The sequence below is a fragment of the Cynocephalus volans genome, chromosome 6 (genome assembly GCF_027409185.1).
Source record: "Cynocephalus volans isolate mCynVol1 chromosome 6, mCynVol1.pri, whole genome shotgun sequence".
NCBI lineage: Eukaryota > Metazoa > Chordata > Mammalia > Dermoptera > Cynocephalidae > Cynocephalus > Cynocephalus volans.
Genome location: NC_084465.1, coordinates 45,703,160 through 45,775,248, shown reverse-complemented (window position 1 = coordinate 45,775,248; position 72,089 = coordinate 45,703,160). Strand labels below are relative to the sequence as shown.

Here is a 72,089-nt window from a genome sequence, read left to right as displayed (position 1 = left end):
TTACCAAAATAAATCCCCCCCAAACTCCTTATATAGAAGCAATTGATAAGTTAGAAACAAAGCTTAGTATTTGTCAATTAAAGCTGCTGTTGTTGTACTTCCTCTTAGTATCGACTAGGTATTTGAGCTGTACTATGCATGAAATGTCTGGTTTTTCTTTTTTTTTTTTTTGAAAAAAGATCAAAGTGACTATAAAAATTATCCAAAATGATTTTTTTTCTTTTTTTGTGAACGGTAAGGAGATCGTAACCCTTGGCTTGGTGTTGCCCGCACCGCGCTCAGCCAGTGAGCGCACCGGCCATCCCTATACAGGATCTGAACCCGCAGCCTCCCAGTGCCACTGCGCTCCCAAGTGAGCCACAGGGTCGGCCCCACTTTTTAACAATTGACAAAACTGAAGTCAATTTAGTGGGGGAAATAACTTGTTCTCAGCCATACAACAGCAGACTTAAGACTAGATGTGAAATCCCCGGGCTCCAGCTAAAGTTTTTCTCTACCATTCATCAGCTCTTGGGAGTACACTGTCATTTCTAAAACCATTTAAATCAGATGGAATTGGCTTCTTCCCCTCTACATTAGTAGGCCTAAATAAATGAATTACTTGCAAACAGCTAAAAGTCTGGAGAATATTTTTCTAATCTCCTTCGAAAAGAGTTTTTCTAGAATGTAGTTTCCAACCTCTATCTAAAAAGAATAAAGAAAAAGAGTAAGAATGCAGGAGATAGAATGTTAATGTTGTCAACCATGAATTGGAAGCTGGGGGTGGTGGGGGATAAAAGAATGAAAGAAAAACTGTTGTATCCCATTTCCTTGAACATTCATGGAAATTTCAATAAAATAATAAAAAGATTGTTAATCTGCATAAAGAAAAAGAGTAAGAATGCAGAAGATAGTATATTAATGTTGTCAACCATGATTTGGAAGCTGGCGGGGGTGGGGGATAAAAGAAAGAAAGAAAAACTGTTGTATCCCATTTCCTTGAACATTCATGGAAATTTCAATAAAATAATAAAAAGATTGTTAATCTGCATAAAGAAAAGGTGTAAGAATGCAGAAGATAGAATATTAATGTTGTCAACCATGATTTAGAAGCTGGGGGGGAGTGGGGGATAAAAGAAAGAAAGTAAAACTGTTGTATCCCATTTCCTTGAACATTCATGGAAATTTCAATAAAATAATAAAAAGATTGTTAAAAAAAAAATAAAAAAATAAATAAATAAATAAATAAATCCCAGTTGTCAGATAGTAGATAACTCCTCAGTACAGTAGTTCAGAGAACTAGGAAATAAATCCTTAATCTGAAAATGAATTCCAATATTACAATTATGATTAGTTATAAAGTACCTTTATTTATCATGCTTCCAACAAGTTTCAAGAAGATCAGAAATAAGGACAATCCCCCATTGCCCCTTCTTTCTTTATTTACTTCTGTAAATATAAACTCAAAATATTTAGTGACAGTGATAAGTTGAGATAAAATTAGCTTGGAAGGTATAAGAAATAAAATTCTTAATATTTTGGATTATAAATTGACAAATTATTTAGAAATATGCAAAAATAGAGATTAAAGAATAGTAGATTCACCTGATTTAATTAGCCATCTGGAAGGGAAACTATCCTTAGTTATTGTTTAAAGCTTCAGGCTTAGTGTTGCTCTTAAGAAGAGAATAAATGCCCCGAGTAAAGGCTAGGTCCCATTCATCCAATGATAAGGAAATGACAAACAAACACAACTTGGAATTATAGTCTATTTTATAATAACATTTAGCATCCCAAGAAAAATTTTCCAAAACAATTTTCTCTTACTTTTGTCTGCCTGCTTGTTTAGGATGCTGTCAGGCTGCTATAACAAAATACCACAAACTTATAAATAGCTTATAAATAGGTTAGCTTGTAAATAGCAGGGATTTACTTTTCATTGTTCTGGAGGTTGGCAAGTCTGAGATCAAGACAGTGGCACAATTGGTGTTTGATGACAGCCCACTTTCTGACTCATAGATGGTGCTTTCTTAGTATGTCCTCACTTGGTGGAAGGGGCAAAAAGCTGCCTTGGGCCTCTTTCATAATGGCACTAATCCCATTTGTGAGTGCTCTACCCTCACAATCTAATCACCTTTCAAAGGGCCTACCTCTAAATATCATCATCTTGGGGGTTAGGATTTCAACATACAAATTTTTGGGGGACACAAATATTCAGATCATAACAGAGGCTAATTCTGATTATGAATACTGAATAGGGTTGGGGTTGCTATGTTACTTGATTATTAAACTTAACTGAACATTAACAATTTCATAACCTTAAGCTGTCAATCACAAGGTGGGATAATGAAAAATAATGGATTAAACAACATAAACTAATAGTTAAAATGGGACCCTGCACACCTAAATTTTACTGTTAGACTACAACTAATTGGATCACTTTGAAAAAGTCTTTCAATCTTTATGGTCTCAATTGTCTTCTCAAATAAAACAATAAAGTTGCTCTCAATGATTTCTATGATTTGGGTGACATATATCAGCCAAAGTAGAACTTTTTTGAGAGCAAAAGGGGACAGTATTAATAATTAAAGCTAAAACACAGTCATAAACCAGAATTGCCTCAGGAAAACTAGGATGCATGATCATTCTGATTAAAATGGACAGAAACCTTTTATCAGTCTCATATCCTAGGAACCTCCCACTTCCTCCTCATAACAGTGATAAGACTGAGCAGGCTTTCTGTAAAATGTTCTAGCCAAAAGTGGGTGCTCAAATGGTAAACAATTGAAGGAAGCTGGAACTATCATACTTCTTCACCCAGAAATTTAGAATTAGAACTTAAACATTATAATTTCAGCCTTCTGGTTACCTTAAGGGATAAGATTTAACACTGTAAGTATTCGAAAATTTTAAAAAGTCTTTGTGCTGTGTGAGAATAGAATGAAAACTCTACTTAGTAAAGTGGCCATCATCAAATAAGCACTCAGTAAAACTCTTCTAAATGATTCGTCTCACTTAAATACGCCACACACAGAAAGAGAAATGCTGCATAACCTCACTAATAACCGGGTTCTAAGAAAGAAAGAAAAAAAGAAAGAATGAAAGAAGGAATGAAGAAAGGAAGAAAAGAAGGAAGGAAGGAAAGAAAGAAAGTAAGAAACCACAATATGTTGAACTTTCAAAAGGAGAGAACAAACCTGAGGATTTTAGAGATGGGGGGAGGGAGGGAGAGAGTTTGGGGACTGATTGGCTGGATAAGGGGAATAATGGATGATTACAATTTGTAATAATGAATATGCTAATAAAAAATCTTCTTTCTTAGCTGATAATTAAATAATATTTTATAGGTCTCAAACACTATTTTCACTCTTTGATCATTATAGCTAATCCAGAATGGATAACCTATATCCAATAAGAATTCAAGTCACCAATATTATTAACATATCTGTTAAAGCAAAGCAAAACAAGTGCTAGTGAGCTTCTTAGTGATAGGACAGAGAGAAATAAAAGGATTAGAAGTTTTGTTTCAATGACTTGTGGATTTTGAGCATTAAATATTCTGTGTGTGAGAGAAGGTATGAGAGAGGCATTTCATGAATCAGAAAACAATTCTGCAAGGAGGATTTATTCAACAATGTTGGGATAGCATCATAGAATTGAAAGAAAGGCACTCAGTCTTGGAAAGAAAAAGAGACAGTGATAGCTTGGGGATCTGAACAAAGAAGTTTATGGATCTTCTCTCAAGTGTGCTGCCATTACTATGCCCCAGTTCCTGTGGCTCATTCTTCAAGTTTTAACTCTCTGAAATAAACAGAATCGACCTAACTTTAATCAGATGCTTCCATTACTAGACCAATCAGCTATAGTGGGGAGAGAAGAATTGTGTAGCATAGATATGACCATTGAAGGATTTGTTGTGAGCCAGGTGGCCATCTAAATACAGTGCTGCATCTTAATTTTTTTAAAAAAATATTAAAATGGGCAGAGGGGAGGAAGTGCACATCTTAAAGACAAGTATCTTAGTTTGAGTTTCCCATGGCCCAGAACCCAAAGAAAGTATCTAAGTACAAGAAGTTAATTTGGAAGATAATCCCTGAAAATGCCAGTAGAGAAGTGAAGAGATGCAATGGTAAAAGAATGGAGACTAGTAAAGAGGATTTTATCAAGCAAGTTACTACTGTGAACAAACAGAACTTAATATCACTGAAAGGCTCTCAGAAATGATGTAGAACAAACCCCAACTCATGTGAGTTATCAGTTGAGCTGTGTCTGGGGAGCTTTCGTTTTCTTGGACTTCTGTCCTGACTGTACAAAGATAGAGTAGGTATCAGCAGTCAGTGAAAACTGTTTGGGCAGTTGGAAGTAGTTCTGAAGACAGGGAAATGGTGAATGGTTGAGAGAGGGAAGATTGGTGCAACAGAAGTAGCACGTGCCGTGTCAAGAGTATGGAATAATTCATATATATTATTTCCTAGTACACTACTTTAATATAGTTATAGGGTTTGTAATCCCAACAGGAATGGATAATTAATGTCATTAGACAAACTCTTTCAAACGTTAAATTTTTTAAAAGCAAAATTTACATATATTTTCAACTGTTGAGTAATGAGCTAATTAATGGTTTTGACATTTTGATAAATGAGATCTCCTTTGAGGCCTTTAAAAATGATCTTGTGACAAAATATATAAATGTGAGAAAATCTTGAAAGGTGGATTTCATTTTTCAAGACATGGTTTCCAGTAAACAAATTATGTTCTATCTTAAGAAGGCTATTTCAAAGTTGGGGTTTTATTTATGCTCTATCTATCTATCTATCTATCTATCTATCTATCTATCTATCTATCTATCTATTTATCTATCTATCTAAAATTTTGTCTTATGTTTCAGGAGTGCTTTCTTTTTGCTTGTTATTGAGATATAATTTCCAAAATACCATGAGCGGATTAACACATGGGACCCTTTGGAACTCTTCCCAACATTACTGATTCTACACTCACTGCTGGACACCCAGTACCAAGAGTGGCAGAGATGATGGATTCCTGTAGGGTGATGTTGCTGACTGCATGATTTACTTCATCTGAGGAGCAAAGAAGAGGTCAGGACCAAGGCATACAGATGCAGAAAATATTATCCTTTGCTTTATTTAGGGGTTATATTGCATAAAAATAGATTCAAGGATACAAAGAAAATACTTGGAAGCTAAGCATACCAAAGAAACAGCTGCTGGTCAATGAGCTTGTGGTCACTCTGGACTCTACAAAGGAGAGAAAATTCATGAAGTGAAAATTGAGTAAAGATAATATTTTGTTAAAACATTTATCAAGTTAGGAGAGTATAAATCTGTGCCCAGGCCACCACATAGATCATTTTCCTTTGAAGAGCTTACAATATATTATTAAAAATCTCTCATTTGTTTGTATGAGAACAGTAAAAACAATTAAAGAAAAAATTTTTTAAATTAACCATTGCTACTCAAGAAAATCCCATACTAATTTTGCAAGTCAGTTATTCAAATTGGGGAAATGAACCATCTCACTAAATGAAAAGGCAATTATTTTAAAAACATATAGTTTTTCCTAATTCTGACAAGAAAAGAATTATGAGAAAGAAAAGTACCAATGTTAAAATAACCAAAATACTGTGGTATTGGCACATAATGGCATAACCAGGCAAACAGGGAGAAATATTTAATATTTGTGTGTGTATGTGTGTTTGCATTAGATAAATGGAAAGAGTTGGAAATCTTAGATCATAGGGTACATGCTTTGGGACAGTTGGATACTAAGAAAAAATAAAGTTAGGTTCTTACCTCACATATTTCTATCAAAAAAGAATACGTGGTTTAATGAGCAAGGCATGAAAAACAAAGCTATGAAAACCTTACAAGAAGATATCTGAGTAAATTTATTTTACATCAAATAAAATGTAATTGTGGAAAAAAATAGAAATATGTGCATATGTTACTCAAAATCAACAAAGTTAAAGGCATGGAACAAACTGGGAAATGTTTTCAGCTTATATGATGGACAAAAGAAATATTGTATTTAAAAATCATGTATGGATAAGCATAAATTGTTCACTTCAGTGAACAATAAAAATTAAATACAAATAAAATATAAATTGTGGACACTAAAATTAAAATAGAAATGCCCAATGCAATTATAAAAACAATGTTTATTTTTTCTTATAAATAGACAAACACACCTGTTTTCACTATTAGCAAATGTTAGAAAATAGCTCAAATATAGAATAGACTTATAAATAAGTCAGTACATTCTTTCTAGATTTAATTTTCAAATTTCATTCATCTGTTTGTTCTCTAGTACCTATAATAACTATTGTATTAATTTTTCTGCCAGTTTTTCTATGTTTGATTTTCACAAAGATATGTTAGAAAGTAAGCATTCTAATATGCATGGGAGGTAAATGCTAGTTCTCATGCAATATAGAATTCATCTTGTAAAGGTCTGCATCCGTGCATGTTTTCTAAAATTGCTTCTGCAATAAGCAGATAGTAAGGTCTCTTTATTTTAGGAGATAAGTTGGATTGTGGAGGCTCTGAAAACCAGAAAAGGGGAACTGTTTATCAATTTATTATCAGGCTGTCTGTTTATCATCAGACTCCATGGAAAAAAACTTGTCATATAATGAAAGCAATGTGCAAGAAAAAAAGTGTATTTGGGCAGTGATTTGGGTATGATTCGGCATGGAGAGAACCAGAAATAGGAAGGTCACCTAGCGGAATGGCTTAGAGTCAGGGACGTGAGAATTGATGGCAGTAATTGTCAGAGAGGGAGGGAAAGGTGTTTAAAAAGAAAATATCTATATAAACTACTTGAAGATGTAGAATTTACGAGGGAAATCAATTAGTAATAAAGTGATTATAATTTTTAAGTCTATATTTAGAATATGTCAGTAAATTGATGACAATAATGAGGACAGGCATTTGTCTGGAATGAACATGTTCCTCCCCAAATAGCTCCAAAAGTACAGGGTGAAAGTACAGCAAAGCTTTGGATGAACCAAACAGACCAGAGACAGCCATTTTTTTTTCTTTTTATGTACTGAATCTCCTGAGAACATAGGCCTAAAATCATAAAAATAGGATAGCTTCTCCATTCCTCCATGTATAAAAATGCTGATATTCATGTTTCCTTAATATAATTTGTAATATATTTGTAATATAGCCTGACCTAGAGCTGAAAATGCCAAAAGTAGAGAAAATTAACTTAAGGAATACTTTTTGGAGGTTTTATTTTTTTATTAAATGTGCAAGGTGTAATGTGTAATTTTTAAAAGCAATCCAGTTTTTAAGGCATTAGGGATCCAACTCTGCTTAAGTATATATATGTATTGTGAAATTATGGCTATAAGGCAAAATAAGACTGAATGTAAATCAAATTTTTCATGTTTTTAAAAATCATAGATAATAATAGCAGTGATAGCTTATTATTGATAATAATGGTGACATTGAAAAATGCATTGTAACATTAATTGTGCAGTCATCAACTTTCTCTGTATACTCTTTTAAAACGTGTTTTAATTAAGAAGTGCCAAAGCTTGAAATTATTGCTCAATATTCCAGAGCATCTATATGTTTTACGTAGGACTCTAATTTTAGTCACATGAGAGGCAGACAGGGATTATTAACAATCAAAGAAGGATAGAAACAAAGGAGAGAAAGAAGCGGCACAGAATAAGAGAAGAAACAGAAGGCACCCAAAATGAGAACAATCTGTGGCAAGTATACACATGTTCCTCTGAAAAATCTAATGGGTACTGAAATAAATATGAAATAATGTAAAGTATTTATTGGTATATTTAATCTTGAAAAATTAAAGGTTTTATTCATGTCATAGGTGGAACAATTGGTATAGAAATCAAGTTATTGGAAAATCAACTTATAGTTTGCTTTAAATTAAAGATTAGTTTCCAAAAGAGAAAGATTTTGTCACACGCTAACCTTGTGACTCACTCATGTGCATACTGCTCTTACACTTTTTTTCTTTATATTAAAGTAGGTGACAGTTTTTTAGCTGGCTTATCCCACTTTCTTTGAAGGCAGCAAGTAGGGGGCTGACAGAGGAGTGGTGGTGTGTGTCTGAGATGCATGTTCTGCCTTGGGGAGTCAAACTTGAAAAGTAAACTCATCTGGAGTGGTTGTTTCTAAGGAGCTATCAATGCATGTGAAGTGTTTTTTGCTTCGTTTTGCTTTGGATACTTTTCTATGTATTCAGGCCAATCCTATTTCTACTCTTCTCCATGTGTTCAGAGCCATGGTTATTATTGTTGGAAATGGTCATTGGCCCTGGAAATAAATGTCCTTTTGTCAATGCCAGTTAGGTGTCAGCCTTTCCTTTATCTACTAGACCTTTGGGTAGGCCCTATTGGTTGTCAAGTGATCCCTGGATGTGAGCACAATCCTTGGCTGGAGTGTTTATTTTAAAATCACCCCCAGTCAAAAAAACAAACAAACAAAAAACAACAAAAAAGAGGCTGGCTAGTTAGCTCAGTTGGTTAGAGCGTAGCCTTATAATATAACCCCAAGGTAATGGGTTTAGATTCCCACACTGGCCAGCTGCAAACAAACAAACAAACAAACAAACAAACAAACAAATAAAATCACCCCCAGTGTGCGAGAGAGGGGAAAGAGAGAGAAGTTGGAAGCATGGAATTCAGCAAGTGAAGGGAGCAAAATTTGTGTACACTTGTACAACATCTGATAAATTAAAATGTTAATAGGAGAAAGAAATTGCTTGTCAGATGCCTTTGTACTTCATCAAATTTGTTACGTCTGATTTTCTTACTCTCTCTGTTTTCATTGTTGACTGCAGATCTGTCATTCCCATGTGCCTGTGACTTGACCATTAGCATCCCAAGCACATGTTTAAGAAGTCAACAGATAATATTTTCCACTCTTAATGTATTTTAATGTCATTTATTGAGTAGTATTTATATATAGACTTAAGTACAAATTATTTCAATATGCATAAAGTCATAGAAAGTAATTTACAGAATTTCTGGTTTATTGCCACATTGTCTAGATGAGAATATAGGTCTATAGCAGTTGTTTTCAGCATTAAGTGAGCAGCTTTCAATGAAAAGGCTAGGCTCACTACACATCAGACATCATGCCATCTTTAGGGTTAAACTTCCTTTGGTGGTTATTTAAATCCATTTCTATTCGTGGATATTAGTTTCAGTGCATTGAGATTTTTGCTTGTTTTTACTTCTTTTCTTTTCACTTTTCCCTTTATTTTGTTAGAAAGGAGAGTTATACATCATGGAAAGTTTGGAATGAAGGCTGGATCTGATCACTTGAGATAGCAGAAAGTCTTTGAGGATAAGGAAAAAAAAAAAAAGAAGAAAATAAATAAGACTGAAGAAGAACTTTGCCTAAACTGGGCTCTGACCCTGTGGGATAAAGACAAATATGTGGCATAATTATGAATTGTTGGAGTTAGGATGTCTGAAATTATTTCTGTGATGGCAAAGCTCTATCAACTTTGACTCATACTCTCTTATTCCCAGTTTGGTATAGTGTCTACATTCGGTTAGTGTCCCTTTCCCCTTCATGGCTCCTCTCCTCACCTCCATCATCACTCAACTCCTCCACCATTTCTCTTTCTGTCTTCCTTTCACACACTCACAGACACATACACACACAGAGGAAAAGATGAGGGGAAGGAGAAATGAGGAGAGAAAAGTAGAGTAAATAGAAATATTTAAAAATATATGTTACTTCGTAGTGAAGCTCGGAGTAAGGCAAGTATTTACATATTTAAATTATCTTACACTTTGTATATTTAATTTCCACCACCTTTTCCTTTTCTCTCATGGATATTTGTTTTTTCTTGCAAACATCTTCCTGATGCTTCCTATGGAGTATATACATAAAACCATAATAGACATGATCTTTCTTTCTTTTAATTCTTTCATTTTTTTCTTTCTTTTTTCTTTTCTTTCTTTCTTCCCTCTTTTTATTTACATAACATTCAGTAGTCAAAACAATATTCTTATCTAGATAGCTTGACAGTAGGCATATTTTTACCTGGGCAAAGAGTCCTCATTTGGTTGTCATCTAAATCACTTTACTTTAGGGATTGTCCTTTGACTCATGTAAAATATTTTCCAATGATCATATTTCTTCTAGTTTGGGGTGTGTATAGGGGCATATAGCACAGGCCATTCAAGAACTTGGGACTGTAGTTAGCAGAATCAGCCAGGATGCTGATGGATAAGATTGACTCGAAAAAGGAGTGAGCAAACTGGTCTACACTTACCTCTAGTACTGGATCAGAGATGTGATTTTTTCTTTGTTTGAAATCACATTCTGAATAATAGCTAATGGCTCATGAGTGTTTAATATGTTTGAAGTTAGTACAGTCTTTCAAGTTTCTAGTGAATATGGGAAAGTTATTGCTGTTTTTACCTAAGAATGTTTTTGCCCTTTGAGAAGGAACTTCATAGTTATAAGTTATAACTACTTCAGAGCCATAAATTGAAGAATTTTATAGATTACAAATTTGCTAATGACCTTTTTATCCTTATAAAATGTATGAGTTGTTAATATTCTAATGAAAAAAATTGCTGAGGAGACAAATTCATAATTATAAATGACTTAAGTTAATAAACATGTTGATTCAAGTAATTATTTACTTAAAGCTTAAATTTGCTGGAAAGCTGCTTGAATTTTTTTTATTAAGAGCACATAATAAAGTAATTGTGGTACTTTTAATTAAAATCTCAGAGAGGTGATGGTATACTATATGATTTTTCTTTCTTCCAGGCTTTGAAAAATATTGGCTTACTTAATAACCTCATTCAAGATGTCAGAAGACCAAACTTTTAGAAATATGAGATATTTATCAGTCAGTTCTGGAGTTGGGGACATTGAGTCATGCTTTCAAGGTGCTGGAGCAATTTGAGTGAGGAGAATTAAGAGATATGTTTCCAATATCAAATAATTTCTGGAGTATCCAGTTCCCAAAGCATAAGGTTTACCCTTTGATTGAGAATCCTCTGGTGAGAAACAGGATAGTTAGTTAGGGACTTGGCAGTCTGTCTACAGTTACTGCTTTGCTCAGCTTTCCTTGTTTCCTGTGTTCTCCTCTCCTGTGTTCTCCAGGGAGCTGAATCACTGCACTAGATGCTTCTCTCTCACTTTCCTGGAACTGTTTCTTAGGTACCTCATAAAAGCTGCATGGAAAGTTTTTATACTGTAGAAAACTGAAAGGAACTTATAATTCTTAAATATAGCTCTTAATAGTTGATGAATTAATGGTATATCCATGTGATAATATAATTCATAAATTAAATATAATGTTACAGTTTAAAATTTGTCAACAGGAAAAGAGAATTATGTAGAACTGCCAATTGGAAAACATTTTTGTAAAAATTACATATCTATCCATCATCTGTCTTTCCACTTAATATCTCTCAGTCTCTAATAATGAAAACTAATATCGTAGTGGGTAGAAAAGTTATTTTATTTATTTTTCTTCTTTATTTCTTTGCTTCTTCCTTCCTTCTTTCTCCCTCTCTTCTTCCTTCTTTATTTCTCCTTCCTTCTTTCCTTCCTTCCTCTCTGTTTTTCCTTTTTTGATGACCTATATTCTATGTTTTCTTCAATGAATTGATGTTCCATGTATAGTGAAATAGTATAACGTACACATCTTTGATAAAAACTATTTTAAACTTGTTCATAGGGCAAAATCAATAAAATCTGGGTTAGGGCCAGGCTGCTCTTACATAGTCATTTAATTGTAGTTAGTCTTATTGGCCTTTACATTTCTTCATTTGTAATAGGTGTGGTGCTTCCTAGATTAATCAGTATTAACAGCTGTGTGACAGGCTATTTACTTGCCTGACACTTTTACTAATTCTTAGGCCTGATAATAGCTTTTATCCCTTATGACACAGAACAATTTTTAAATGATTGACACTAAATATTATTATATTGTTAGTGGACTCAGAATTAATTTTAATCAAACGTTGAAGCAGGGGCATTAATTATGAATCAAGAGCATTGCCTAAGTATTGAACCATATTTTTTGTAATACAACAAACTAGCAATTTAAATTTTATTGTATAATCATTATTGTATTCTGTTGCGCACACAGCAAGAGATAAGTATATTGCATTTCAGAAAGCAGTTCATAGGATTGTTAAGTATAAATGTTTAGGGACATCAAATAAATCCAAATATATTACTAATAGAAAGTTATAGAACTTTTCTAATCCTACCATTCCTGTCCTTCTCCTCCTTCTCTATTGTGTTATAATTATCATCAGAACAGAGTCCGTCTATATTTAAGAAATATATTTCTATAGTTTCAAATTTATTCTCACTTTTGACAAGTATTAAAACTTATGCACATATTTCTTACACTTGTGTTATCTAGAAACATTTTTCTTAAAAATTAATTTTAAATAGTGTGATAATTCTTTATTTTATTTTCTTTAAATTTATGAAAAGTATGTGTGATTTACTTTTATTATTTTATACAGAATTCAGAGTTTTCTGTCTTCTATATAAAATAATACAGAATTAATGCAATTAGTAAGAAACACTAGAATAATACAATCTCATCTTGCATAACTAATGATAGGTAATACCATTTGTTAAAATAGTTACTATATGAAAGCCTAGTCTCTTAGAATCCTAAAAATACTTAAAATAAATAACAGTCTTATCTATTCTTAATTTAGTATGTGATTTTTATCAAAAGCTTTTCATTTGTTATATTTAGCTTATAGCACCCTAAGATAAATTTAAACAGATTTTTAGTATTTAAAAGGACATTCAAATGTCAAATATCTATTTTATTGTATTTAAAAATAATTTCTATGTGGAAATCAAAGAAGTAATGAAATTCAGTGTTAAAGTATCAATATTTAATATTAATCTTTAGTTCTTTAATCAAGCAACAGGAACAGTATAGGCAGCATATAAAATATTTCAAATTTAGGAAAAGCAAATTTGTTTAAACAAAATTTTCAAAACTATTTCTTTTGAATAATCACATTTTAATCAAAAACATCTCAACCAAACTCAATGTCCTTACAAGTGCATACAAAAAATGGATTTTTACGTGTAATATTTTCCCCTAAAATGAACTTAAAATTAGCTTAAAATAAGTCTGTTTTTTGCAGATATGTTTCTTTTGTACTGTAACTTTGGGTTATTTTTATGTTATCTCAGTTTAACTAGATTCGATTAAACATTTGCATTATTTGGTTTGAATTCTGTTCTGTGCAAAGAAGACTTATAGGATGTTATAACAATGCCAATAAATTAGACAAAAAGAATTAAAATCTAAGTTGAAGTTAAGGTGTACCAAGAGCCTAACATTTCAAAGTTAAGGTATTTTAGACCTTTAATTCAGTGTGATTAGCCACCCTATTCAAAATGGCAATACAACAGGAGGTGGCTCATGCCTGCTGTTTGGACACTGAAAAACTCTTTCTTTCTTCTTCTTTGCTTTTTTTAAAAAAAAATTATTATTTATTTTGAGACTCAAAATATGTCACCAGTTGGTGATAGTTCCTTTTTTTTCTAGATGAGAAATTTTATTGAACTTGACAATTAAATATTTTAGATACTTTTACTAAGTTCACTTACATGGCATAAAAAAGAGTAAGGAATAAATAAAACAAAAAGACAGAATCAAGCTTTGCCTGAATTACAACCATATATAAAGTGCACAAAAATGAAAATATCTAAAATGCAAAGTGAATAACTCAATGCTATCAATTTCCCAACTTGCTTCCACAGAACTTTGAATAACTTTCAATGCAATTGTACTTGTATGTATTATCTTCTCTCCCTTGTTTTACAGATGAATTGCATCATGTTATTTCCTTGTGATCCTCTTGTGCCTAGCACACTTGCATAACATGGGGAATTAAATAAATAACATATTCAGTAAAGACCTTTTTTAAAAAAAATTCTGAGTGAAGTACTGTCTGAATTTTAACAGAATGTATTGGTTGCTGGTAATGAGAGAAATAAAGAGAACACAGAAGGCAAGGGCAAGGGAATAAGAAATGTAGAAAAAAAAATAGAAACAAGAAGAGTTGAAATTAACATAGATTTCTTGTACCCACAGAGAATATGTGCAGACTTTTCTTTCTCTTTTCCCCATCAATTTTAAGGTTGCTTCAGGCAAATAATAAGAGCCTTGTTCATAAAACTCTAGAAATCATACCAAATTTATTTTTATTATTTTGTATTTCATGACTTGCTGAGTTTTACATAGCAATTATTGATAAATTTTGGGCTTTTTCTAATAAATGTTGGACAATCATGGGTTAGTGTCTGTGTATATTTTCTATACACTGAAAAAATACTAAATGTTATCATGTAATATTCTTAAGCCCTGCCCTGAGAGCAATCTACAACTCCTGAATGACGGGCATCTTTTCATCTCTAAGGACGTTTTAGCTTTAAAATTCCATTCCACAAGGCTATGTTAACACTGACATGCCTTTTAGGAAATAACTTTTCCTCTTTTGAGGATAGGTGTTAAATATTTCACCTATGACTGGCTAATTTACCACTTCACTGATCTTATTAGCTGATTAAATTACATTTCTTAAGTATGTCCTTCATATACTGGTAATCATTAGAAATGATTTTTAAAAGGTGTACATAAACCTAAGATTTACCGAAAAATAAATACACAGAGATATAGATATAATTTTTCAAACTGGAGCCTTTAAATTAATTGAGGCAAACATCAATATTTTTAAAATAATTGAATTGTACTTATCCACTCATAGACATTAACATAAGTTAGCTAAATGGAAACTCTAGGGCATAGATACAATTAAGGAACACTTAATGAGAGAACAAACTTTGTCAAGAAATTACCTAATCTGAAAGGCTTCTTTAGATTTAAAAAATAAAAGAGTGAGTGAATGATTTGGGAGAACACCAAAAGAAAGAGAGGGCAGGGAAGAGGAGAGCACTAAATTTTTCTAGGTAAGAAAATATAAGAAACTTAGGGAGTAGGACATATAAAAAAACATGTAAGAGAGGAAAATAGAGAAAGGAGTTGAGCAAACAAGAGCAACTGTTCCCTCAGTCTCTTAGAGGGAACAAATAAAATACTGCAGGCAGGTTATTTAACCTCTCTGAATCTCACTTTACTCTTCTAAAAATGAAGTTTACAATAGCCAAGACAGGGAACCAACCTAAATGCCCATTGGTGGATGATTGGATAAGGAAACTGTGGTACAATATACACAATGGAATACTACTCTGCCTTAAAAAAGAATGGAATTCTCTCATTTGTAACAACATAGATGAACCTGGAGAAGCTTATGTTGAATGAAATAAGCAAAAACAGAGGGATAAATACCGCATGTATTCACTCATATGTGGGAACTAAGAGAGAAAGAAGGAAAGAAAGAAAGACCACAATGGTGTGTTGGAATTGCAGAGGGAGAGAACATGCCTTGGGCTACAAAGTGGAATGGGGGATATAGGGGGAGGGGAGGGAGGATGGGGATAATTGGGTGGGGGACACGGGGTACAAATGCAATTTGTGGTAATGGGCGTGCTGCCAGTATGAATCTGGCCTTCATATCTAGGGCACGAGAGGTGACAATCAGCTTTGTATCTCATGAATATTCATAGCCAATAAAAAAATGATTAAAGAAAAATCCACCCAAGTCCAAAAATGATCTACATTATAATATGAAATTAAAATTTAAGGCAAGTTTTTGAGGTCAGAAAAATTTTTTAAAAAATAAATTAAATAAATAAAAAATAAAAATGAAGTTGATAATATCTAATTTCCAAGAAATGTTTTGAATATTAAAAGAGATGTTCATAAAGCATCTAGACCAGTATTTGACACACGATAACTGCTTACTGTGTTTTAGCTCCCTAAAGTGCATATTAATAATAATGAAGCAAGCCTTGTGTTTACAACATTGGTAATCAAAACAATAATAATAATAACAAAATAATTTCCTCTCATTTTCAACTATATTTCATAAAAACATAGAATCTTAATAGTTTTCTATTTCAGCAGATATCAAACTCAGTAAAAGTCCAAATTTCTATTACATTATTAAGAATTAAAAATCTCCAGGTGAAGACATTTTAAAACTGGAGCTGTCTGCACAGGAATTTTGCACATTCAGTAGTTTTTCAGGCCATGCTGCCAACCCTCTACATTGTCCTGAATACTTAAAACAAATCTGACATATTCAGTTTTGGGTTAGTGTTATCTTGAAGGTGGAAAGAATTCAACATAAAGTGATGTGATGGAAAAATGGGACAGTAGGGTTGAAATTGCAAGAAGATTTAACAGCAGTCTTCTTACATGTGGAAGTAACAGAAGTTAAAATTAAAAGAATAAATTAGAAAAGTTAGGGCTTGGAATTCTATCTAAGGGAATTAGAAATAGAATTAGAGAAATATTTGTTTCTCCTGGAATATACTAATGAATGAGTTAAAAAAAAAAAAAAAAAACTAAGTCAGCCAAAAATTCCTCAGAGCGAGAATGAGAATAAAAATGAAAGGCAAATATCCCACTCTAAGAATGAGATAACTCTGTCTCTCAGCCAGTGACCATCTGCAGAGACTGTGTAAAAAAAGAGCCCTGAGCTGCAATCTGGTTAGTAGCAAAGAGATTTAAATAAGAACAAGAGTCCATAACATTATACCCAAAATGTCTGGGATCTAATTAAAAATAGTTATATTAAGAATTAGAAAAATTTTAACTCAAATGAGAGAGATGCTTAACAGAGGCCAACACAAAATTGACACATATATTAAAATAACTTGACAAAGATTTTAAAGTAAATATCAAAAAGTTTCTTTAATAAGTAATTAAATACACTCTTGAAAAAATTAAAAAGACAGCGGGTCTCAGCAAAGAAACAGAACATATAGAGAAGAACTAAATGGAAAATTTAAAACTCAATAATACAATAATCAAAATGAAAATTCACAGGAAGGGCTTAATAGCAGAATGGGGATGAGATGAGAAAAATTCACTGAAGCTGAAGATCAAGAGAAATATCTAGCCTGAACAGCAAAGAGCAAAAATAAACAGTCTCAAGAACCTGTAGGGCAATAACAAAAGATCTAATTTTCATCTACTGGACTACTAGAAGGAAAGGAGAAAAAAGTGTGGATCAGAAAAAAATAATAATAAAAAAGAAAAGACATAATGGCTGAAAATGGTTCAAGTATAGTAGTAGCACTCAAACCTACAGATTTAAGGAGAAAACGTGAGCAGGATATACCTAAAGAAATACAAACCCTGATACACATAGTTAAACTTCTCAAAAATAAGAAGAAAGAAATAATTTTGAAAGCAATCACAGAAAAATAAAACATTTCCTGTGAAGAAACACGGCCTAATTGACAGCAGTTTTCTCTCCAGAAACCATGGAAGCCAAGTGAAAGCAGAAAAAAATTTTCAATTACTGAAAGAAATTGTTACCCCATTTTTTTTAGCAAGTGAAAATAACAATTAAATAATGGAATTACAATGAAATAATGAAAGATATAAGTAAATATAATAAATATTCTTCTACTCTGTTTTAAAAACTATTATTATTTGCTTGAAAAAATTATTCTATTATCTGACATAGTTATCAATGCATGTAAATACGATATTTAAGTCACCTAATTATAAAATGGAGAGGGTAAAATAACGTAAATAGTGGTAAGTTTCCTACATTTCACTTGAACTGGTAAAGTATAAATATTAGTTATCAGTGTTAAATTAAATATGTATATTGTAACCTCTCAAGAAATCATTTAAAATCATACAAAGAAATATACTCGAAAACACTAAAGATAAAGCAAAATAGAACATTAAAAAAAGGATAAGATAATTTACAAGAAGGCAGGAAAAAGCAAACAGAAGACAGAGAAACAAAGGGTGCAAACAGAAAAATAATAAAATGGTAGACATAAGTCCTAACATATCATTAATTTCATTTAACGTAAATGAAAATATCTGAATACGAAAAAACAAAAACCAGCTAATGGATGTAAAAATAAGATCCAGCTACATCTTTTTTAAGAAACCCATTTTGAATATGGAGATAAAAATAGACTAAAAGTAAAAGGATGAAAAAAAGAGTATACAAACACCCACTCCCCCAAAAATGCTGATACGAGTATACTAATATCAGATCATATAGATTTCAGAGCAAAGAAGATTATCAGAGACAGAGGACACTACATAATGATAAAAGGGTTAGTAGACTAATAATGGAAGACACAATAACCCTAAATGTATATGCAACCCTACGTTTGAATATAGCTTCAAAATGCATTAAGCAAAAGCCAACAGACTAAGAGGAGAAATGGACACATCTGCAATTGCAGTAATACTCTTTAATGCCTTCCTTTCAGGACAGAATGACTAGATGAAAAATCAGCAAGGATATAGAAAAATAAACAACATCAGACAACAGGATCACACTAACATTTACAGTACTAAACATTTATCCACCAAACATTTGTGAAATACGCACTTCTTTTACATGCTCATGGAACATTCATAAATAGACCATATCTTTTGTCTTGAAATGAATCTCAACACATTTAAGTCATCCAGAATATGTTCTTTGGACATAATGAAATCAAACTCAAAATTAATAACAAAGACATCAGGAAAATCTCCAAACGTGTGGAAATTTAAAAAAACACACTCTTAAACAACTCATGTAGAAACAACTCATGGAAGTACCAACAACAGCAACATTAAATTATGTAAAAATAAAAATACAACATATGAAAACTTGTGGGATGAAGCAAAGCATTGTTTAGAGGGAAATTTATGTTTAAGCACAAAATGCTTATTTTAAAAAAGGAGGTCAATAAACTAAGCATCAACCTAAAAAAATAGAGCAAAATAATTCCAAAGCAAGCTAAAAAGAAAATAAGAGCAGATTTTAAAAAAGAAAAATCAAACTAACCAAAAGAGCAATGAAAATCAATGAAACCTAAAGTTAGTTCATTAAAAAAAAAAAAGATAAACCTTTAACAAACTTTAACAAAATTGACAAAGCGAAAAATAAAAAAAGATGCAAATTACTAATATTAGGAATAAAAGAGAAGATACTATTACAGACACTGACCACATTAAAAGGATAATAAGGGAATATTAGTAACAACACTATACCCAAATTTGATACCTTATACTCAATGAACAATTCCTTTTTTAAAAAATAAAAAACTACCAAACTCAAGATGAAATAGGTAATTCTTAACGTCCTATAAAAAATAAAGTAATTGGATTCATAAAAAAAAAAAAAAAAAAAAAAACTTCTGAAAGTAGTATCTCCAGGCCCAGATGATGTCACTGGGTCATACAAATATTTAAATAAGAATTGAAACAAATTCCACACAACGTTCTTCAAATAATGAAAGAAAACTAACACTTTCCTACTGATATTATAAGGCCAACATTAACTTGATACCAAAACCAAAGACAGTATAAAGAAAGAAAACTAGAGACCACTATTTCTTACAAATATAAATGTAAAGTCATCTATGAAATATTAACAATTATATCAAAAAGCACATAAAAACAATTGTTGATATATGAGTAAGATCTGTAGTTTAGTTGCACTGTGTCAATTTCTTGACTTTGAAAACGGACTTTATTTTTATTGAAACGTAATTATACATAACTGTGGTGTACAGAGTTGACTATCAGTACTTGTGTACAATATGTGATGATCACATCGGGATAGTTGACATATTCGTCACTACAAAATATACTCATTCTTTGTGTCCATCAACCAGTTGCTCCCTAAACCCCCTTCTCCTCCCCCTTTCTTCCCTCTAATAACCACAGTTCTGTTTTCTCCTGAATGCTCAAAGTGTTCCTTCCTTCCTTCCTTCCTGTGCTCCCAAGGGTATATGTTGTCTCTCTTTCTATGTCTGGCTTATTGCACTTAACATAATTTTCTCCAAGATCATCCATGTTGCTGTGAATGGCAGCATTTCATTCTTTTTTATGGCTGAGTAGTATTCTGTTGTGTATATACAACACATTTTCTTTATCCAGTCATCTGTCAGTGAACATTAGGTTGATCTGTACCTTGTATATAGCACTACAATAAACATGAAAATGCACTTTAGTTACATAATATCATTATTACAAAGGCTAGATAATGGGTACCTGGGACTTCTCTGTATCATTTTTGTATCTTCTTGTGAGTATAGTTATTTGAGACTAAATTAATTTTAAAAAGGGGGAGACAAGGCCAAAGATCAAAATTTAGGTAGATCAAATATAAAATAAAATGAAAATGAAGTCAAAAGCTAAGCAAGGAGGGTCCAAGCTTATTGCTGGAATTGGAATAGGACCAGTTTTCATTGGCACAGATCTGCATGATACATTTGTGAATTACACTACCTTAAAGTTCTAGAGTTGGAGGAAAATACCAGGATTCTTAATTGGAAGTTTCCAATATCATTTTAACATCCTCTTCATTCTTACCTTCTCTATTGAATAATCAGTATTCTCTTGGCTTTCTAGATTTCACTACATGCATAAAATCAGTTGCCATTTTTTTCCATATTTCATTGTCAATATTATTAGATGGTAATGCATTTATTCATTCATCCGTACGTTTGTCAACTCATTCACTGAGTCAGCAAATAACAAATATGTTCTAGTTTAAGAGCCAGATACAGTGATTGTAGTAGGTGATAAATAGTAATAAGATCTAGCTCATGAATTAAGTTATGAAATAATTCTTTATTTATCTTTCTTTATTTTTTGGCAGTTGGCTTGTGTGAGGATAAAATAATTCTTAATCAAATGAATTAATTCAAAGCACTAAGAAGTCTGTTTGGCAAATAGCAAACCCTATTCAATTTCATCTATTTATCATTACTGATGATTTTATATATTATATACTGAAGGTTATATATATTAAATATAAGAATATAAAATGCTTAGTACAGTGTCTTACTTAAAATCCAGTAATTCTGACTACTACTACTGCTAATTATTATTAAGAGTATGTTAATTATTTTATACAAGATATGCTGTATATCTAACTTTACCCTCCTTTTCTTTTATAACATTTTTATAAGCATTTTCCTTTACCATTAGTATTTCACAGCATATTTTTATAGATTTTATAAAATCTATAGATTTTATAGATTTATAGCTAAATTGAGGGGAAAACACAGAGACTTTCCATATACCCCCACCCCCATGCATACAGAGTCTCCCCTATTAGCAACATCCCCCACCAGAGTGGTACTTTTGTTATGATCAATGAATGTACATTGACACATCACGATCACCCACAGTTCATAATTTACATTAGGGTTCACTCTTGGCATTATGCATTCTATGAGTCTGAATAAATTTATAATGAAATGTATACACAATTATAGTGTCATGAAGAGTAGTTTCACTGCCCTAAAATTCCTCTATGCTCTACCTATTCATCCTTCACCCTCCTTTAACCTTTGACAACCTTGGACTTTTTACAGTCTTCATAGTGTTTCCTTTTCCAGAATGCTATACAGTTTAAATCATACAATATAGAGCTGTTTTAGATATGCTTCTTTCACTTAGTAATATGCATCTAAATTTCCTCTATGTCTTTTTGTGCCTTGATAACTCATTTCTTTTTAGGATAAATAACGTTCCATTGTCTGGATGTACCATAGTAGATTTATTCATTCACCTATTAAGGGACATCTTCGTTGCTTTTAACTTTTGGCAATTATGAATAAGACTGCTATAAACATCCACGTGCAGGTTTTTGTGTGGACATAAGTTTTAAACTCCTTTTGGTAAACAGCATGATCACTGGATTGTATAGTGAGAGTATGTTTAATATTGAAAGAAACTGGCAAAATGTGTTCTAAAGAGGTTGTACCATTTTTTATTCCCATAACAATTAATGAGAGTTCTGTTGCTCTACCTTTTCACCAGCATTTGTCAGTGTTCAGAATTTTGACCATTCTCACAAGTGTATATTAGTATTTCATTGTTGTTTTGATTTGCATTTCCCTGATGACAAATGATGTTGAGTATTTTTTATATGCTTATTTACCATCTGAGTACCTTGTTTAGTGAGGTGTCTGTTAAGGTCTTTGACCCCCCCCCCTTTTTTTTTTTTGTAATTCAGTTTTAATTTATTTTCATCACTTTTTCTTCATGATCCAGATATTTTAAAATGCAAAGAAAATTAACTTTCCATGATATGTCAGGGACGGGCACTAAAAAAAAATTTTAGACTGCAAATGAGTTATACAAATAAAAATATCAAATGGAGATCCAGTTATCAAAATGAATGGACTCAACATATTAAAAGTTCATAATTGTTTGTAGAGAGCACATAAAAAAGTCAGCTTACTAACCAATGATTGTGATTTCAAAAAACTATTGCAAACGTTTAAAGAAAATAGACTTATTAGTTAACTTATAAAGAGATTAAAGAACTTGAAACAAGTATTAAAAAGAAATTTGTTCCTCTATTAGAATGATGTTAGGCTTTATATATACCAATTTTGGTAATCAAATTATTATCAGGTTTTTTAAAAATAAGAAATGACACTAACGAACTGCAATATTGGTCCAACACTCTCGTCTTTACTTTTCTTTTATAGCAAGAAACAGAATGCGAGTAATCAGAAAGCACTAGCAGCCTTCAGTTAACCCAAGGTACTAGCTTCTTAGTTCCAAAAGCACTTGCAAAGAAAACCTTTGGTGGGGTGGGGGAGAGCAATTCGTAATAACTGGAATCCCATGAATGTGTACTCCAAGTCTCACTTGGCCATTTTTCCCCCTCTAATATGACAGTTTTTCTTTGACTTTTTTCTCCTAAACGTATAAAAAGTATCAAATATAAACAAGCTCTTGTATTGCACACTCAGAAGTGCACAATTCAAACATTACAGAGCTATCTACACACTGATAAATACCATCGAATCTTGGTAGTATACAAAATATTAGGGCACAGAAAGAACTAAAACCCACTTCTTTGTGTTACACATAAGATTAAAATAGTCAATCTAAGGAAGAACACTTATTCATTTTGGCTCTCTTCTACATTTGCATGTTGATACACTTATTAAAATATTCCTGTATAATCATGTTTGGTCTTACTATTTCAAGTCAGGTTTAAGATCTCAAAACCAGCCATCCAGACAGAACAGAAAAGTTATCTCTTCCCCATCTCCCTAACCCCAATAACTATGAAGTCAATTTTACAACATGACTCCAAACAACAACAAACGCTAGGCCAAATTTCTTCATAATCCTTTTTGGTGTGGCATACTTGGTAGAACTCAGGCGTGGAAGCCAGCATGGATCCTCCAAACCAAACTGCATATCGCTGCATGTGGAGTGTAATGACTTGTACATTAGTAGGTTTTGGCTTCAATCAACCGCCACTCAATTCCTCACTTAATTTCAGCCTGGCATCTACCGTTCTTCTCAAATTTTGCAAGCGACGTCCAAACTCCCTGAACATGGTTGAGCCTCCAGAGAGGACAATATTCTTGTAGAGAGGATGCCTGACATCAACAGGACAATTCTAAATTACTACATCTACAACTTCTGAGATAGGTTGTGTAAAGTTTGGATTAGCAAACTCTGGAAGAAAAAAGATTTGAGGTCCCCAAAATCTCTCATAACCAACATCAGTGGAAAATTCTTTCTTTGAGATAACATCGATTCCAGTATACTGTTTAATCCGCTTTGACCCATCTGTGTCATACTTGTTAAGTTCTTTTACTAAATCGGGGCAGACATAACTATAGTGCTCCTTTACTGCCTTAGCAGCTTCCAAGGATTGTTCTGGAGAGATTCCTACCTCTTGATCTCTCAGCAGCTGCTGAATAAAATATGTCATATCTCGTCCTGCAATTGGCACGTGTTTAATACAACTGTCAATCACATGCCCTTCAGCCACAGGAATGACGTGAGTAATACCATCTCCGCTGTCTGTTACGTACCAGTCAACGTCCGTTCTCCTACTTGTCTTGAGGTCCAGGATGGAGCTAAGGCAAGAACAGCCTGCACAGCAATGGACAAGCCTGGAACACTGAAGGACTCAAACATTATTTCAGCAGTATATTCCCTATTCTCTGGAGTATTCAGTGGAGGTTCAGTCAAAAGGAAATAATGGTCTTCAGGTTCTGCCCTTAAATATTTAAAGATCACCTTCTCCGTAAACCTCTCCATCAAGTCCCAATCTTCAACTATACCATGGCGGATTGTCCACTTTGTTGCAGATGTAGGTTTTTCTCTTGCTCCATCACCAGTGAAGAAGTCTGGGTCGTCAACACCTTTCATCACCCTCCTTTGAGCTTGATCTCCCACTTTTGCTGACTCCCTTCGCAGCAATACAGGAAGGGATAATAAACTGTGCTTCCGCGTTTCCAGCATATCCTAGTTTTGTATACCTGGTGTGCTGGTCTTATGTCTACCCATCCACACTTCACTCATCCCTAGAGGCCCAGTTTGATTATTATCTCCACCATGAAGCCTTTTTTTTTTTTTTTTGTCTTTTTCGTTACTGGCACTCAGCCAGTGAGTGCACCAGCCATTCCTATACAGGATCCGAACCCACAGCGGGAGCGTCGCCGCGCTCCCAGCGCTGCACTCTCCCGAGTGCGCCACGGGCTGGGCCCAGCCTTTTCTCATCTTCCCCCGTGCCACAGTCCACCACACAGGCCGCAGCCCTCCGCCTTCTTCCTCCTCGCCTGCTGCCGCCGCCGCCGCCGCCTGCTCGGTGCTGGCAGGGACCAGAGATGGGCGGCGGAAGATGGGGGCTATCTGACCACCCACAGCCGGGCCGACCTGCCTGTCCGTGGGGGAGCCGGGAAGCCGAAGCAGCGGCAAGAAGCAGCAACTCGGTCAGCGCTACCACTTCCACAACCCGGGCAGGCAGGCAGTCCCCACCCTGCCCTGCCCGCCGCGGCCTCCTCATCACTCCGGCCCCCACCCTACAACTCGTCTTTGACCCATTTTTAAAACCAGGTTGTTTGTTTTCTTATTGTTGACTTTTAGGAGCTGTTTGTCTATTTTGAATAACAGTTCTTTATCAGATTGTCTTTTGCAAATATTTCTCCCAGTCTGTTGCTTGTCTTTTGGTTCTTTTGACAGTGTCTACTGCAGAGCAAACATTTTAATTTTAATAGAGTCCAGCTTATTAATTCTTTCTTTCATGAATCATGTCTTTGGTGTTGTATCTAAAAAATCATTACCAAACCCAAAGTCATCTTACTTTGCTCCTATGTTACCTTTTAGGAATTTTATCGGTTTGCATTTTACATTTATATTTGTGATTCATTTTGAGTGAAGGCTGTAGTGTCTGTGCCTCGATTCATTTTTTGCACGTAGATGTCCAGTTTTTTCAGGACCATTTGTTGCAAAGACCATCCTTCTCCATTGTATTGCTCTAGGTCGTTTGTCAAAGATCACGTGATTATATTTGTGTGTCTCTTAATCTGAGCTCGCTATTCAGTTTCAATGATCTATTTGTCTAATCTTTCACTAATAACATACTATCTTTATTGCTGTAGCTTTACATTAAGTCCTGAAGTCAGGTAGTGTCAATCCTCTAACACTGTTCATCTGTTTCAATAATGAGTTGGTCATTTTGGGTGTTTGGCCTCTCCATATAAACTTTAGAATCAGTTTTCCAATATCCACACAATAACTTGTTGAGATTTTGATTGAGATTGCATTGAACCTATAGATCAATTTGGGAAAAATTGACAACTTGACAAAACTGATAACTTGACAATATTAAATCTTCCTATCCATGAACATGGAATAGCTCTCCATTTATTTAGTTCTTCCTTGATTTCTTTTCTTTTCTTTTATATCATAATTGATTATACATATTTGTGGGGTATAGAGTTGATTATCAGTATGTGTGTACAATATGTGATGATCTAGTCAAGATAGCTGACATATTTGTCATTACAGAAAGTACTCACTTTTTGTGTACATGAACTAATTTCTCTTTAAACCCCCACCCCCTAACCCCCTCTAATAACCACAATTCTGTTTTCTCCTTCTGAAAATTCAGTGTATTATTTTTTGTTCTTTGATTTCTTACATCAGAGTTTTATAGTTTTCCCTATAAAAAGCTTGTACATGTTTTATTAGATTTATATGTAGGAATTTTATTTTGGGGGTGCTAATGTAACTGGCATTATGTTTTTATTTTTAAATTCTACTTGTTCATTGCTGGTATATAAAAAAGCAACTGGGTTTTGTATATCAACTTGCATCCTGCAACTTTGCTTCTACATGAATGATCATGTCATCTGTGAACAAAAACTGTCTTATGTCTTCCTTCCCAATGTGTGTATAGCATTTCTTTATTATATTTTTAATTTCTATGCAATCTGTAGTGATGCTCCCTTTTTTATTTCTGATATTAGTAATTTGTGTCTTTTTTTCTTAGTCTGCCTAGAGACTTATTTATTTTATTGATATTTTCAGAGAACCAGCTTTTGGTTCTGTTGATTTTCTATTTTCAATTTCACTAATTTCTGCTGTAATTTTTATTTCTTTTTTTCTTGATACTTTTAGATTTTATTTGCTATTTTTTTTGCTAGTTTTCTAAATTAGAAGATTAAGTAATTATTTTATCTCTTTCTTCTTTTATAATAGCTGCATTCAATGCTATAAATTTCTCTGTAAACACTGCTTTCACTGAATCCCACACATTTTGAAAAATTGTATTTTCACTTTTATTTATTTCAAAATACTGTTAAATTTCTTTTGATATTTCTTCTTTGACCTATTTGTTATCTAGAACTGTGTCATTTAATCTCAAAATAATTGAGATTTTTTTTTAAAGTCTATCTTTCTGTTACTGATTTCTCATTTATTTCTATTGTGGTCCAAGAAAATACATTGTATAATTTCTATTATTTTACATTTGCTATTTGTGTTTTACACATATGTATAAATATGATCTATTCTGGTCAATGATTCATATGAGCTTGAGAAGGATATGTATTCTGCTGTTGTTGGATGAAGTAGTGTATACATATCCATTACATCCAGTTGATTGATGGTGTTTTTGAGTTTGACTTTGCCCTTATAGATTTTCAGTCTGCTGAATCTGTCCACTTCTGCTAGAGGGGTGTTGAAGTCTCCAATTATAATAATAAATTCACTTATTTCTCCTTTCAGTTCTACTGGTTTTTGCCTCGCATATTTTGACTGTCTGTTTTCAGGTACTTACATATTAAGGATTGGTATGTCTTCTTGAAGAATTGACCCTTTATCATTATATACTGCCCCTCTTTATACTTTATAATTTTCCTTACTCTGAAGTCTGCTATCTGATATTATATAGATATTTCCACTTTCTTTTGAATAATGTCAACATTAGCATCACTTTCTCCATCCACTTACTTTTTATCTGTATGTGTGTTTATATTTAAAGTGACATTCTTGTAGACAACACATAGTTGAGCTCTGTTTCTTGATTCACTATCAATTTGTAGTTGGGATGAAATGGTGACTTCCAAGCTATTTGTACAAACCAGAAATTAGAAGTCCCACAGCATGTATTTTATGACTGTATAATACTCTATCAAATGGCTAAAGGTAATTTATATAACTATTTCTCTTATTGGATAATAAATTTATGTGCAACTATTTCTATTGGAATTATTTCAGTTGTTAATACTGTACACAAATATGTATCCATATTTAAATTATTTTCTTTATATATTTTCAGAACCAGAATTGCTTAGCCTAATAGCATGGACATTATTAAGATTCAATTTATTTACAAAAATTTTCTAGAAATATGTTTTTCAAATTCTTTAACAATTAATAAGAGTTTCTTTCTTATTTTACTCTTAGGACATTGATTTACATTATTTGCCATTTTAATGACTTTGTTATACAACAGAACAATATATATTATCTCATGTTTAATCTAAAATTTTTATTAATGAAGTTGCATTTTAAATGTTTGTTCACCTTTTAATTATCTTCTTCTGTGAATTGTTTCTTTACAGTCTTTCACCATTGTTTCATCTACATTTTTTTATTATTTTTTCATAGATTTATAAGGTTTATTTATACATCAAGTATATATCAGCCTTTTGACCACCATATTTACTACAAATAATGTCTTGCTAGTATCTCATTTTTGGTTTTTGAAAGAAAGATGTTTAATATTTCTGTGGTTGAATCCATAAGTATTTCATTTAAAATTTTTTCTTTTGCTTCCACCTTTGTAATTAATATCCTTCACCATTAGGAAAGTAGATTGATATTCATTGAAACTCTCAGGTTTTATTTAATTATTTAATTTTTTGATACATTTAGAATTTATTTTGATGTAAAATATTAGGCAAATTTGCAGTTTTTAAAAAATAAGTAGCTAACCAGTTTTCTGAAACTATTTAAAAATTGTTACTCTATGATGATATCTTATGTATACCTTGAATGCATACTTATGTATATTATATATGTATTTTAGCATGTATTTCAAGTCAGTGTTTTTCCTGACCACTTATCTTTCTGTTGTGTCAATGAAATATCTTTTGTAATAGTAAGTTTGTAAAAAGATTTAGTATGTATTTGGAAAATTTCTACCTTTTATCTTTTATGTTTTTTAGCAGTTAGAACAGTCTATGTTTTATAAATTTATGGTTAAATGAGGGAATAAAGTACAGCATAATTATGAAAATAAAAACAAATAGTTATGAACTAGATGTGTACTAACTCCCTAAAGACAAGATTTAAATTTCAAGAGGAGGCCTATATATCTAAATAAATTCAATAGTGACACAGAAAATAGTGTAAAACAACAACCTGGGTATGTGTAGGTAGGAGGTAAACATACAGTTTAAGAAAATCTAAATTTTGAAGATTTTGTTAGTTACTAAGAATTATCTAAAAACTATATAAATATAGGGTAAATTGGGCATTATTTTGAATCTATTTCTTTATTATTAATATTTGCTTCTTTTTTTAGGGAAGATAGGGCCCAGTACTGTAAAGAAAAATGAATTAATCTTTAGACATACTCCCAATCTGTTGTGGGCATTACCTGGCAATAAAATAACTTACCATTTTTATATTTTGAGAATGAGATTATTGTTTCTTTTTTATTTAAGAATTTTTATTTTAAGCCTTTTTAAACATACAATTGTATGTTAATTAATTACTTTCACAATGCTATGTAACCACTATTTTTATCCATTTCCAAAAACTTTTTTGTCATCCTAAACATAAACTCTGTACCCACTGAGCAATAACTTTACATCATTCTTTCCCTCTTGTTTCTGGTAACCTCTAATCTACTTCTGTCTCTGATTTTTTTTTTCTTTTTAATTTCTCTTTCCTTTATTGACCCATAATAATTATATATATTTATGGAGTACAATATGATATTTGAAATGAGATTATTTTTATTTGATGAATAATTTATTAATTAAAGGAGCATAAACTGGTAAAATTAGAAGAAAATTTGCAGATTACACAAGTATAGTCATTATATTCTAGTCCAACACTACATTTTGTAGTAATTCAGTGAAAAGAACAACAAAATCAAACATGAACAAAATGGATACATTAGTTTTTCTTTTAGGTGGAAAATCAACTAATTCATTAGCAAAATTGTTTTGTATTAATTTTGTTTTACTTTTTACATTTTCTTTTGATACTGAATATAAAGAAAACATAATGGAACTGTGATATCACTTGATCTGAATTGCTGATCTAAATTCTGCCATAGTCCAAACTTTATTTTTTTCCATAATGATGCCTGTCTCTGTAAAACCAGCCAGATAGAACTAGTAAATATTTCTCAAATACTCTGGAGGGCATTAAAGTAGTCACTTTCTGTTATTAGAGGGATGAATCCTCAAGGCAAATAAGAAATCATTCTTCCCAACCTTTTAGTTACTCCTCAGTGTACTCACCTGCTTCAAAGGTCTCAGTAGCACTCAGCACACACATTATGCACATGTGTTGAAATATAAATCTGTATTCCATAAATATGTGCAATTAATACGTGCCAATTAAAATATAAATTGAAAAAATTTTGCTCAGCATCTCTGCCACTAATTTTGTTTGACCAATTTTTATTATATATTGTGTTGGGAGTATTTGAATTTCTGCCTTTGTGAACTATCAGAAAATCTGAAAATTGGAGCCATTCTCAAATAATGTTGACAAAATCTGGAATCATGATTTTCAATGTCTCTCATTAATGTAAATGTAAAGACACAAATCAGTCTTAAAAAAAAAAAAAAACCCAAAAGAAGAAAACCCCCAAAACCTATTGAATTAAAGTTCTCCTTAAAGAATGGCATTTTTGTCTTTTAAAAACCGGAGATTGTTACAGTTGAGGCTGAAAAAAAATGGAGGGCTCTTTAGTCACAGTCATTTTTATGTCTGTGGTTGATTCACACAGTGAGTCTGAATTAATGACCAGAAAATTGATTCACAAAATTCCTCAAAGCTAATAGCTAATGTTGGCTAATATTTACCCTACTGATGATGGCTTATATCTCTGCCATCTCACACGTTTCTCCCTCAGGCCTTTGATCCCCAATGATCACCTTGCAAAAATAGTATTTTGTTGTTGTTGTTGCTCTTTCAACAAGAAATCTTTAAAGCATTTGAGAGTGAAATAGTGTTTAGAAAATTGGAAGTTCTTTGCCAAAACTGCTAATCAAAAATTAAACATTATTACTGTTCTTATTTCTCTCATTCAAATCCATCTTTTCCTCAAGTTAAAATGCTTTAAGTATCTTCCCATTTACTACCACTATTCTGTCAAAATAAAGATAAAATAAAATCATTTATTTTTCTAAATTCCAACTTGCTTTTAAGTCAAGGTCTAGGTGAATATGACTGGCTTCTCTTTTCTAATTATTGACTGGCTCTAGATCCTTGTTATATTGTATTCCCTCCTGTACTCGCCACATCTGTGACCTTTTCAGATTCCGACAGCTATTTGCATTGATAGTCTCTACCTTTAACGCTCCTGTCATCCCAGAGACGCCTTCCACGATGTTCCCATTATTTATCAGTCACCCAGGGTAAGAAAGTCGCTAGAAAAGATATTTCTTAGAAAAGGGGATTTGAAAGGAGTATTTTATTTCAAAAGAGTATCTAGATAACTAAATAGGTCGTTAAATGTTAAAATCTCAGCATTGCCTATGTAGAGGACATAAATATAGGTGTGGCTTTCCTTATTTTAAAAACATTTCTTAAAAAGAGGACTACACTGGGTGCCGGACCCAGCAGTGAAGATGCAAACATGGAGGCAGTGGACCCTGGGACTGGGGAATCTTTCTTTGGGCTAAAAGCTCTGGGATTAATGGATGATGAGCTTTGCCCAGTTAAAGGTGAAATTCTCTTTGGAACTGTTGCTACACTAGGAATGCTGGCTGGATTTGTTACAACATAATCACTGGCTAAAAACAAAAGCCCAGAATAGTTCAATAAGGGAAGTATGGCCATGACTGTTTTAACAGAGAGTAGGTCTTCCCTTGCCTTGCAAGCTCTGGACTGGGACTCATTTATGTGTGGTGTGGGGCTGGTGTGATCACCTTCACAGGTCCGGAACGCTTTGGGAGTTCACAGTAGGGTGACATCACCATCTTTCTATTGAGAAGTCGTTTTTAATCAGGACTGGCAATCCCAGGCTTTGCTTTGGTACGAGAAGAAGCATCCTTACCAGTGAGATTTAGAGTTGCAGTAACTTACAGTCAGCCTTCCCTCTGTTGTCAAGCTCCCGCTGCTCTCCCAGGTGTGGGTCTGGTCAGGACTGGACTAAAGGCAGTGGACTCCTTCCACACTAAAAGGCCCTCCAGCCCGCTACACCGAAACACAGGAGCCCACATCTGCCGAAGGGCTGGGAAGCAGTGCTGGCGCCTGTTGGGAGACAAAGCACACGCACCTTACCCTTCCTGGCTGGGTTATACAGCGTGGAAGAGTTGACATTATTTTCATCTGTAGTTCATAAGCATTTTTCCTTGGCATACATACTAAAAATAGAAAACTAATACTTCCAAGGACTTGGGTTGGCCTGTTATACCTATAAAATATTGAAGGGAATACTTGTTTGTAAAACTCACTCCAGGATTCACTTGCTGGAGAAGAAGCCCTTCAACGCCTTAGTCTGAGCAGACCCGCGGAGGACTTGGTGAAAGCCCTGGCTGAGAGCGGGGCGCGCAGCCGCAGTGAGGGCGCATCAGCAGTCCAAAGACTTATCCTAGGCGCCTGGACCAGCTTGCATGCAGCTTTCCTCCATTCTCTTCCTCCAGCTTGAGTGAGCAGCCAAGAGCTGGGGTGTGGGAGTCTTGTGAGCCAGCCAGAGGGGGAGCGTGGTGGGAGAGGATTTCCTGTACCCAGAAAATGTCATGTCACCATCAGGCGGTTGGGGACCTGGCTCTTCATTCCCGCGTCCGAAATCGTGGCTGTGAAGAGTGAGCTTATTAAGAATTTCCCTTTGAGAAGCTCGTTTATCTCAGTAAGATCTCCATTATAGGAACTGGGTCGTTGGCATGGCCTGTGCTGTCAGCATCTTATTAAAAGGCGTGAGTGACGAACTTGCTCTTGTAGATATTGATGAAGACAAACTGAAGGGTGAGACAATGATCTTCCACATAGCAGACATTTCATAAAAATGCCAACTATTGTTTGTGGCAAAGATTACTTTGTAACTGTAAACTCCCACCTAGTGATTATCACAGCAGGCACATGCCTAGAAAAAGAAGAAACACGCTATAATCTAGTTCAGCAAAATGTGGCCATCTTTAAATTAATGATTTCCAGGATTATTTAATACAACCCCTGCTCCAGACTGATTATTGTTTGCAATCCAGTGGACATCTTAATTTATGTACCCTGGAAGTTGAGTGCCTTTGCCAAAAACCATGTTATTGGAAGTGACTGTAATCTGGATCCTGCTCGTTTCTGTTTCTTGATTGGGCAGAAGCTTGGTATGGAGTGTGAAAGCTGTTATGGGTGGATCCTTGAAGAGCATGGAGTGTTCCTGTGTGGAGTGGAGTTAACATTGCTGTTGTCTCTTTGAAGGATCTGAACTCAGATATATAGGACTGATAAAGATCCTGAGCAGTGGAAAAATGTCCACAAAGAAGTGATTGCCAGTGCCTGTGAGATTAAGATCAAAGGTTATACTTCTTGGGCCATTGGCTTATCTGTAGCTGATTTAACATGAAGTATTTTGAAGAATCTTAGGAGAATGCAACCAGTTTCCACCATAAGTTAGAGCCTCGACAGAACAGATGAAGTATTCCTCAGTGTTCCTTGCATCCTGAGAGAAAATGGTATTATAAGCCTTACAAGGATAAAACTGACCCCTGAAGAAGAGGCCCATCTGTATAAGAGTGCAAAAACACATTGGAAAGTTCAGACTGGGATAATTCTGAAGTTATTGAGAAGAGTAGATATGAGATTGTATATGTCAAACTTTTGAATAAACTTGAAATCCTAAAAGTTAGAAACAGGAAACTAGGTAGAGGGACTTTCCTGTTCATTTAGCTGCCTCCTGCTAAATGCTATTTAGCATACAGATGCTGGATAATAGTTATCTTATTACAGTTTCTAAATGACTGCATCAAAGAAGGTGTTCTGGGTGCCTTTGACGTACCAGTATTTGCCTTGAATATATTTGTATGTTTAGGTGCCATTTGATCCAATAAAAGTAAGTATGGGTGTTCACTGTGTTCTAGAAATTATGATTCTTTCATTAGATCCATGCTCATTCTTTCATTCTGGCTGGTTTATACCTAAGTTCATTTATATAGCATTTTGAAAAGTTGTAACTTCCTCTTCAATGTAAAAATAGGTATGTACACACACACATACACAAAAAAGTACTACACAATGAAAATATATTGTACATTTTTGTTTTGATGGTGTATATTACAAATAAAATGAATAATGAATAATCTTTATGTCTGAATTTCATTTAAAAGATAAATGAACTTGATATTTTACTGTCTAAGATTTATGGAATTGGAAGCATACCGTTGTTTCATAGTGATGATTCCAAAATGGGTATGTTTAAATGCAAGTATTCTGCTATTTATTAATATTTTACTATTAAAACAATGTTACTTGTTGAAGTGAGCAAAAGGCTGAAGATTTAGAAAGAACACAGTAGATATATATATAATAAAAATGATTTAAAATATCCTTTTAACTGATGAAACATTTCAGTTTATTATCTGTCCAATATGTACAGTTTGATCAAATGCTAGATCCGTGTTACTACCAAAAATATATAACAAAGTAACAGGAAACTACATTTTATTCTTACAGTGAATCATGGGCTAAAGGGGTCTGTCTTTGCTAAATTCTGTATGGCAATGTTAATCTCATGGTTCCAAAGAATACCCTGATTGGACCCTATGAGGTTTATGAAGTAATTTCTCCTGGCTTGTATAATGGTCATATAACATTGTTGAATTTATACACACACACACACACACACACACACACACACACACACACACACACACACACACACACACACACACACACACACTGCACATACATATGTGTATGTATATGTATATGTATGTATCTATGTACCTATCTTATATTAATTTCTTATAACGTCATCACTTAAACTAGTCAACTTTGGCTACACATTAGAATCACTTAAGCTTTTCAAAACACTAAAGTTTGGGTCTCATTTCAGAAAAACTGAATCCAAATCTCTAAATGCAGAATCTAAGCATCAGTATGTTTAAAATTCTCCACAATGATTCTGATGTGAAATTGGAGATGAGAACCATTGAACAAATAAGTGGAGACACAACTTAGGGAATTCTGAGTATATTAGTTTCTGGATTTCCTTGGCTACAGAGTGGCAATCACTTTATGGCATGAAGAAGCTACTGAGGAAAAGAGATTTGCATAATTATCAGTCCAAGAACTGGTTCACCACATACGCACCCTTCATTAAAAGGACCATAAATACTTTCCTTCCACAAGTGCAGCAAAGGAAACCAAATTAAGAAATCAAGCTCTTGTGACTTACTAATATCTGTGTATCTCTCATACAAATGTCTAGGTTTTCGTACTGGCTTCTAACTTGAGTTTCCTGTGCCCTCACCCCATGGGGAGATAAGATTTTGCCTGAAGGGAGGTTATTTTCAGAGCAGATCAGGGAAGAGTTTTCTCCAAATTTGAAACCAGAATCTAAATCTTAAGTAAACGAGAGAGGAAGAGACTTATCTAGAATAATTATGAAGGCGTTGTCTTAATTAGAAATGTTAATTGCAGAAGGTAGTCCCTCATTAATATAGGTTTATGTAAAGATTGCTTATATAACTGAAGATTCTTTACATAACTCATTTTGTATAGAACTGTTTTGTTTCCAAATAAATCCACGGGAAAAAAAAAAAAACAGTTATATTCTATACCACTATCCCAAGACCCACTGAAAGAAAGGAGAATGGCAAAGACAATTGGAATTCATATATCCTGGAGTGTAGGAATGTGGGAAGAATTGATGTGAAAGGCAAAGCATGCTCATTTTTAAGCAGATTCTCATTCTTTAGCTTAGTGTGAATATAGTTTCACATCTATTATCAGAACATGGATGTGAAAAGAGCAAAAGTGAATTTCAACTAGAAAGTTTTAAAAAGTTTGAAATTACTTGTCTCATGGGCAGGTGAAATGGGGGAATCTATAGCTGGAGGAGACTAGAAATTCTGTATAATTTCTTAATTTTTAATTCTGTATAAAAGATTAATTTTCTTATATATTAGGCTACTTTGTGCAGGTTTTATATACTTTTCTTTTTCCATCAATTTTTGACTTTATGATACATTTAAAAAGAAAGAAATGTTTATTTAATTGAATGCTAACCTTTGTCAGGCTTCAATATGATAACTGTCAGCTTTGAGATAATGTCTCTGGATTCTACTTCGAGTTAGAAGATACATGCCTTTCAAAATTATTAAGGTTTTCAGTCTTGACCTTAGCAAAGAAGAAAGAGCAAATCAGTTCATTCAAATCAGTGCCATAATCAACCAAGCACTTTCTTCTGGATTGATTTATAATTTCAGTTCAGCACTAACTTGCCTTCTCTATAAACTTAGCTCAGTTTTAAGGAGAGATGGTATTACAATTGGTTTTGGATGGCTTTAATGTTTTTCCTCCAAAAATGTATTAGAAGTCCCTAATGACCTTTTAAATAACAAGAACTTATTTGTAAATGGGATTGTTTGCAGTCATATGGTGTAACATCATTGAAACAGAGAGTAGAGGGAAAAGCTTTTGCCTCCAGGGAGTTAGTTTACTTTCGTCAATAGGTGATTATCACTGTGAAGCAGCAGTAGGATAAAAGAGCTCTAATCACTTTCTTTATTGAAGTCAGCTTCAAGAGAAAATGTTCATTTTTGCCTATAAAGTACTTAATACTTTGGTAAAATGTTAAAAAATAGTTGTTTAAAATGCTATCAAACTTTACTACCAGAGTTATTTTGAATACAAAAAGTAAGTAATAGAGATGTATGACTTAGGTCAGATTAGTTTAGAAGGTTACAATTTTGGATAAAGTCCATCCAAAACTATTTTTTTTTTTTTTTTTACATAGGTAGACTGCATTCATTCTAAGAGGGGAAAAAAATATGAGGTATAAAACAGAGTAGAATTAGATAACTTTGTGAATACATAATTTCTAACTTGGTTACATTGACATAGGGGGTGGATTAATTTCAAAGTTTCTATTTAGGACACTTATTTAAAATTGAAGGAATACTTTGGGGTGAGCTTTTGCTTTAACTAAGAAATGTAAAGTGCTAATATATTCATATTAACTATACATGTAAGACTCGGATGAACAGTTTCTTAAGCAGAATCGTTGAAATTGAAATCGACAAAAAAAAAAAAAGCTCAGGTAATAGCAGATTTAACATTAGAATGAAGAACTGTTTACATCTTTACAAATTTAATGCTAATGTTTAGGTTTCTTGCGGGATTATTTTCTAAGTATATCTGTCTATCTGCTCATAACATTTATTCTGCAACTAAATGTGTTAATTATCATGAAGACAAACATTACAGTAATTATATGAGTGGAGGAGAAGGGTGTTGCTCAGATGAGCAAGAATGAAAGTTTAAATTTTCTTGTTAACTTAAATGGTTGATATACGAGGGAACTTCAAAAAGGTTGTGGGAAAATACAATTAAAAGATAAGACAAGTCTTTCTATAATTTTTTTGAAGCACCCTCATATAAATATATACCATGTTGAATTTGGTTAGGAAATTAATGCTTATGTGACTGTATTTAGATATCAATAATTCAAAAAAGGAAATACTTTCTAAGTAAATATGCCTCTAGAATTTTCCATTTTTACTTTATAATTGGAATTTTTCTGTAGTTCTTTGGTTTCTTTCTGGCTTAAAAGAACTATATATACATAAAGTTAAAAAAATAAATGTATTCATATATGTGTTAAGTACCTTTTTAATAAATACGTATGTATAAGTTTATTTCTTGTTCTTTGAGGATATGAAAGAAACGACATTTTTCAGGTGTAATCTGATGCTGAATGGGAAACTTTCCACATTGAAAAAAATTTTCCTTCAGCAAGAACCAGTCTTTGACCAAAGGAACAACTACTATTGCTCCATCTTCAAAGTCCAATATCTTACTCAGTAACAAAACATGATGACTCCTAACCTGTTGTGATTTTCTGCAGGAAAAAAATTAAGATACATATTTTTTTCCTAATTTTAAGTCATGTTCTGTTGTATTGATTATTCAGTAAAAAACTATTTAAAATTTCTTATTCTACCAAAGAGGGAAGTAGATGTCAAATGCCTTATGATGGAGATATAATTTATTATAACAGTTCTGAGTGGTTCCTAAGAATAAATAGCTCTTGGAATTTGAAGGTATATGCGGTTAAGACCTATTTTTGAATTTCATTATGAAAGGGTTTTCGGACAGAATAGAGAAATGCTTTATTAAGAAGGGCACTGGGCTATTTTGCAGAAGTCACATTATGATTTTCACCTTGTTTCCTAAAACTTCTCATCCATATATCTCATCAAACATTGCCTTTATCCTGCTTTTAGACAACAGATTAGAACTTGAATATGTTTGTAAGTGTTGAATTTTAAGTTGAAATCCATTTACAAAGTCTTAGATGTATACCATGTATTATTTTTTAACGAATGTTTTCTCATGCTATTCTTGTAATTAAAAATCTAATATATTATAGGAATAAGATTTATAATCCTTATTTTAAAATATATAGATAGCATATGTAATGACAATCTAGTTCTTGTGGTAATCTGGTATTATTAGGTTTTCACTGAATATTTATTAAATTAATAATAGTAGGTATTTATTGAACATTAGTTAATAAGTATACTTTTGAGAACATTATTATAATTAAACCTCACAACAAACTGCTGGTAGGTTTAATCTCTATTTTTCAGATGAAAAAAATTGAGACAGAATTATTTAAATAACTTTTCCAAAATTGCATACCTAAGGGAAAAAAGCTGGATTTAAATGCAAGTTTCCTTGAATTTTAAAATTTGTAGCTTCAATTATTGTACCATATGGCCCAGTACTATATTATATATAAGATACAAAGAAATATGGCCATTGTTGTATGCTTTCAAGGAACATGCAGTATGGTTGAGAATTTAATTGTTGAAAAAATATTGCCTCCATTTTAAAAATTGCCAACTTTCTTGGTTATTTTTCAGTCATCTTGCTTACTTGTATAACATCTTGTGTTTAATTTCAGTATATTAGATGAAGAAATTGTATTAATATTTACAGTCAATTACAGTTCTATAGTGTTATAATTCTTAAGAATTGGAAAAAATTTATATAATTCATTTACAATAAGCCTATGCTATTTCGATTTAATTTAGGTTTCCGCTCAGATGCAACCCTCTCAAAGGGGCCTCTTCAATTCGCCCATCCTAAAATGACCACGTTCCAGGCAAAGAGATGGTGTTTAGAAATGATTGAGAAAGGAACAAGTGAATAAGTGTGAAATCCTGATCAAAAAGTCACTAATATAATTTTAATCTGTATGCCAATAAACGTGTACTCCTATAGGGTAAAAAAAAAAAGAAAAAAAAAACCAAGGTTATCTGCTATGAGGACTATATATAATTGTATATATTTTTGTTATAAGTGTAGTTTTTTTATTTTCCCTTTATGGGTTACATTAAAAATAGCTAGGATTTTATTTTCAATATGTTTTCCAAAAGATCTTTAAAATAGACCAAACATGGATAATTTTTCAGTTAATTTAGGTTTTGAGCAATCTTAATTTTAGCATAATGAATTTTGCACAGATGTGCTATCAGTATAACTTGATAGTTTTAAAGTATTTTTGTCTTTAGAAAATTACTTTTTACTATAAGAGAATCATAAACTATATGATTCAAATTAGTATTAAAGCAATTCTGTTTATAATCCTTAATAGAGCAAATGTTTCTATTTTACGAAAGAATAAAATATTTCCCTGGTTCTTAGACATTGTTTAATGTTTATTTACTCTAAGAGATGAAGTTGTTTAGGTGTGGTTGTCAATTTTTCGTACATTTATGTTCTTTGGTTTCTTTCATCGTGCTCATGGTCTACAAAATCTGCTTTACCTGTAGACCTTATATGATAACAAAGAATCTGAAAGAGTTTAATCTAAAGAAAATAATATTTTATTTAATTTAAAACAAGAGCTAAGATATAATTATTTTTCAAATATATCATATATATCATACGATTTTAATAATATAAAATTTATAAATTTCAAAAAAAGGCCAGGGAATGTTATTATTTTATCACTGATATAAGAATGTAGTTGACATGTTAACACTGATGTAAGAATATTACAACTTTTTGTTTTTCAGATTTTTTTTCTATGCATAGTTTTCTGTGTTGTGATTGTAAGTTTTTAATAGTAATACTTAAATATGTGTTTTTTTAAACATAATATTAGAATACATCAGTTTCTTGGTATGTGAGAAACCATGACTTTATTAACATAATTACATTCCAGGGATTTGTATATATCATGTTAACTTATAATTTATCCATTGAAATTCCTCAGCAAGTATTAATTGAGTATCTTTATGTGACAGGCATTGTTTTGGACCCCAGGAAATCCACAATAAAGGTCATAATGCCCTAACTTACAAAGCTTACCTTCTATAGTTTGCTGGTTAGCTCTGCTGGTTAGAGCATGGTGCTGATAATCCCAAGGTCCAGGGTTCTATCGCTGTCCCAGCCAGCAATAAAAAAAAAAAAAAAAAAAAAAGAATGAGACAAAGCTTACCTTCTATGAGGTAAGAATGATGTAATATGCACCAGGAGATTATAAGGGTTATAAAGGAAACAATAAAGTAAGATATAATATGGATGGGGAAGGTTCACACTTACACTATTGATGGAGTTGGGAAAGTTTCTATTTTTGTTTTTTTGTTTGTTTTTTTTCTTTTTTGCTATTAGAAATAAAGAACTGAGCAACAAAACTGGAGAAATAAAGGGCCAAACCATTTATTAAAAAAAATATTGTAATAGGTACTCAAATATTTGAATGAGTATATAAAAAATGAATTAATTTAGTCATTCTAAGGAATTATGACTTTATTCTGAAGGAAATGGAAAACAAGTTGAATATATATTTTTTGTGGCATAATGTCAATAATGAATTGAGACAGAATGAAGCTGAAAAGAAGTAATTAAAGTAATTTTTTTTTCAAGGAAGAAATACAAGTAACATCATGATTATGGAGATTAACAGCAATACCGAAAGACAGGAACCACAAAAGTGGTAGAATCGAGTAGGTGATTTGAAATATAAAGTCAGAATTATGCTCATGGAATCATCCCTTTTTCCTACTATTTAGAAGCATGTCTTACAATAAATCCCTATTTCTTGATGGCTTTTATTGATATGTTAATGTCACATGGTAATAAACTTAGAATTGATCTGGAATTTCATTTTTGGCATAAATTAGAGGATGTGATTATAAATTATTTCATTCAGAAACACTAATAAGATTCTCTTTTTAATGCTCATATTTTCATATATACTAATTTGTAATTTAAAAATGTTTTTCTTATAACTTTTTAATTCTTGTGTTTATTGTCACTGTATCTTATTTTTTATTCTAATTATCTTTATTTTTATTTTTTGTTTTTAGTAGACTTCTCAAGAGTCTATATAATTGTTTCTTTTCTTGAATGTAACTATTCATTGCATTAATTTTCTGTAATCTAATTCAAATGGTTCTGCTTTTACATTTATTACCTCATTTTTTCTGATTTTCTTTGAATAATATTTTTGTTCTCCATTTACATTGTGAAGATGAGTAAGTAGCTCATGTCTTTTCTGTCTATTATATAAGAATACCATATTAGTGTGTGAAATTATGACTTCATCCTGACTTAACCTTTTGCATTTGTCCTATAATTATTTTCTCATAATTTTCTAAGAGGTCAAATTCTGTGTTTGTTTCCCCTTAAATGATTGTTACTCAAAACATAAAAACCATCAAGTATGATTCTAGTCTTTTAAAAAAAATTTTTACGGTAGAAATTGTCAACATTGCACAAAAGTAGAGAAATAATATAGCACCCCAAAGTCCTGAACTTCAAAAATTGTCTGCTCACCTTCTACTTTCCTAATATTATTTTTAAGCAATTTTGAGTACATTTTTAATGTGTTCATATTTAATTTTATTCTGATCAGATGACTAGATTGTGTTTTTCCAATTTTATTTAAGAATAGTCCATTGTATTATAGAGAACAAGAAAAATAAAACAAAGACAGGATAGTAAAATGAAGTATAGACGGTAAGCAAGAAGCTTCTGATACAAGTTAGATACAGATAAAGTAAGTCGTTTGTACGCTGATATAGACAAGAAGAGATAAAATTAACAAGTATTAAATTTTTATAAGGCACCAAATTTTTATGACAGTTATATCACCCTAAATCAGGCACCCATTTGTGCCACCCACCCATCTGGCCCTATATATCCTCTATCTGATACAGGTAGAACTAAGCCACAGCTTATTGCTTAGAAGTTGTAGAAGCTATAGCTACTGGCCAGGGATTTTGCCTCTGCATCTCTTCTACAACATAAGCATGTGTATTTGTTCCTGGCACCTTCCTTCTGCCAAGCCACCTTGACCACATTCAGCTGTTATAGCAGGGAAGACTGATGCCAGAGAAAGTGAGATAGCGGTAAAGAGAGGGAGAGAGGGATTGAGATTGTATGGTTCTTCTATTCCACTTGCACAATGTCATGGCTGTATTAACCTACCTTGCTTTGCTCTGTATTTTAAATTGATTCAATAAGCCACATGATTTGAGCATCTCAAGTTAATTTATGAGCATTTCTGTCCTGTGACTTCTAGGATAGAATGCTTGACAGTGTACTTGACAGGTGATAGCATCAAGGTGATTTCCCACTGTAACAGTGCCCCACACCCATAGATAAATTTTGAATTTTGTGGGTCCCGTCCTCCATAAAAAATTAAAATTTATATTTTATAACTGCCTTAGTATAAAGATAAATATATTAATATTATATTCAAACATGTTTTATCTAAAATTTCATTTTTTTTCTGGTTTTCAGAGAAATTAAAATATTTTCACGGGGCCCTAGAAGTATCGCAGGCCCTAGGCACAGTGCCTACGATACTTTATGAATAAGTTGAACTTACCGTATCCTTTCTTTTTCCTATTAAGTCTTTATACTTTTATTATTCTGATTCCATAAAAAACTTAAAAATATTATAGAAATATAAAAACAGAAAGTGAAACTTTCTTCTATTTCTACAGATGAATGTTTTTGACAGTAATACATATACTTACAGTTTATGTTTTACTCTTCTTATACTGACCTATGTACACATACTCATGAATACACTGTACTATGTGGGATTGTACTATGAGCTCTATTTTTATCCTGATTTTTTCATTGACAATATATTACTAACATACACATTGTGGAAGAAATATCTTAGAGATCAGGTACAATGGCTAAAATATATATTTGCTGTATTAATAAAGAATATTCAAATGTGCTACAGGAAACAAGAGAAGTAAAACAATAATGAGGAAAAATGAAACCATATACATAGCAAATTAGCAAATAGCTTGTGAGTTGTTTTGTCATAAAGTTCAAATGAGGTGATGTACTTTAAGCCACTTACTAGACAAGGAATGCAATTTACATTCATTTTAATTTCTAATGATGATTTAAATTCAACAAGATTAAATTTAGGGGAGACTATGGTTTGAATGTGTCCCCTCTAAAATTCAAGTGTTGCCAATGGGATAGTAGGGGGCCTTGACATGAGGTGAGGCCTCTAAGAGGTGATGAGGCCGTAAGCACTCCAGGCTCCTCCCTTATGAATTGTATTAAACCCTTTCAAAAGAGTCTTCACACAGTGTATGCAGCATTTGGCTATCTCTTGCCCCTCTGCCTTTTGCCATGTGAGGACACAACAAGAGGCCTGCACAAGATACCAGCACTTTGATCTTGGACTTCCCAGCCTCCAGAACTGTAAGAAATACATTTTTGTTCTTTCCAAATTACCCAGTCTCAGGTACTCTGTTATAGTAGCACAAGTTGACTAAGACAGGGAAGGTTCTATAGAAAGTTCTATAACTGGCACCAAAAACCCTCATAAAGAAGAATAACACAGAAGAGCCAGGGCTTCACAAGGTGTAAAAAATGTCTACAGATTCTGGTTGGTAGCAGGTTAAACACATCACCAGTGTGATGTGTACACTGTGCTTGTCCCACCATTGTATCTTGGAAGTAGGTGACTTGTTTTGAATCACAGGTGGGACTTTGAACTTTGGACTTTTGAGTTGAAACGAGTTAAGAATTTGGGGATGGAATGAGTATATGTGTATGTGAAAAGGACATAAGTTTTGGGAAGTCAGGGGTGGAAAGCTGTGGATTAATTGAATTGTATCCCTCAAGTTTGTATATTAGAAGCTAAATTCCCACTGTAGCTATTGAGAGTAGGAAATCCTATTATGGTAATTGAAAGATGGGGCCTTGAAGAGGAGATTAGAGAGTAGGACCATGATGTAGTGAATGGATTAATAATGGTGGTTAGGGGTGTAGTTCTGAGGGCTTTAAAAGCGTGGGCCGAGCCCGTGGTGCACTCGGGAGAGTGCGGCGCTGGCAGCGCGGCGACGCTCCCACCGCGGGTTCGGATCCTATATAGGACTGGCCGGTGCACTCACTGGCTGAGTGCCGGTCACGAAAAAGACAAAAAAAAAAAAAAAAAAAAAGGCGTATCACATGAGGAGGTTAGTGTCTCTGTTTGGACATGTTCTGCCATGTGAGACCTCTGGGTCACTGTCTCCACCACCAAGGCCTTCACCAAATGAGTTCTCTGGATGTTGGACTTAGCCTCTGAAACTATAAGCAACACCTTTTGTTTTCTTATAAATTACCCAGGTCCAGGCATTTCGTTATGAACAACAGAAATGGACTAATACAACCCCTGAAGACTCAATACACACAGTTACGTAGAAACAACAATTAGCCTTGGGAATAAAAGGATAAAACCAGCACAATGTAGCATTTAACTATGCCCTCAAATCAAGTAAATGGGAATGGCCAAAAGAAATTTTAGAAATATTTTGAAATTTCCTGAGATTCTGACCAACAGTCAGGTGACATATCAACACCAAAGTCCGGCTTTGTCATGTGATTTAAAATTAAATAACACAAATTTTAAAAATACTGGTCAAATGTCAAATATACTGAATTTCATATTCATAGTTGTAATGGTGTGCTGTAGTACATTTATACTCTTGCAACTCTTAAATTTAATAGCTTCCATCAGTTTTCTATTTTCTTACCATAGTTTTATTAACATGAAATAAATATATCTAGCGTCTAGAATTAAATTTAAAAATTCAATTCTAAGTTAAAGACTTACCAAATATAGCTTTCAAAGACAGTTTTAGTACCTGATTTTTTCGTTTTGAATAAATATAAGATTTTAAATTATATATTTATTTTATTTATATAAAAATTACTAAGATCTTTAAAATAACAAGATTTATTTTTGTAGCCTGATTGGCCGGGTGCTGTAAACTTTTCTTATGGTGGTCTTAGGAAATGTGTATGTTCGTCTTCAAGAGTGGAAAAAATCAACCCTACTGTTTATTTTCTTAAGCCCAAATTCAAGTAGCTATTGTTCTGCTTACTCTTCTGATTATTTCTCTCCAGGATTTCCACATAATCCTTAAAAACTGTAACTGCTACTGCTGCTTTTAGCAGCACTTACAAAAAATATTTTTTCTACTGAACTCCAAAAATAAGTCATTTTTAACTTTGAAGGAAAGATAGCTGTTGTGAAGATAAAACTAATCACATTAGGTCTTCACCAATCTCCTTTCCATTGCACAGTTATATTTATATCTTCAAAAGGTCTAATCCAGTTCAAGGAAAAAGGAAAAGATGTATGAAATCAGTTTGATTCCCTAAGGCAAACTCAGGGAAAATCTTATATTTATTTCTTTTAGTAAACTTATGGCTGCTGTCTAAGCTAAAATTAAAAGCATAAATAAGTAGGAATGGACCAAGAAGCTAGATAAATTGACTTCACAATTAGATTTACATGTTGGGTCATCAAAATTTTCCCTGGCCTGACCCTTAATTTATGAATGCCATCTTCAGTTTCAGGCTTCCCTTCCTTTCTTCCATTCTCCAGCCTTCGGCATTAAAGTGCCTTGGCTTTCCCCTGACATATATATCCTCCTCTGACAATAATGTAAAAAATAGAAAGGCAAAATTTATTACATTTCTTCTGCTAAAAAATCTTCTCTGGTATATACCTGGCCCTCTCTCCTAGAGTGCACTTTACACACAATTTTTCACCTCTAGTGAAAATTAATTACAGAATAGTTAATTTATTGACTATGATCTATAACCTATTTATCTAGGTTTTTTTGTTTCTCTCCAATGTGAATTTTTTTTTTGTTGCACTACTCTCTTCCTTCACATTAATGATGGGAAAAAATAAAGAATTATGTATTTAGTCTCACATGCATCCTTGTGGAAAACAATATTTAACAATGCATTTCTGAAATTGACACGGCCAGCGAAAATGACACTTAATAGATATATAATATTAATACTAATTTTGTTAAAAGTGTTCAATACTTGACATTTGAAGGTACTCCTTAAGGTTGTTTTTATTTTTTTATATGTCTGTATTGGCTTCTCTGGTGATCAACAAATTTTAACCTCCAGTGACAATTAATTACAGAATAATTAATTTATTGACTAAGGTCTATAACCTATTTATGCAATTTTTTTTGTTCCTCTTCAGTGTGAACTTTTTTCATTACACTACTGTCTTTCTTGTTCCTCCCATAACCAGCAGTAGTCTATTTGTTGAATTTCTACCCTGCTGTGAAATCTCTTTATTCTTCTCTCAGCCTATGTAAATCATAGCTATCTCTCCTCTGTAAAGCCTTTACAAAATTGGCATTCAATTTAATAATACCCAATTTCCAGTGCATCATTTATTATATTATGTACCACCCAATTCGGATTTCGTTATATACCATCATATCCTACTCATACATGACACTGATCACATTACTTCAGGTTTCATTGATTTTCTTTATCATTTCATGCTCTTTATTTTATCTACATTCTAATCTCTATTATTTCCTTCATTCTGCTAGCTTTGGGTTTAGTTTGCTCCTCTTTTTCTAATTTTTTAACATGTAAAGATGGTTATTAATTTGAGATCTTTCTTCTTTTTTCATATAAGCATTTACAGCCATACATTTCCCTCCAAGTTGTCATTTTTCATAAATTTCAATGTGTTGTCTGTTTTTTAAAAATAAAAATAAAATAATTTTAAAATTTCTTTTTTATTATTTTTCTTTGATCTCTTGGTTAAGAGTTTATTTCCTAATATTTACATGTTTGTAATTTTCCAATTTTCCTTCTGTTATTGGTATCTTATTTTATTCCATTGTGGTTGAAGAAGATATGTAGGATGATTTCATTTTAAATATATTTATGTTTCTTTTATGTTCTAACATATGGTCTATCCTGGAAAATGTTTCATGTGCATTTGAGAAAAACATATATTCTAATTTTGGGGGGTGAAGTGTTCTAGTTAGTTTATAGTATTGTTCAAGTCCATCATTCCCTTACTGATCTTCTGTGTAGGTGTTCTCTACATTATTGAAAGTGGGATGTTGAAGTCTGCAGCTATTATTGCAGAACTTTTCATTTCTCCCTTCAATCCTGTCAATTTTTTGCTTCATAAATTTTAAGCTCCATTGTTATGTGTTTAGGTTTATAATTATTATATTTTCTTCATGGATGGACCCTTTTATCAATAAGTAATGTCCTTTTTTGTCTCTTATAACAACTTTTTACTTAAATTCTATTTTGTCTGATATTAGTATAGCTATCCCAGCTGTCTTTTGCTTACCATTTCTTTTAAAATGAAATAATCCAACTATATACTGTCTACAGAAGACTTACACTAAGTACAAAGATGCAAGTAGATTGAAAGTGAAAGACTTTGCTCAAAAAAAAAAAGCTTGTTAAGTTTCTGTATCTTCAAAGCATGGCTGCTGATTTTCTATCCTATAAGTTTAAAATGCAGTAAGTAGTCTCCCCTTATCCAAGGTCTCGCTTCCCAAGGTTTCAGCTAAACAGGCAACTGAGGTCTGAAAATATTAAATGGGAAATTTCAAAAATAAACAATTGATAAATTTTAAATTGTGTGCCACTGTGACTAGAGTGATGAAGTCTCATGCTGACCCACTGTGTTCTGCTTGAGATGTGAATCATCCCCTTGTCCAGAACATCCAGGCTGTAGACACTCTATACCCTTTAGTCACTTAGTAGTTGGCTCAGTTATCAGATTGACTGTTGTGGCATTGCAGTAGTTGTGTTTAGGTCACCCTTATATTACTTAATGGCAAAGCACAAGAGGAGTGATGCTGGCAATTCAGATATGCCAAAGAGAAGATATAACATAAAGTGCTCCTTTTAAGTAAAAATATGAAAGTTCTCAACTTCATAAGAAAAGAAGAAAAATTGTATGCTGAGCTTGCTAAAATCTGTGGTATGAACAAATCTTCTATCTGTGAAATTAAGAAGGAAAAAGAAATTTGTGTTAGTTTTGCTATCATACTACAAACTGCAGAAGCTATGGCCACAGTAAGTGATAAATGCTTATTTAAAACAGAAAAGAAATTACATTTGTGGGTGGAAGACATGAACAGAAATGGGCCCCAACTGATGGCTATTGGGTTCTGTACTACTTATGGTTTTAGGCATCCACTGGGGGCCTTAGAACATATCCTCTGAGGATGAGGGAGGACTACTATAATACACGATAGTAATGACAAAGAGAAGTTGCTCTTATGACAAAAAGAGATTGCTGAGATGAATGGTTTAATACCTTCAGTTCTCTGAAATAAGGCATTTCACCTGCCCAATCATTTTACCCAAATATTCTTGAAGAATTTCCTCCTACCTTTGTTCTAGAAATTCTGCTCTAACACTGGAGAGTTGAACACGGGATTTTAGTCCTCTGACAAAATACAAGTTTGTGGAATTAATGGGCAATTAACTTGACATAGGCTTAGAAATTGTTCTGTATGAGGAAAAGAAATTAAAAATGGTAGGATCTGTTATTGTCTCTTTGACTCCTGATTTGTGAACTCTCTAAAAGCCAGAGTCAAGGAAGCAAAACATGGGCCAGGTGCAGCCAACATAGAACTAAGAACATTCTGGGATTCTGATATTTAATTTTGATTACAATTTTGATGATAATTATCTGTACTTCTTGATTTTAATTCCACGTGATGCCTCTCTATCATGACAATAAATTTAGCTTTTCTTCCTTCAACTGCCTTAATAAAATTTATGAAATGACAATCAATTTATATAAAACAATAGACCAGTATGGTCAGAAATGAAATGCTATACATTTATTAAAAAACAAAAGTTCTTTTTTAAAGATCAAAGTTTTTCAGTTTGAAAGTTAAACCGTGAAATTGTACAGAGAAAACAAACCACATAGTTAGAGAAAAAAGACCCATTCTAATATCGTACTATAGTAAGAGTAAAGTTCTACATAATCATATTCATTCTTTCATTCTGTCTATCTATCTATTTGTCATTTATCTTTTTAGAAAATCTCTTTACATGTATTGAGCTCTTCCTATGAGTTAAGGACTATGATATGTGCTTTAAATTAACTTAAAGTTCACAGATATCTACCTTAATTATATATACACACAATAATATGAACAATTCATTGTAGAAATATTTGATGTGTACCTGTGTTTTTTATAAGGTCCATAAAGACTCCTACAATCTTGCTAATATCCAGTTTTCAACACTTGCTTTACTCTGAGGTAGAAAGAAAAAAACAACACGAATATTCTTTAATAAAAGCTAGCTGCTTCTTTATCCATGATGATATGATATTGACACCCAAATCCTAGTTGTTTCATACATGAGAACGGAAGGCTATTCTCTCTAAATAGGTATCTGTTGGCAACAAAGAAATACCAAAATCAAAATAAACTTCTGGGTAGACACTAAGACTAATATCTCAATGAATTTTTATACGTCATTTATATGGTCTCCCTCACATTCTTTCTTTTTACCTTCGTTCCTATTTCTGTCTCTCCTCTCTCTTTCTCTCTTTTTCTCCTCCCCTCCTGCCTCCCTATTGGGCATTAGAACACTTGAGTCCTAGTTTCTGCTAAATTGATTTAGAGAACAGTATAACCTTGGGCAAATCATAAAATGTACTTGAGATTCTAAATTTCTGTCCTTTAAAATGATAACATAAAAATAGATGATGTTTAGTGTTACTTTTAGACTCAAAACTCTGTGATTCAAAGAAACACCACCTGGGGGTATGTAATGTGCACAATGAAAAGTTTCAAATAAAGACTTTTAAAAGTACTACATCTGCTTGAAAAGCTGCATTTTACTTTGTGCAAAATGTCACATTAATCATATGTCTCAGTTAGATATTTTCTGTTCCAGGGGATGGAGAACTAATGAAGCTAGATTTAGCCAAGTGTTATTTATTAAAAGAATTAAAATGAAAAATAATAGAAATCTAAGAAGAGGAGACTTTATGAGGCCAAGCCTAATGAGGCTTACACTGGATACTGATGCTGGATTCTGAGCTGTGCTAGGGACTCAGCCATAGCCGTTTCAGCTCTGGTAACCCACCATGAACATGACTCAGGGGAGTACCACAATAGATCTTCTCCATAACTCATTTTCTTCTTCTACTCATTTATAGTTTCTGTTATCTCATACTTTCAGTGTGTGCATAGCTTTGGCTTACCATGGCCCTCTATCTACCTTCAAGACATTCTCTTATCTCTGACATCCATTGTCAATCACCTAATTTGTTTTCTCTTCGTTCAGACTGAGAGTAAATCTGATAAGGATAGCTCATCTTTTCAAACCAAGTTTTTTGGAAGGGACAAAACACTGGCCCAATCAGCAGTGGTAGGAGTTGCAAGTAGGTCCATGTAGTAAAATATATGACCACCAAGGCCATACATTTCAGCAAGGTTTGCATACTTCCTCTTGAAGTAGCTAAAATATGTTTAGCACACCATGATCTGAGCATAATATTACAAACAACAACAGCTACTCTTGGCCATAGGCACTACTGTAAGAAGCATTTACATCCTGCTTTAAGGGAAAATCACCTTACAGAAGTCTAGAGCTTATATTGAACAAGAAATGCTTGAGGAGATTTAACGTGTCCCCAATGTAAAAGAAGGTGGACATTGATTTTCATTAAATAAGGCAGCTTCTATACAGGAAATTGAAGGGAGAAATTAAAATTTCTATGTCTTTCCGCCAATTTTAATAATGCAAATCCTCAAGAGCTTATATGAAAGGAAAGGCTAATTGCAACATTTAAGTCAAAAATTTTTTCAAAGTTATGTTTTGAAAATTATTTATCCATTTACTGCCTCCTGTCTTTTTTGTTTCCTCCATAGTAAAAGTACTATTTCAAAAATTGAAACCTATGACCTATCAATTAGAGAAGAAAAGACGTATTCAAAGAGAAAAAGGAGTTTGGTATAGTTGGGTTTGCACCTGGTAGTGAAGATTGTATCAAAATTTTCTTGTGTAAATAATACAATGAATATGTATTATTTCAACATTCTAAAACGACTACTAACAATAATTATTCTATGTTAATAATTGTTTGTAACTGGGACCTTTTAACTTGTATGAGACAATAACCAATTTTTGTATCCCATAAAGTATGTACTGTGCCACCAACTGCTGAAATTGAGCTGAAATTTATAACTCATTTATCTGAGGGATTTTTTTTTTAGCACATACAGTGTATAAAGACATGTATTATTCATCTAAGTTGCTAGTTCATTTGCATTTCCATTAAACTGTAAAGACTATATCACTGTATTGTGAGTAGAATTTTAAATTTATTCTGTTTTGTACATGCAAACCTGAATTTCTTGTGTTAAGAAATTAAAGCGTTTCTTAAAGGATATCTATACATGTATGCATACATACACATTTAATATACATTATATATGTATGTGTGTGTGTGTGTGCCTGTAACTAAGGACAAAAACCATGAAAATAGAACACCTAACACCCAATTTATCTGTTCTTATTTAAAATAAGATATTGTCCCATATAAGTCAATCTACCACATAAATGAAGCATTCCCTTAAGCACTGAAACTCTTTAAAAATTACTGTTCTTAAAATATACAAATTTTCTTTTTTTAAATCCAAATATACTGAATATATTTCTATTACTGATAAATCAAAGACATAATTTTCATAAGCTATTAAAAGTGTATGAATTTTTTCTTAAAAATAAAGAACCACTAAGGCAAGCTTTTATATATAGATAGATATAGATATCTTTATGAGCTCTTAGTAATAGTCTGTGAAAAAGAAAAAGGAGAAAAATGGGTTCCCTTTTAATGGTGTTTGTCATCTTCTAGTTTGTTTCTTCAAATTTACTTAGTCAATCAGTAAACGTATTTATTGATGTTCACGAATAAGTATTTGAAAGATAGAGTGAAGAAACACGCAGAGCATTGTTAGGGAAGGAGACATGTAATGAATGGGTAAACATTAAAGGGAATAAAGTTGATTTCTGGTCTTAATAGAGATTTTATTATGTTGTTAAAATAATAATGATTCTTAATAATTATCAAACACTTTCAATGTACCAAATAGTCTTCTTTAAATGTTTTAATTCATTTGTCTCTCTAAAAAAACTTATGAGGTTTTATTACTCCAAATTTCATATAAGGAATATGAGGTAGAAATGTTAAGTAACTTGCTAGTTTATAGCTAGTAAGTATTGGAAATGTAATTAAAAACACTATCTCCTTCCAACACAGAAAACCTGTCTATGAATGTAGAGGAGAAGGAACAAGTTTTATTATTGAAAGAGCATTAAACCAGAATGTGATGTGCTTCAGAGGTAATTGGCTAAGAGATTGCAAAGGCAAAGAAATCTCATCCTTATGTAGAGCCAAGTAGTTATAACTCATTACATACATGCTATCAAGATACACAATAACTAGTCTCCAAGTAAGAGGACTTGACAGTACAATTTGTCACACACAGTTCATCTTAGATTTACCTGGTAATTGTGATGGCCATCTGTGTTAGTTTTATCCAAAAGAAAAATAAACTTCACATATCTTTATGACAGGAGATAGTTTTGCAACTTGAAGTGAGGCACCTGCCAGAGTTAGGCCCTTACCCTCCCACAGAAACTGGGAGACAGGGGTGCTATTTTCCTTGATAATTACATATCAAAGTGATGGTTCCCAGGTGCCTGAGAAAGAGGTTCCTGAGTTGTAAAGCTGGCAAGAGTTTTATTTAGTTTTTGCTGTGGATTAAGCTTGATTCCCATTGTAACAGTGTTAAGAGAGTGGGAAATCAGACTAGGGCAGTATTGAAAGGTGGGGCCTTTAAGAAATGGTTGGATCGTGTTGACTATGCACTCATGAATGGATTCATACATTTGTGGAGTAATGGGTTATTGATTTAGTGAGTTGTCACAGGATTGGCACTCGTGGCCTTTTAAGGAGAGCAAATGAGCATGTTAAAGAGCTCTTTTCATTCTCAACATGATACCCTGGTTGCTATGGACCTTGTAAAGAGTTCCCATCCAGAAGACTCTCACCAGATGCATCCTTGGACAGTGGACTTTCCAGCTTCTAATACTGTAATAAATGAACCTCTTTTCTTGTAAATTATCTAATTTCAAGCATTTTAAGTGACAGAAAATGAACTAACACAGCTTTGAAAAAGATTTGCATAATTTTAAAGAGAGAAAGAACATATAAATACAAGTTTTCTAAAGTAAATGCTCTAAGGAAATGGGGAGATTCCTCCTATTATATTCAACAGGGATAATTAAAACTTTTAAATTTGTATTTGCCTTTACATAAATAAATAACAGAAGTAAGAGTTAACTGCCCTTATGACATTCTGCTAGGTGTATGCATGGCATGGTGATGACTGTCTTAATTTAATTTCAGACACATGATGAGAAGAATGCTGCTGCCATATGAAATCCAGGGAAAGAACATTGCAGGTAGAATAAACAATAAGTCAAAAGGCCTTAAGATAAAAAGAAATTTGACATTTTCAAAGGACAAAATAACCCAGTGTGACTAGACACCATGGATGGGGGAACCTCAAGCCTGAACATTTAGGTAAGGGTTAGCCCTTGTAGACTGTAGTAAGAAGCTTGGATTTTACTTTGGTGGCAGTGGAGAGGCTTGTGAAGCTTCTTTTAAGTAGAGAAGTGTTAAAAGATCACTTTTAATTGAGAGCAATTATTCTTGTTGTGTGAAGAAGTTGGACTGTGTTTTGTTGGTAGTTGAAGATGGATGCAACATAGTCAATAAGAGGCTATTGCAGTAATTCAGGTCTTTGATAACAGCAAAAGAGATTTGAGTTAAATTTTGCTTATTTTTGGAGGTAAAGCCAAGAAGCTTTGCTAATGTTTTGGGTGTTGTTTTAGTCCATTTTGTGTTGCTATAACAGAAATACCCGAGACTGGGTAATTTATAAAGAACAGAGGTTTATTTGGCTTATGATTCTGGGACAGCTGCGTCTGGCACGGGCCTCAGGCTGCTTCTACTCATGATGGAAAATGGCAGGCAGCTGGTGGGAACAAGCAGATCACATGGTGAGAGGAAGCAAGAGAGAGAGAGAGAAGGTGCCAGAATCTTTTTAGCAATGAGCTCTCACGGGAACAAATAGAGCAAGAACTCACTCATTAATCCCCCCTCCCCCAGGGAGAGCATTAATCCATTCATGAGGGATCTGCCCCCATGACTCAGTCAGTTTCCAACACTGCCACATTGGAGATCAAATTTCCACATGAGTTTTGGAGAGGACAACACATCCAAACTCTATCAGGTGTGAAATGTAAAGATAGAGAAGAATCAGGGGTGATTCCAAGAGTCTTGTCCTAAGTAAAAATGGTGGTTTAATTTACTGGGATAAGAACAGCTTCAAGTGTGGAGCACATTTAAGGACAGGGTAGGGAATTAGTAATAGTTTTAGCCATGTTAAGGTTGTAATGCTTCTAAGACGTAGGTTCAAACAGACATACTAAAATCTAAGGTTGTAAAACGTCTAAGATTACATATACATGTGCATATTTTGTTAAATTGAACAGATGTTTAATAAAATGGCTATTATTGTGTTCCTAAAATGATGATGTTTTAATAAAATTAAAACTTCATTGATGTAAACATTGGTGGGAAATTCGAAGGATACATTTTTATGAGTTTTAGACAAATTTTTATTACTTTTCTACTTAGGATAGTAATAGATAACAATTTACAAAAATCTAAAGTTCTAACATTCCACAATCCGATTACAATTTTCAACTGTTCAAATTCTTGATATCCATGGCCCTACCAAAATTGTTTTTTGAATTCTTCCAATGCTTTGATATCTGACTTTTCCATCCCAATCCAACAACCTTCTGCTACATTTATTTATTCCCTACCTACCCTCTCTATCAAGTCTTATCATTTCAACCACCTGTAGCCTTTCTTTAAGACTCCCTACTCCTCTTTCATTTCAGGCTACTACAACTCTGGCTCACTTCCACAGTTGTCTTCCCTTTTGGTGACTTAGCTCTGTTGGAGAAAACCACATTACCCTCAGGATTGGTAAAGCTAAAGATCCGTAGTCTCTAATATCAGCGAGACACTTGAAATTGTAACCAAAGGTATGTTCATTCATTTGTTTATTCATTAGCTCATCATTTCGTTCTTTGGTCAAAACATTTTTATGGAGCCGCAGCCATGAACTAGGCACTGTTTATATTACAGGGAACAAAATTAAGCCCCAGTTCCCACATACTGGATGTATATTTCTCAGTCAATATATAATAATTTCAGGATTTGGCAAGTTTTAGGAAATAATTTTAAAATTAAATAAAAATCTTAATTAGAGCCATCTATCCATCTAGTTGTAGGCACTAGATATGACATTACTTTTGAATTATTTTTTTCCATAACTGATTGTTTGAAAAAATCCCCATTTACTATATCCTCTTCTGATCAACAGAATTATTCTATCAGCTAGCCAGCTGAAGCTATGGATAAAGTCTATGCTATTGATACCTGCTCTTCTCTGTGTGAACCTAAAAAGGCCTTTATAAAAAGCAGCAACAATTAACAAAAAACAGAACAAAACAAACAAATGTCTTGAGCTTTAATATCAGTGTGAACAACTGTCCAATACAACCCTACAAACTAGCTCTGATGCATACAAATATGTAATTTCAAAATAATTCATATAACTGCATTTGATGAAAGTATTTGGAGACAATATAATAAAAAGAGCCCATTTAGTTGTCCCGGCAATGTTCAATTTTTGGATTGAGAAATACATTTTTTTCAATGATATTATTCTATGGTGGAGAAAAGGAGCAAAAGTTATCTTCAATTTCTCAAATTGAGAGGCCATTTAGAGGCAATTTTATAATGTTAATAAATAGGAAAACCCATTACCATCTGATTTACTAGGTGGTCAGGATTTGTAGCATGGTTTATTGCAGTTCACTTAGCACATTAGGCATGCATATTGTTTTCAATTTCCTTATACTCCCAGCTGTGTAGTAAAACTATTCTAAGTAGTATATTAGTAACAATAATAGAGTAAAAGCTGGAGGGGTTTCTGAAATATCTCAAGAAATTTATTTCTACTTCTGCTATAACAACCACTCAAGGCATAAAGTTCTTAATGTGGCACTTATAGACTTCAAGGATCATTTCAAATAAAATCTGAAACAATAAAACATTAACATCATTGTAAAGCAGAAAATCATGTTAAAAATCCACATTTCTGTATATTTAGACATTTGTATGTATCACTTTACTCTGCTACTCGTCTCAAATGGGAATATTTCATTGAAATCAGAAGAAATTCACAATTAAAATAGTAATTGTGATTTTATTTTTCAATTATACCTTAAAGGTTTTAATTTAATAATGTTTAAGCTCAAATTGAGTCTTTACAAGAACAGTGATCTGAGAGCTTTATTTCATATTAAAGGAGGATTCACTTCCTATTTATCCTGTCAGTCTGGCTCTCCACAGCTCCATATAGATCTAGGCAAGAAGCTAAACTTAACAGATTATGAAAGTAGGTCATGAGAAGAACGATTCTGTATTCCTCTACTGTCATAGAATAAAGTGGGAATACAGATAATTTACTTAGGTTATCTCTGATACAGGTTCTCAAACCATTAATTTTTGGCAGTATGTCCTGAAATAATATGGTTAAAACATTCTGATGGTCAAGATGGGTAAGTAATTGCAGATTTTATTTATCTACTTAACTTATTTTTATTGGTATCTGTTTCAGCCAAGATCTGTGCTGGGCTCAGAGCTCTCACTGCTGTACAAAAGACACCTGTTTTCTGCATTCCTGGTACTTACATTCTAGTACCGAGAACGGATATAGGAGTGGAAACAGATGCAAACCCATTGTGTTGATTTTTATACAGGAAGCAGATAGAGACTGAGGGAGTGACTAATGGGAGTGCTGCCTTAGTGCTTTCAAGATCAGGGAAGGCCTCTTTGAAGAGGGGACATTGCACTTGAAATTAAATACGAGAAGGATTTAGCCATTACGAAAACATGGAAAGAGTAGTTAAAACAGAAAAAGCAGAAGAAAAAGTTCTGAGGCAAGACATGTTTACATTATGGAAAGGGAAGAATTTGACTGTGGTCTAATTAGAACAGTATGCAAGGAACAGTGTCCTGTGAAGTTGGAAGGGACACAAGGCAGCCACATGGAAGGACCTTGCAGGCCAAGGATTTTTGGTTTTAGAATAAATGTAGTGGGAAGCCATTGGAATGTTTTGACCAAAGAAGTGTAATTAGATTCACATTTTTTTGGTCAATGGATTGTAGGAGGTAGCAGTAGACTCAGGAAGACTGGATAAGAGCTGGTTGTAGTTTTTTAGGACACTGACAACAGCATCTTGCTTCAGATACAATAATAAATATGAAACAAAGTAAAAGTTTAGTGTATATTTTGGAGATAAAACCTGCATGAGCAACTGGTACATTTACTGGGGGAAATAAATGAAAAGGAAAGAATCATATGTGATTCCCTAAGTCTTTGGCTCAAACAACAGGGTGTGTTGTTTGTGGGGGAAAGATGGTGCCCTTTGTTTAGATGGAAATGATTGCAAAAGGTAAAAATAAGTAAGAGACTAGTAAATATTTTAAAACTCTTTTTTCAGTCTACAGGCTTTCTTTAAAATGCTGCTACAGCCCAATTGTTGAGAGGAGAGATACTGGGTGTCAGAGAAAAACTCTCATAATCACTAACTTTGTGACCTTCCACAGTTCATTACATCTCTCCAAGCTTCAGTTTCTTCACCTGTAACACAGGGATCATAATAACATGGGTATACTTACCTCTTGGGGTTGTTTTAAGGTGTTGAGCACATAATAAAAATCTTGTAAATATTAGCTATTATTGTTAGAGATGAAACATGGCATCTGGGATGACAAGGTATATTTTTTTTGTTTGTTTCTTGCTCTTTGCTTGCTGTCTCTTGTTTGTACTAGTCTGTTTGCAGGTGATGTGATATTTGCAAATTATTTCTATAACACATCTGAAATTCTTTATAGTTTTGTCCAGAACATTTGACAGTTTCTGGCAAGCCCATGGGGGTGAAAGAAAATATTTATCTGTCCGAGTGTCATTGTACAAATTCATCTCAATGATATTCCAGAAATGTATTAATAGCTAGATAAGTGCCAGTGAACTTGACTTTATGTTTTGCTTATCTCTATCTCATTTCAAGATGACATAGTTCAGAAAAACAAGAAATTCCTTTTTCTTTTTTAAAGATCAAAATGTATTTTAATCATTAGGGATTTTATGAGATTGGGTCACATTCATATCTACTTTCAGTAAAATCCACTCCTTTTTAATTATTATTCTCTTTTATTCAAAATATTTTAACATTTACTTGTAAATATTTATGGGGTACAGTATGTTGTTTCAGTACATGCATATGCTGCACAATGACTTACTTAACGTAGACAGTGTAGTTTTGTAACCATTAGTCCACCACTCTTACTCCTCTTGCCATCCCTCATCCTCTGGTAACCATTATTTTACTCTCTACTTCTATGAGACCTAATTTTTGGGGGTTACTGTTTAGATTCCACATGAGTGAGTGATATCACGCTGTATTTGTCATTTTGTGCTGGACTTATGCCACTTAACATGATGGTTTCCAGTTTCATCCATGTTGCTTCAAATGATAGAATATCATTTTTTAAAAAAAAATAGCTGAGTAATATTGCATTGTGTATACATACCACAGTTTTTCAATCCATTCGTCTGTTGATATACTGATTTCATTTCCTTTGGGTATATATACCCAGCAGTAGGATAGCTGGGTCATAAGGCAGATCTATTTTTGTTCTATGAGGAAACTTTATACTGTCTTCCATAGTGCCTGTACCAATTTACACTCCTAGCACAAAGTAGGAGAGTTCCTTTTTCTCTGTATCCTTGCCAGCAATCGTTATTTTTTGTCCTGTTGGTAATGGCCATTCTAACCAGAGTGAGAAGATATCTCATTGTGGTTTTCATTTGCATTTCCCTGATGATGAGTGATGTTGAACATTTTTTTGTGTGCCTTTTGGCCATTTGTATGTCTCCTTTTGAGAAATGTCTGTTCAGATCCTTTGTCCATTTTTTAATTGGGTTATTTGCTTTTTTTTTTTTAACTGTTGAGTTGTTTAAGTTCCTATATATTCTGAATATGAGCCCCTTGTCTGGTATGTAATGGGCAAACACTTTCTCCCACTCTGTAGATTTTCTCTTTACTTTGTTGACAGTGTCCCTTGCTGTGCAGAAGCTTTTTAGTTTGATGTAGTTCCATTTATGTAGTTTTGCTTTAGTTGCCTGTCCCTTTGTAGTCTTGCTCAAAAAAGTGCTGCCCACTCCCGTTTTGGGTAGCATTTGCCCCATGTTTTCTTCTAGTAGTTTTATAGTTTCAGGTCTTAAATTTAGGTCTTTGATTAATTTTGAGTTGATTTTGTATATGGTGAGATATAGGGGTCTAGTTTCAATCTTCTGCATATGGGTATCCAGTTTTCCCAGCACCGTTTGTTGAAGAGGCTGTCTTTTCCCCATTGTATATTTTTGGCATCTTTGTTGAAAATCAGTTGGCTGTAAGTTCATGGGTTTATTTCTGGGCTCGCTGTTCTATTCCATTGGTCAATTAGTCTGTTTTTATGCCAGTACCATGCTGTTTTGGTTACTACAGCTTTATAGTAAGTTTTGAAGTCAGGGAATGTGGTGCCTTCAATTTTGTTCTTTTTATTCAAGCTTGCTTTCACTATATGGAGTCTATAATACAAATTTTAAGATCTTTTTTTCTATTTCTGTGAAGAATGTCTTTGGTATTTTTATAGGGACTGCATTGAATTTGTAGATTGCTTTGGGTGATATAGATATATTGATGATGTTAATTCTTCCAACGCATGAACATGGGATATCTTTCCATTTTCATATTGAGTTCCATGAGTTTGGACAAATGAATACAGTTGTGTAAGTACCACAACAGTCAATATACAGAATAGTACTATCACCCCCAAAATTTCTTCAAACTTCCCCTTTCCCACCACCAAATACTGGCAACAACTGATTTATTTTTGTTTTTAAAATTTTGCCTTTCCGTAATTGTCATATAAAGAGTATCATCTGGTAGCTTTATGATTCTGATTTTCTATCTTTTATTGCTGACTAGAATTCCATTGTTTGGATGTACTAGTCACCATTTAAAGAATCTTTGGATTGTTTCCTGATTTGATGATTACGACTAAAGCTGCTATAAAAGTAACTCCATTTCTTCTGAGTAATACCTAGAGTGGGATCGCTGGGTCATATGGCAAGTATCTATTACACTCTATAAGAAACTGCCAAATGGTTTTCCAAAGTGACTGTACCATTTGCTCTTCCATCAGCAATGTAGGACAACTCCAGTTCCTTCATACCCTCACCAGCCCTTGGCACTGTCAGGTGTTTATTTAGCCATCCTACTAAGGGTGAAGAGATACCTTTTGTGGTTTCAATTTGGATTTCTGTAATGACTAATGATAATGAGAGTCTTTTCATGTCCTTACATGCCATCTATATCTCTTCTTTGCTAAAGTGTCTGGTCAATATTTCCCATTTTTAAGTTGAGTTGCTTGCTTACTACTGAGATTAAAAAGTTCTTTATAAATTCTTCTTGAATTTGTGATTTACAAGTATATTCTCTGTTCCTGTGGCTTGTCTTTCTTTCTCTTTTTAGAGATGAAGTGCATTTAATAAATGTGAAAAAGTTCAGTTCACTAGGTAGATATACTAATTATAAATTTGTATGCACCTAATAACATAGCTTCAAAACTTATTAAGTGAATGCAACAGAAGTAAAAGGAGAAATAGACATATCCACAATCGCAGTGGCAAATTTTAACATATCTGTCTCAGAAACTGACAGAACAAGTGTGTGTGTGTGTGTATACACACACACATAAAATATACAAAAACAGTAAGCACAACAAAATTTACAAACCTTGTCCTAATTTACATATTGATAAAACAACACCCAATATCTGCACAATACATGTTTTTAAACGTTCACATCTTGAGACATAGAAATCTCAACAAACTACAAATGAATAATGGTCATATAGAGTATGCGTTTTCTGATAACAGTAGAATTAAGCTAGGCATCAATAAGAGATAGATAACTGAAAATCTCTAAATGTTTGAAAATAAAGCAATACATATCTAAATATTCCATAGGTCAAAGAAGAAATCATAGTGGAAATTAAGAAGTATTATGAAATAAGTAAGAATAAAAATACAACATATAAAAGCTTGAATGATGCAGCTAATGGTATAATTAGAGATAAATTTATAGCTTTAAAATCAATGATTAAAAAACATATTTGCTCTTTTCTTTACAATTTTTCTTCCTACTTATTTGGGATTTGGTGTTTGTTATTTTTCTAACTTCTTGACTTGGCTACTTATATAATTAATTGTCTTTTCTTTTTATTAACAATGTCTTTCACATAGCATAGGTTTTTTTTTTTTATGTAATCTAATTTAGCACTTGCTTTCTTTAGGGATTGTGTTTTCAGTGTTGAAACTAAGAATTCTTAGCCAAATCCAAGGTCAAATATTTTTTCCTTCTATGTTTTCTTCTAGATGTTTTAGAATTTTAGGTTTTATATTTAGGTCTATGATCCATACCAACATATTTTGTTGAGAGGCTATTATTGATCCATGAAATTGCCTTTGCACTTTTGTCAAAGAGCAAGTGACTATATGTGTAAGTTTATTTCTGGCCTCTCTGTTTCATTGATTTATATGTATGTTCTTTCACTGATACCACATTGTCTTGATTACTGAGGTTTTATACTAAGCCTTGATGTCAGGTAGTGTTAGCCCTCCAATGTTCTTTTATAAATTGCTTGAAGGAAAAGTCCAAGAATAATCAGATTTGTCTCCTAGTTGCATTTCTAGACTTCACAAAACTCCTAATCCAAACTCTCATCCTCTGCCACTAGTGTCCTTAATATTTTCTTTACTTTCTGCATTCTTTTCTCCCATTAATTATGTACGATGCTGTTTTGTGGATCTTACAAAATCTTGCTATTATTCTTCTCTATCTCAAATATATACTATGACTTCCTGTGAAATACCAGATAGATTTCCTTCTTCAAGACACTTATCTTCTTAGCTATAAGTAATCTCATAATATCTCTCATTTTAACCACCTCTATCACTGTCTGTATTTATAATTTCTGTATTCATTATATTAATGTATTAAAATTATAATTCATTTAATATGTATAAAGTGAAGTGGTATGTATATTAAATGAATTACAGTACCATACAATAGATGTTATTGTCCCAGTGTAAAATCTTATAAGTAAATCAGGGCTCAGAGTAGTTAAATAAACTAAATTAGTATGATAAATATTAGGTATAATTAGATTTCAAGTTTCATCTGTTCTCCATATTTATATCACTATTCGATATTTTTCTTAAGACTCTTTATCATACATAAGCTAAAACAGCAGGGATGTACACAGCTCTTACTGTGCCCATTATGTGTAATGTGCTTCTCTATTCTCTGTATCTATTTAAAACCTAATGATCCTTTAAGGCTAATAATACTGGCCTCTTCTTCCATAAGTTTCTTGATAATATCTCCAGTCAACTCTGGAGTACCACTTATCTGGAATTATTTTTCAACCTTACCTTGTATCTTTCAGTTAGAATTTAAATTTTTGATGATTTTTTTCATGTTATGGTTATGTCTCACACTAAGTTATAACCTTATGGGAAGTGTGACTTTATCGTGCACTATATTTTTGTACTTCGTCATGTCACATATTATTGTTTTCAGAGATTTGCCCATTAGCTAAATTCAAATTGAAATACTCTAGACTTACTGAGATATTCTGCTCTCTACTAAAGGCATCTTACTTCACCAAATTTACCTCATTTCCTTACTTCATCATTTGAGTCACAATGAACTCATGGCATTCTTTTTAACTTCTCCTAAGACCACCTAATATCACATCAAACACATACGACACACACATATATATTATATATATGCACATGTGTATATGTGTTTATATGTATATATAAAATTTTGCTTGTATATTAGTTAATATAATTTGTACTAGAGACTATAGTTACAGGCCTGAAGCCTATCACCTAGAAAGGATAATAATAATGATACTTAACTCTGGTTGTACATTAGCATAACCTAAAAATTAAGTATTAAACAATCATTTAATTGATCTGAGGTTAGGCCTAGAACTTGTATTATTTAAAACTTCCTCATTAAAGTCATTTAAAAGATTCTAAGGTGCTGAATTAAGAATTTGGTGGCTATCAGGCAGATAAAGAATGTCTCTTGTAGATAATAAAGCCAAGGTTAGATTTGATAGTGATGAAGTATAATTAAGGATTAATAAGAAAGTCTCTAAAATATACCTAGGCATTTTGACTCTATTTCTAATTGATTTACCCTAATTAGAAATTTTATTTATGTTTGTATAATATATATTTAAAAAATTTGTATTTGGGAACTGAATTCACATAATATTATGCCTTTGTTTTGTATAATTTATTGCACAGCCTTCTGAAAATTGGTAACATACAGTCAAATGTTAAATATTAAAGTACCAATGCACAGTCACAAAATAAAGAATTTGGGGAAATTTTTGGAAAGTACAGGACAATTTATTTCTTACTATCTATTGTACTTGTCTAAAATAATTGTGTACCCTCTGAGTATATTATCAATGCTAGAGAAATAGAATGGACTGATTACAATATTGTATCTAAGTATATAGTCATGATGAATGAGGTAATTTTTCAAACATTACTAATGTAATGTAATAGATACTGGGCATATACTTATGATTTAAAGGAAATTGATAGTGAAACATATTTTCCTTGACTTTATAAAATGTGTACAACAACGATTACAGAGTAAGAAGACAAATAATCGGAGGTAAATTTTAGAGGCAAATATATTTATTACTATAATAGAAAGCATGCAAATAAAGAGATTCATCACAGAACTTTAAACATTACAGGATAAAAAAATTAATTCATTAATAAAAATTAAAGCAACAATTTAGGTATTATAAAACTTCCAAACAGTTGTACAGAAATGATTGGAAGTGTCATCTGCTGTTCTTCAAACAGAAGAGAATAAAATAGAAACTTCTACCTAGTCCTATATGACAAAAAAATAAACACCCAAACACATATGAGAAATAGTACATAACCGCAGATACAGACAAAAATTAAAATTATATGTGAGTGCTATGTACAAGTCTATACTGCTGGGTATAGAATGAGAAGCGAAAGCAGAAAACAGTATTTTAATTCTTAATTCTAGTCTTTGGCCTTCTTATTGTCAAGTTTTAAGAAATTCAGAGGGAGAAATGCATAGAAAGTAAAATTATTCAAATGATTTACCCATAAGATTTTTACTATAGATTTTTCCATAAATATAGTCTCTTAATAAAGTCGGTAAACTAAGCATGATTTTTTTTTTTTTATTTGCTTTGCTTTTTCCCTAGGCAAGAAGCAGGACAAATTCTAGAGACAAAGAAAACCAGCAAGACAGTTTCTCACCTTAACCTCTTAAACCTACATCCAGAACACAGCCTATAAGGTTACCATTACAACAGTGAGAAAAGTCCCTTCCTGGAAGAACACACTGGGCAACCAGAGGAAGCAAGTACAGGAAAATGGATTGTGAAGCAAGAACAATTATTTCAAGCTGCAAACACAAGTCCAAAGACAAAACAATTATTTCAATTTTGATTTTCCTAGATTTTCTAGGGTCATAATGCCTAGAAAGATTTATAATCCCTAAACCTCTACAGCTTCTAAACTTGTCTGAGGTATTAATTAATCCTGGCTTCCTGGTCCAGTTCCACACACACTTCCCAACCACATACATACCACAGACACACACAGACACACAGACACACACAGACACATACAGACACACACAGACACACACACACACACACACACACACACACACGCACCTGACTGCTACTTACCACAGCTACTTAGATTTCTGCTTTTTTTACAGTTTGCTTAATCAGTTACCGCTTTTCTGTTTTGGCTTCCAAAAATGTGTTGATGTCTACCATTCAGCGAAGAAGAGTACAGATAGGCACTTGTTAAATCTGTTGGGTTTAACTGAAATCATAGGCTTTTTCTCATGGTTTTGTTAGCAGGGGATAGAAATGAGAAAAAGAAGGAAAGAAAAGAGTAGACTGCAGAGTAATTGACAACGCCAGAGTCATTGGAGAGTACACGTGAGATACTTTCTTGGAGGCACAGACATAACTGGGATACACTCTGCAAAAAGATTTAGACCTGGCCATTCTAAGAGTGGCAGCTTAGTTTACTGCCACTGCTTCTTCTTTTTTCTTTAACTGAACCATAAATAACTATATATATTTGTGGAGTACAGAGTTTAATATCAGTACTTGTACAGTCTGTGAAGATCAAATCAGGATAATTAGTATACTCATGCTTACAAAACGTAATCATTCTTTGTGACCCTTAACCAATTTCTCACTTACCCCCTCCCCCTTTCCTACCTCTAATAACCACAGTACCGTTCTCTCCTTTTGAAAGTTACATATTATTGTGATTATTGTTTCTTTTTTCTTTCTGTCTATTTTTATTGAAACATAATTGATTGTATATATCTGTTGGGTACAGCACTGATTATCACATGAGTACAATATGTGATGCTCAAAACAGGATAATTAATATATTCAGCATTACACAATGTCTTCCTTTTTTGTGGCCCTTTACCAATTTCTTGCTAACGTCACTTCCCCCTCCTCATTTTCCACATCTGATAGCCTTAGTTCTCTTCTTCCTTTTTCAGAGTTCAGTGAATTATCGTGATTGTTGTATGTAAGGTGCTAAATAACAAGTTGACAGAGTCTTTGTTATTTTGGAGTTACTCCAGCAAGGCTGGCTTCTGCCTGTCTCCCTCTTCTCCCTCTCCTTGAGATCTGACCTTTGAATGAACCCAGGATCCTGAGAAATTTGTAAAGGAGGAATTTATGCTCTTATTTTGCTGATAAGTAGTTAGCCATGAACCGTCAAGCGCCATGGCAACTGAAAGTGTTCTATAAACAGCTTTGTACCAGACATAACTGGCTTAATCAGTACAATATGTTATTTTTACTGGCTTATAAAAAGAACCTAAAATAAACTAAGGTGCTTCACAAGTCAGCAGCTTGGGAAGCCCTCCTAATCCCACAAACGTGGCTCCTCGTTAATTCTCTACTGTCTCCCCTCAGGTACTGGTCCTCAACAGTTGTATATTTTTGAGTATATTTTTGTTGTATATTTTTGAGTATATTTTTGAGGCTTCAATATCAGTTGAAAATAGATTGGCCAAAGTGGTTGCATGATATAGTCTACCATTTAGATACAGCCTAAACTTATTTGAAAAGGTAAATATTTAATTAGTTATTCTGGTCTTGCTTATAGAGCCTTTTATCAAGAGAGAAAATCACTCAAGTTTTCTATTACTTGTCAAGTCTGACTCAAAATTCTGTTCTCTCAGGACACATTCTTGATCTCATTCCACCTGAAGCAGGTGCTGCTTCTTTAGTGTACGTCAGAATCCTCTGCAGAAATGGTGAAAACACAGATTGCTGGGCCCTACACCAAGAGTTTCTAATTCTGCCGGTCTGGAAGGGACCCGAAATATGTACTTCTAACAAGTTCCCAGGTGATGCTGATGCTGCTGGTCTGGGACCCCACTTTGAGACACTGTTTTAGCATGTATTTACTCAGCTTATGCCATCAACTGCAGTCACAGCAAAATCTAAAAAATGTTCCTCATTTATGTGTTATACTGGAGTTTGGTTTGGCTAAGTATTGTTTGAAACTTGGTGGCTGTTGATTGTGGTTCAGACAGTTTTCTCTTCACAGATCTGCAGTTGAATTTATTTATTAGAATTTGACCTGAATACTGCCTCACACTTTTGGGTACATTGGTTTCTTAGGACATTTTATTATATGTTGTGTCTCTCTAAATATACTGTCACTTGAGGTGGGCCTGGGATTTTGTATCTGTGCTTGTTCATAGTCCCCTCTGAGCTAGTAGAGTGCTTGGTCTATAGCACATGTGCACTCGATTCCTAATAACCAAAAACAAATTCATCTTTCAGTGCACATGCTGAAAACACATGCTTTTTTAAAAAATTGTTTATTTTTTAGCTCCCACTTATGAGTGAGTATATGTGGCATCTCTCTATTTGTCCCTGGCTTATTTCACTTAAAATAATTTTCTCTAAATCCATACATGTTGCTGCAAATATCAGGATTTCATGCTCTTGTTATGGCAGAGTAGTATTCCATTGTGTATATATGCCACATTTTCCTTATCCAGTCATCTATCAATGGACATTTACGTTGGTTCCAACTCTTGGCTTTTGCAAATAGAGCTGTGATAAACATGTGAGTGCAGCTATATCTTTGACGTGATAATTTCTGTTCCTCTGGATATATACCCAGTAGTGGGATTGCTGGATCATATGGTAGTTCTATCTTTAGTTGTTTGAGGAACCTCCATACTGTTTTCCAGAATGGCTGTACTAATTTACAATCCCAACAGTGCAGAAAGGTTCCCCTTTCTCCAAATCCTAGCCAGCATTTGTTATTCTCTGTCTTGTTTTTATAATAACCAGTCTAACAAGGGTGAGATAATATCTCAATTTGGTATTGATTTGCATTTCCCTGATGATTATTTATGTTGAGCATTTTTACATATACCTGTTGGCCTTTTGTATGTCCTTCATTGAGAAATGTGTATTCAGCTCCTTTGCCCAGTTTTTAATTGTATTATTTGGTTTTTCGCTGTATAGTGGTTTGAGCTTTTTCTATATTCTGGATGTTAATCTCTTGTCATATGCATAGTTTGCAAATATTTTCTCCCATTCTGTAGGTTGTCTTTTCACTCTGTTGATTGTTTTCTTTGCTGTACAGAAGCTTTTTAGTTTGAAATATTTCAGTAAGATTGCAGGATTAAAAAGCCAATATAAAAAATCAGTAGCATTTTTATACCCCAACAACAAACTAGAAGAAAAAAGAAATCAAGAAAGCAAGCTCTCTTACAATAGTCACCAAAAAATAAAATACCTCGGGATCAATCTAACTAAGGAGGTAAAAGATCTCTACAACGAGAACTACAAGTTACTGCTGAAAGAAATTAGAGAGGGCACCAAAAGATGGAAAGACAGTTCTTGTTCATGGATTGGAAGAATCAATATAGTGAATATGTGCATACTACCCAAAGTCATCTACAGATTCAATGTGATCACCATCAAAATACCAATGGCATTCTTCACAGAAATAGAAAAAACAGTCTTAGCATTCATATGGAACAACAGAAGACCCACAGTAGCCAAACCAATCCTGAACAAAAATAGTAAAGCCAGAGGCATTACACTTACAGACTTCAAACTATATTACAAATTTGTAGTAACCAAAACCTCGTGGTAGTGACATAAAAACAGACAGGATGACCAATGAAACAGAATAAAGATGCCAGGAATTAACCCATATATTTACAGCCAACTGATTTTCAACAAGGGCACCAAAAGCATACAATGGGGAATGAGAGACTGTCCAATAAATGGTGCTAGGAAAACTGTATATCCATGTGTAGAAAAATGAAACTCGATCTGCACTTCTCACCTTATACCAAAATTAACTCATAATGGATTAAAGACTTACACATAAAACCTGAGACTAAGAATTTTACCACCATTATAATTAAAATTATTTTATAACAGTGGAAAACTTCCTTTTCTACATGATTTGTGTTGTGATTAAAAGAAACAATGCACACAAGAGCCAAAACAAACAAAGACTCAAAGAGAATAAATGAGAATTTCATCATCCTTAACTTATTTTTTTTTCCTTATAGATGGATTTTTTCTTTAATAATTTGTAAGCAGAAAAAAAATTCAGAATAAACTAGAGATTTTTTGACAACAGTCACATTTTGTTCATAGATACTCTATTTCACTACATGCATTTCATATCCTTTTGGAATAAAATTTGAAGAAAGTGTATGGTAAATAAACTGATTAGTCTTGGGTCAGAAAATACTCATGTTCTTTCAATAATTTTCTCCCTAAAGAATTTAGTTAGAGTATATTCTTGGTTTATCTCACAAATTACACTGAGTTTTAGGGATCTAAATCCAATCTAATGGTCAGTGTTAACTTTATATACATATTTTAAAAATTGGATTTAGATATTTGTGTTATCTCATTTGGCATAATAAATGTAATGATTTGACATGATAAATATAACAAGGAAGAAAGCTATAATATCTTTAACATCGAAAGCATCTTAGAAATTATTTAGGACACTCCTTCACTTTGCAGAACTTAAGAAATTTTTCCATATCACATGGGTATTTTCTAGGAGAATAAGGGTTCAAAACCAGGTAGATCTGCTATACTATCCAGCAAACCCACTTTAGGTATATACCCACAAGAATGGAAATCATCATGTCGGAAGGATACCTGCACTCCCATGTTCATCACAGCTCCGTTTACAACAGCCAGGATATGGAACCAACCTAAATGTCCATTGATGGATGATTGGATAAGGAAAATGTGGTATATATACACCATGAAATACTACTCAGCCATAGAAAAGAATGAAATTCTGCCATTTGCAGCAACATGGATGAACTTGGAGAAAATTATGTTAAGTGAAATAAGCCAGGCACAGAAGGAAAAATACCACATGTCCTTCACTTGTAAGTGGGAGCTAAGAGAGAAAGAAGGAAGGAGAGAAAGACAAGAGTGGTGTGTTGGACTTGCAGAGGCAGAGAACAGCCATAGGGTTGCTGGGGGAGAAGGGGGAGATGGAGATGGGCATTGGAGAGAGGTCGGGCTGGGGACATGGAGAATAATTGCAATTTGAGGTGGTGGGCATGTTGATATCATTGATTTGCTCACCACATCTTGGGCACAGGTGCTGACAATCCACTCTGTGCACTATGAATATATATAATCAATAAAAGTTAAATAAAATAAAATAAAATAAAATAAATTCTAAACCAGAAAAACAAAACACACATAAAAAACAGATGTTTTAGTTTAGGTGACCCCCTCCCCCTTTATGCTTCTTTTTCCAAGGAACTAGTGTTAGAATTTACCAAGTACTTTAAATACGCATTGCAGAAGAGGAAGTGTGGAGATCAGGCTGGAAGGCAAAATTTAAGCATGAGAAAGATGGATTACTTATTTATGATTTAGGAAATATATGCTCATTCAATTTCTCATGAATCATGGACATTAATAGTTTCCAAAAGATGAATGTTAGATTTTCATTAAGATTCTCAGCATATTCTTGATTATTTGGACTTTGAAATTTAATGACACAATTGAGAAAGAAAAATCAGGTAAATTTCAGCTTAAATGTTCTTTTCTCTAATTTGACCTTCATCACAAATGTAAAGAACTCATAATGCTCTGAGGATCTGGAAACCTGCACCTATGAGGGCAGACTTCAATTTAAAAGGATTATGCTCCCAAATGCCAGAGCTGCCAGCAGCTATCTATGGGAAGCTGTTTTGGGACACTGTTCCTAAAATTATTGCTTCTAGCAGATGGCTTATCCACAAACGAGGAAAATTCAATACTCAAAATGATGAAAAAGATGGGACTTTCGGGGTGAAAGACACAACACTCAGCTTGCTGAAAACCTTACTTTGATGTAAAAATCTCAACGATCAAGACAGTAGTGAAAAATAGTTTCTCATTTCTTCTCACAAAATCCTTTTGTTTCCAATACGGCACATGTTACAAATTACTAAGGGCACTATGAACCATTATTGAAATAATTTTCTAACATTTTTTCAAATGCTGCACTTTATATTCTCATATGCACACTAATTTATTAATTTCAGATTATAATATATTCTATGACAAATGGTATTGAGATAACGGTTTGTTCCCTGCTGAATTCTGGGTAGCGTATTTGCAATATCACCCTGATTAAAATGCACCTGAGAAGGTATCACTGTGGTAAGGACTTCAAAAATGGTTAAGACAAATTAATATTGTTAAACCCAAGAGATGTATTATAAATTCCTCTTTATGCTTCCTTTATTTCTTTCAAGGACAATTTACCCCCTACAGACATAACTGATCTTTGGTTTCTTATTGTCTGTCTCCTCCTGAAAAGTACTTTAATTCATTGCTTAAGCATCTTTGCTACATCAACAGGCAATGTTCCACAAATTTTTTTTTTTTTTTGTGGTTAAGAACTTGAATCAGTACATTTTTTAGAACATCCCCCCAATATATGTTTTGTGTTTCCATTGTATACATGCATCATTATAATATGCTGTGCATATTAGGAAACACTAATTTTTCTTTTAAAGAATAAATTAAAATAAATGACTCTAATTAGTTATTCCCCACATTTTAATGCTTGCTTTGCATACCTCTGAGGTGTGTGAACTTCCATTTGCAGACCTTGATCTTGGCTTCTAAATCTCATTCTCCCCTGAAGATAACTATATAGTTCATTGGAGAAATGCCTGACTCTAAAGATGATGCAGGCACAATAAAAGGTGATCTTGGAACATGATTTGGTAGAGAGTACTGAAAGAATGATGGGAACACATCCAAATGATAATGGGACAGTTTGAATAGGTCCCCTGAATACTGGAAAAATTAAACATCAAAATAAAATATGTTAGCTTTTAGTTTTAAATCCTTTAAACATAATAGGAAACCATGAGCTTGTACTTCTATAAATGAATGATGAACACATAAGTAACATTAGTAAAAGGGAAGCTCTCACTTAGAGTATCTCCACATCCAATAATTATTAGTCATTGATTAATGAGTATAAAATACATATTAATTAATTTTTCAGTGGAGAAATTTAGCAGATATCACCTTA

General features: G+C 33.1%; 2 pseudogenes; one reads left to right on the top strand and one right to left on the bottom strand.

Annotated features, from left to right (window-relative positions):
* Window positions 1-23,155: 23,155 nt before the first annotated feature.
* On the bottom strand, window positions 23,156-24,667 carry LOC134380910 (actin-related protein 3-like; annotated as a pseudogene).
* Window positions 24,668-24,749: 82 nt separating this feature from the next.
* On the top strand, window positions 24,750-33,436 carry LOC134380909 (L-lactate dehydrogenase A-like 6B; annotated as a pseudogene).
* The last annotated feature ends 38,653 nt before the right edge of the window (window positions 33,437-72,089 follow it).